This window comes from Phoenix dactylifera, chromosome 4 (genome assembly GCF_009389715.1).
Source record: "Phoenix dactylifera cultivar Barhee BC4 chromosome 4, palm_55x_up_171113_PBpolish2nd_filt_p, whole genome shotgun sequence".
Classification (NCBI taxonomy): domain Eukaryota; kingdom Viridiplantae; phylum Streptophyta; class Magnoliopsida; order Arecales; family Arecaceae; genus Phoenix; species Phoenix dactylifera.
In genome coordinates this window covers 28,509,469-28,581,557 of record NC_052395.1, presented here as the reverse complement: position 1 = coordinate 28,581,557, position 72,089 = coordinate 28,509,469, and the positions used below count along the sequence as shown (strand labels likewise).

The 72,089-nt window shown below is 38.8% G+C and overlaps 1 protein-coding gene across 1 annotated transcript; it reads left to right on the top strand.

The window, feature by feature from the left end:
- The first annotated feature begins 20,179 nt into the window (after positions 1 to 20,179).
- Positions 20,180 to 47,772, top strand: LOC103698174 (indole-3-acetaldehyde oxidase-like). The gene is made up of 10 exons (XM_039126045.1): positions 20,180 to 20,548; positions 21,757 to 23,538; positions 38,357 to 38,616; positions 38,812 to 39,021; positions 39,909 to 40,127; positions 41,032 to 41,997; positions 44,937 to 45,032; positions 45,193 to 45,291; positions 45,969 to 46,158; positions 47,347 to 47,772. Exons 1-10 carry the CDS (start codon positions 20,356 to 20,358, stop codon positions 47,562 to 47,564), a joined length of 4,233 nt encoding a protein of 1,410 aa, XP_038981973.1. The 5' UTR covers positions 20,180 to 20,355; the 3' UTR covers positions 47,565 to 47,772.
- Positions 47,773 to 72,089: the final 24,317 nt, after the last annotated feature.

The window sequence follows — 72,089 nt, the reverse complement described above, 5'->3', positions numbered from 1 at the left end:
GGAATTGGATTATAAAATATGTGCTATTACTTTGGATAATTGCAGCACAAATGATGCTGTAATGAGAAGGCTCCGAGTCACTTTTGTTATTCAATGTTGTTTTGTGGGAGTACAGTCATATTAGATGTTGTGCCAATATAATTAAATATTATGGTTCAGGATGGAATGAAAATCATTCATGAAGCTATTGAATGTATAAGAGAAATTGTTAGATATGTCTCTGCATCCCCATCTCGAATGCAAGCATTTAATGAAATTCTACAGCATATGAGACATCCTGCTAGAAAAGGACTCACTTTGGATGTTCTACAAGATGGAAATTCTACTTATGAAATGTTGCATGATGCACTTGGTTATAAAAGATGCTCTTATTAATATGCAACTGAGCATTCATGTTGTATGCCCCACCAATGATGAATGGAAAAAGGCTTCTATAATTCTTAAATTTTTAGAAGCCTTTCTTGATGCCACTAAACTATTTTCTGGTTGTAAGTATCCCACATCCAATTTATACCTAAAAGAAGTTTGGGGAATTAGGGCTTTGTTGATGGATGAAAGTATCGATACTGATGAAACAGTGAAGCAATTAACAAATGAGATGCTAAAGAAGTTTAACAAATATTGGTCTCAGTGCAATAATTTGTTGGTAATTGCTTCTATTTTGGATCCCAGATCAAAGTTGATATTTGTAGAATTTTGTTATCAAAAGGCATTTGAGTTGGAGGAGTGCAAGAAAAAGATTGATGATATTCGTGCTTGTCTTTTTCAATTGTATATATGAGTATGTAGATGCAACAAGAATGCATCCCTCTATGAGTTCAAGTGAGCGAACATCTAATTTTGGTGGACAAGGTGATATAAGTTCAGTTTCTTCCAAAAAAAATTTGGTATGGATTTTGCTCAATTTAGAAGTCAGAGTTCTTCAAAACGCCTAAGAGATCCGAGTTGGATAGTTATTTGGATGATGATGTACTTCCTGATTTGGAGAATAAAGAGTTTGACATCTTGCTTGGTGGAAGAGCAATGCAGCAGTCTATCCTATACTATCAAGAATAGCTCGAGATGTTCTAGCTATTCCAGTCTCCACTGTTTCATCTGAGTCAGCATTCAGCACTGGTGGTAGAGTTGTGGATCAGTATCGAATCTCTTTGAGCCCTTCTACCGTAGAAGCCTTAGTGTGTACCCAAGATTGGCTTCGTGAACAATATGATGAAGGTATATAAATCTTTTAAATTTATCTAATATTTTTTATTTGCTTATTGTACTTATAATTTAACATTTATGATTGATTGTGCGTTAACAGTTGCAATTGCTCGAGTTCTGTAACGTTGAATGTAGATGACAACACCCTGGACTCCTGGAGTGGGCAATTTGGGAGAACTGAATGACGATACCCTCATCAGATCTAGTTCATACCTAAAGTATCAAGTATGAAGTATGTTTGTTTGATGGAGTATTTTCATGTGGATCATGGTTATTTGTTGCAAAATTTTATGAGAGTTTGTATGTTTTTGAACTGCAGGCCTGAAGCTGACTTCAGGGGGTTTCTCTATTACATGGATATGATGAATATATTATTGTGCAGGGAACAACGACTTCAGGCCGATGATTTTTTTTATCCTCCTGTTTTTGATGGAATTCTTTTGTTTGGTTCAGTTGTAATCGTTGCAGTTGTTGCATGGAATGAATTTTTTTGCAAGTTATCTTCAAACCATCAGATGCTATTTTGTTAATGATCTGTCTGATTGCCTACTTGGTCCATCTTATATTTGATTTAAGTTGAATAGGTTGTTTGCTTGTCGACATTTTTGCTTGTAATATTTTCATGTACTTGTATTGCACATACACCTCTGTGAAATTGTCCTCTGTGCAGCCGTGCAGGTGATCTGTCATTTGAGCGTATTAACTTTACCTCAGCAATGCAATCCAAAGGTACGGGCTCCTTACTACAATACTACTACAACATTTGTCGAAGCAGTGTATCCACGCCTCCACACATTATTTATGCTGTGCTGAGATGTACAATGTCTACACTTTCTTGAAACCAGAGCACAATTATCATTTTTCTGCTATATAAGAATAGTCTCTAATGCTCTCTCTATTTGGAAGTAATTTCTTTCCTTCTTTTATCAAAATATCTGTCACTTTTAGAGTATGATCATCAGATACCAGCTTTTGAAACATGACGCCAACCTGTAATTCGAATGGAGAAAGCATGTAAGACAGCAATAAATAATATATGGACTGATAAAATTAGCATTGGAATTGCAGCAAACGAGCTGGCCCAAACGGGCTCGCCGGGCTCGGGATCGGGCCGGCTGGGGATCGGGCCGGGCTCGGGATCGGGCTGGCCCAAACGGGCCGGCCCAGGTTAGGGCCCAACTGGGCCGGCCCAAATGGGCTCGGGCCGGGCTCGGGCCTTGTTCCTTAAAAATTTTTCAGGCCCTGGCCCGGCCCGAAGCCCGGAAAAAAATTTGGGCCGGGCTTGGGTAGGGGTTTGGCCCGACCCGGCCCGGCCCACTTCCAGCCCTACTCGCAGTTCTAGTGGGTCCAAATAGATCCATATGTATGAGTTCAAAAGGCCTAATTGTTGATACTATATTCCTTTGATTTGAAGGATGATTTTGTTTGTTTTCCTAATGAGCATGGTCCACAAATTTTGTCATTTTCAAAGATCAATTTTAGCACATCTTTTATTAATTCCTTCTTGACTAGTTTTTGATATTAAATCCATACTAGCATGTCCTAGTCTACGATGCCAAAAGCCAACTTGTTTCATTTTTCTTTTCTTCATTAGTAATTAAACATAATCTATTTTTCTTGCTAATTTCATCAAGATCTACTATGTAAATATTTCTTTGCCTTTGTCCTATAAGTACAATGCTATTATCTTTAGGATTTGTGATTATGCATAACTGATGCTTCAAATGTGACTTTAACCCTTTATCACAAAATTGACTTATGCTAAGTAGGTTATGTTTCAAACCATTAACTAATAAGACATTTTCTATGAGGAGATGGAGTAATGAAAATTTTACCCTTCCAATGATATACCCTTTTTCATTGTCTCCATAGGTTACTACTCCACCCTTCTTAGACTCCAAGGTGACAAATTGGTCTACGTCACCGGTCATGTGTCTTGAACAGCCGCTATCTAGATATCATCGTTTATCCATCTTATTAGCTGCAAGACACCCCTGCAATTAAGATCAAGAATGAGCTTTAGGTACCTAAACTATGTTGGGTCCTTTAGGGTTAGTACTTGATGTTTCCTTTTGGAACCCAAACTTTTCTTGGATTAAGCTTATAATTGTTACTCAATTTGTTGTAGCTAGACTTTCTATAGTTACATTCATATGCTTTATGTCCTAATTTATTGCAACAATGGCAAGTTATATTTTCATTTTTAGCTTTTACAAATATGTTCTTTAAGTATTTTTTGTTTTCTATTTATTTTATATCCTAATCCAGCTTTATCATATTACAGCTTTTGACTATCAAGAATCATATTTAATTTGGTTGAGCTAAGTTAAACTTGTCTACTAAGGATTTATATTTTTCAGCATCTTCTTTTAACTTGACATTTTCAGCAATTAGATTCTTGGTTTCATTTGTGAGTCTCCTACTTAATTGTTTCATAATTATTAGATAGTTTCAGCTTATCTTTGATGAGAAGATTGATTTTCTTCTTTTAAGAACCTTATTTTATTGATCAGTTTTTTGTGTTCTTCCATGAGTTCTAAAAATGCATCATGTAATTAATCAACAGTAAAATCACATTCAAGTTCAGAATCTACCTCATCGTCATTGGCCATATGGCAGATTTGGGCCGTCTCTTGATGATCTTCCTCTTCCGAACTTGACTCCTCACCTTTCACTCCATTCAGCCATGAAGTTCTTCTTCTTAAATTTTCTTGCCATCCACTTTAATTCCGGACAATCTATCTTAAAATGCCCGGGCTTGTTACACTCATAACAAATTGGGTGTTTCCTTTTCTTTCTCTTTGTCCTTACCCTTTTCTTTGCTTGAGCTACCTTTGAAGAAGGGATTCTTTTTATGAAATCTCTTCTTACCTCTCATAAATTTTCTGAATTTTCTTCCAAGCATGAGTCATTCCTTCTTCATCAAGTTCATCATCATCATCAGATTCTTCCGATTCAGTTTTCTTGTTTTGGAGTGGTAGACTTTAGGGCAATGGTCTTCTTCTCTTGACCTCATCTTCTTGAATTTTGCCTCATGGTCAACTCATGGCTCATGAGTGATCCTAGAAGTTCCTCCAATTGCAGTGTAATTGAGGTCCTTTGCTTCCTGAATTGCGGTTACCTTGGCCTCCCAAACTCTTGGTAGAGACCTGAGAATTTTTCGCACCAATTCAGAGTTAGTATAAGACTTTCCTAGAGTCTTTAGCCCATTTATGATTTTCGTAAAACGAGTAAACATTTCAGTTATGGACTCAGTGGATTTCATTTTAAACAGCTCATACTTATGTACTAATATGTTTATTTTTGACTCCTTAACTTGATTGGTTCCTTCATGTGTGACCTCAAGTTTATCCCAAATTTCTTTTGCGGTGATGCCATGTAGATATTCTATTGAATTCACTTACATCTAGTGAACAGTAAAGTACATTTATTGCTTTAGCATTTAATTGTGCTAGTCTTCTATCATTCTCATTCCAATCCATTTCTGGTTTGGGAATGATAGTGCCCTCTATACTAATTATGGGTGTGTGAGGTCCTCTAGTTATAATACACCACAATTCATAGTCTAGAGCTTGAATGAATATCCTCATCCTAACTTTCCAGTATGTGTAATTAGTGCCATTAAATAGAGGAGGTCTATTTGTGGATTGCCCCTCACTTCATAGAACATCCCACTTGGGTTGTCATGATCTTTGTCTCTTAATTTGTGAGATCAACAAATACTATATGAGCCACCTCGCTCTGATACCACTTGTTGCCCAAGGTGACAAGCCAAGAGGGGGGGTGAATTGGTTTCTCTTAATTTTTACTATCTTACTTCTGTCAATTGATGAGTGAGTGAAATTAGAACAATGCACAATACAAACACACAAGAAGTATAGTGGTTCGGTGCTCTCCTAAGCACCTACATCCACTCTCCAAGCGATCCGTTGGGAATTCACTATAATCCCGTGGATTACAGTTGGATTGTTTTTTGGGCTCACAATCCAAAAATCTTTACACTTTGGTTTTTCGGGATCACCAAGAATCTATATTGGTTTTACGGGCTCACCAACGAACCTTCACAATTGATTTTACAGGTTCACCAATAAACCTACACCGTTGGTTTTGCGGGCTCACCAACAAACCTTTACAAGGTGATTAATAAAAAGAAAGAAGAAAGTTGAAGCTCCTAGATGAGCAAATATAACATATATAAGCTACAAAGAAGAGTTTAGAGAATAGTTATCGCTTGATGAGACTTCTCTCTTCTTTGTCAAGAATGCTTCACTCTTCAAGGGTGGATGGAGCTTTTGATATCTCTTGGAGTCTGCTCAACTACTTCCTTTTTGACTCTTGAATGAAGCACTTGGATGAAGAAGATTAGGGCACTTCTCTTTCTTGTGTAAGCTTTGATATTTTGCAAAAGAATACTTCCTCTGATGAATAGTGTCACTTTAAATAGTTTCTTTCATCTATTGGACAAGCCCCAATGGTTAGAATTCAAAAACTAGCCGTTACTAACTGTTGGAAGGTCAAAAAGTACTTCTGCAGAACTAGCCGTTATGCTTCTGCCCGTGCTTGGGTCGACTCAACTTTTACTGGGGTCGACCCAACTTTCACTTGGGTCGACTCAACTTTTACTGGGGTCGACTCAGCTTTCACTTGGGTCGACTCATGCAACATTGGGGTCGACCCTCTCAGAAACCATTGAACCTTGCATTTCAGCCTTCCTTCACTTGGGTCGACTCAACACTTTTTGGGTCGACTCAAGATTCAGTTGGGTCGACTCAACTTCCACTTGGGTCGACCTCTCAGGGTTTCCAGAGAATCTATTTTTGAATGTCATTGCCTTTGGGTCGACTCATGTTAACTTGGGGTCGACTCAAGTTTGGGTCGACTCAAGTTCATTAGGGTCGACCCTCTCAGGGTTTCCAGAGAACTATTTTCTTGAGGCTTGAGGATTGGGTCGACTCATCCTTTTCTTGGGTCGACCCAAGTACTGTTCATCTGTGCCATTTTTGCAGAAGTGTGCCAGATGGTTTCTTGATGTGCCGGGGTCGACTCAATCAATCTTGGGGTCGACTCAATCCACACTTTGCTGCAACTTAAGGTTAGATTCATCCATATAATCAATGAAATAAACTTTAAACAATTTTGAATATATGTCATGGTAGTGCTACATACTCCAAACAATGAAAATTACTATTCTCCACTTAAGAGTATGTTTCACTTGAAACTTTGCCGAATTAGAATTTAGAGTTCACTATCCCTTTCCTATCGCAAATTTTATCTCATTATACTAATGTATCGAGAGTGACGGACTTATTAATGATGTATCGAATTAACTCGTAACATACTCTTAATCATTGTATTAATCATCAAAATCCATTATCATCCTCAGGATCTTCATCCATCTTCATCCTTCTTCTTCCTCCTCCCAAGCACAATCAAGAGTTGATTAAAAGGAAAGAAATCAGCCATCAAAAGAAGTCTCTGCAAGGGAGCCTAGCATCCTGAGGAGACAAGAAAGCTTTGATCGGATCTCTACTTCGTGTGGATACCCGTAGAGGCCGGACGCGTGAACGGCTTCAAGCAAACCTGAGGATGATAGTGTTATTTTGATGATTAACAAGCAATTCTCTAGAGTATGCTATAAGTTAAAATTGATACTTCATTTATAAGTTCATTGCTCTCAGTACATTTGCTTATTGGAAATATATATATGGTCTTGTTCATTTGGATGAAACTAACCTCGAGAATGCAGCCAAAGTGTGGATTGAGTCGACCCATAGGTTGATTGGGTCGACCCCGGCACATCGAGGAATCATCTGGCACACTCCTGCAAAAACAGCACAAATGAACAGTGAGTTGGGTCGACCCAAGGTAAGCAAGAGTCGACCCAACCTCCAAAGAACCTCAAAATGCAAAGGAAGAATGCTCTCTGGATTTACTGAGAGGGTCGACCCAAGAAGAAGTTGAGTCGACCCAAGTAAACCTTGAGTCGACCCAAGGAAAGGTTGAGTCGACCCAAGTGAAGAAAGGCTGAAATTCAAGGCTCTGAATTTTCTGAAGCTGACCTTGGGTCGACCCAAAGAAAGGTTGGGTCGACCCAAGGCAACAGAAGGCTGAATTTCAAGTTTCTGTGTTTTCTGAGAGGGTCGACCCAAGAAATGGTTGAGTCGACCCAAGTAAAGGTTGGGTCGACCCAAGGACAGGTTGAGCCGACCCAAACACGGGCTGAACATAACGGCTAGTTGTGCAGAAATGCTTTTTGGACTCCCAATGGCTATAAACGGCTAGTTTCTTCAATCCAACGGTCAGAAAGGACTATTTGGAGGTTGGAGAAGTATTTAAGAGGGAGTATTCATCAGAGAAAGCAAGCTTTTGGGAAAATACATTAAGTGCATTCAAGAGAGAACCCTAGCAAGGCAAGCTTCATCCAAGTGCTTCATTCAAGAATCAAAGAAAGGGATTGAGCAGATTCAAAGAGGCATCAAGAGCTCCATCCTCCCTTGAAGAGTGAAGCATCCTTGACAAAGAAGAGCAAAGCCACTTCAAAGCGATAAATACTTTCTAACTCTTCTTTGTAGTTTATATTGTTTCATATGCTCATTTAGGAGTTTGAATCTTTTCTTTTCATTTGTTAACACTTTGTAAAGGTTCGTTGGTAAGCCCGCAAAACCAACAAAGGTTTTTGGTGAACCCGGAAAACCAAAGTGCAAAGGTTCGTTGGTGAGCCCGCAAAACCAACAAAGGTTTTTGGTGAACCCGGAAAACCAAAGTGTAAAGGTTCGTTGGTGAGCCCGCAAAACCAACAAAGGTTTTTGGTGAACCCGGAAAACCAAAGTGTATAGGTTCGTTGGTGAGCCCGTAAAACTAACAAAGGTTTTTGGATTGTGAGCCCGGAAAACAATCCAACTGTAATCCGCGAGATTATAGTGAATTCCAAGGGGTCGCTTGGGGAGTGGACGTAGGTGCTAAGGAGAGCACCGAACCACTATATATTGTTGTGTTTGTGTTGTGCATGTGCTTACATTTATTCTTGCATTATCTTCCATCTTTGTTCTAGTTTACTCATTCAAATAATTTAAGAAAGCATCCACCGCACTTAATTAAGAAAACTTTTAAAACACCAAAATTTAAAAGAAACCAATTCACCCCCCCCTCTTGGCTTGTCACCTTGGGCAACAAGTGGTATCAGAGCAAGGTGCTCTAATAGTACTCATTGATCTCACAATCAAGAGTTAAAGATCATGACAACCCAAGTGGGATGTTCTATGAGTGAGGGATAATTAATTGATAGACCTCCACTATTTGATGGTATAAACTACACATATTGGAAAGCACGCATGCGCATTTTCATTCAAGCACATGACTACGATTTATGGAGTATCATAGTCAATGGGCTACACACAAACACTAATCATGATAAAGAAAGGGCTCAGCAAAATGCAAAAGCCATGAATATTCTATTTTGTGCGTTAAATGATAGTGAATTTAATTACATATCTTCTTGCATAACTGCTAAAGACATATGGAATATGTTAGAGATTAAATATGAAAGCACTAACATTTTTAGCAAATCAAAAATTAGCTTTGAAGAAGATGAGAGGCAAGCAGATATTGAAAATCTATGCCTTGTGGGACACAAGAACGAGGTATGTGTTGAAACACAAAGTGTCTCCTCTTCTGAATATGAAGTATATGATAAAACTGAAGATGATTTTACATTCGATGAACTTCATGATGCTTTTTCTGATTTGTATTTAGAACATAAGAAACTTATTTGTAGGAACAAGAACTTGAAGAATGAAAATCAAATTCTAATAGATGAAAACTAAAACTAAATAATAAAATTGAAATCTTAATTAAAGAAAATAAAGAACTAAATCAGAGAAATCAACTTCTCACTGAAAGCCATGATAAACTTAAGAAAAACAATGGATTGCTTTCAGAAGATAATGAAAAATTAACTAAAGAAGTTGATAATTTGAAATCTACTGTTGAAAGATTCACTCCCAGCTCTGAAAACTGAATTTAATGATAGAAAACTCAAGAGCTGTATATGACAAAGCTGGATTGGGATATCAACCTTGGTACACTCAAAAATCTTTCGAGAATATATTTCTTAAATCCTCCACTATTCATCCTAAAACGATTTTTCACAAATCTGGTGAAACTAATAAACAGAAACAGAAAACTGAAAATTCATTATCTATTTTTGCTAAATCTATGTTGTTTAAATTTAGCAAGAGTATGCAGAAGTATATTACTTGTACTCCTAAAACCTGCAAACTAATAGATAAAATGGTAATTAAGAGAATATGGGTTCCAAAAGGAACAATTATAGCTAACCTGCAAGGACCCAAAAGAGCTTGGGTTTCTAAGTTGAAAACATGATCATTGTTAGCAAATGTGTCTAGCTACCCAAGATTCCAATGAAAGATGTTATCTGGACAATGGGTTCTCTAGACACGTGTTAAAGAATAGAACTTAAAATATAATTAAGAAGAGTGACCAAAATGGAAGAAATAATGAAATTAGTAATCCTTGCATCCTCTCATATTGAAATTGTAGCTAGTATTAATCATTTCTGTGATATAGGCGATACTCTTGGTATGAAATGAAAATATATCCAAATCACTCCATCTTCCTATATTATGCTTCAGTTATTGATGGATAATTTGCTTAATCAATACTCTTAGAATAACTCTTTGAATTATCTATATGCTTGATTGAGAGTTGTTATCCATGGCATTATCCTTTATTGATCATAAACATAAGAATGTCTACTTGGTATTTTTTTTAAATATATGTATTAAGAATACCAAGATTAAAGAGTCTAGTTTTGGCATATAAAATCAACTCATACTAGTATGGACTTAATCTCAAAAGACCTTGTCATTGGTTCACTTAGATTAATTTTTGCAAGGTCAAAGTTTGCTATGTATGTCATCTAGAAAAACAAACTAGAATCATTTCTAAATCTGAAAATATTGTTTTCACCTTTTAGCCTTTGAAAACTCTTCATAAGAACTTATTTGGATCTCTAGGATTGTGAACCCAGGAGATAAGCTTTCTGATTTTGTAATTGTGGAAAATTTCTCAAAGCTAGTATTGGTTTTGTTCTTGGCACTTAAATTAAAATATTTTCTGCATTGGCACAAACTCACAAAAAGGGTTCAAATGAAAAAGGTTTGCAAACTATGAAATCCTGGCATAGTTTTGAAAACCAATTTCTTATAGAGTTGTGCACAGAAAATAATATTGAATACAATTGTTTCTACACCAAGAACACCATAAATAAAATAGAGTTGATAGAATCCTTGAAGAAATGAAAAAGACAATGTTGTATGATAGTCATCTACTTAAATAATTTCTGTTAAAAGCTATCATCATTGCTTGTCATACATATGGTTTCTATTAGAAAACTCCTTTTGATCGTCTGAAAAATAGAAAATGATATATTGTATATCTTTTATATTTTTCAGTCATACATGTCATGCTTGATATATTCTTATGAAAATAATGTCAAATCTGGTAAAACAAATATTCCTTTGGATATTACTCTTCAAGCAATGCATATAGAATATTCAATGAAAAGATACTAGTTGTAGAGATATCAATTCATACTATTCTTATTAAAACTAGATCCTTTATTGAGAATATAGTTTATCATTTTGATTCTATGTAACAATCAGAATTTTGATAGACACAACTATTTAAGATAATTTGATTAAAACTTAACTGGTATATCTTATTAATAATTATCTTAAGCAAATAGAATCTAAGCTAAATTGCTTCTGACAATAAGAAATTGATTTGATCTTGATGAATCTTTCTATTGCCTCACATGCTTGTCCTTGAACCATTTTACTTAATGAAGTTATCTCTTTAGTTCAAGTGACTTGTGCTTGCTTATATTTAGGCAATCTCTTGAGTAAAGTGACTCAAATTCAATTATTGTCATGTCTCATGTTGAGTCATCTAGTTAAGAAATATGTTGTATGAATGTTTTTGTATCCTAGAGAACCTAATGAATTGCCTTCAAGAAAAGAAAAAGATTTTGCTAATGATACAGGATTTGTGAGCAAGAAATTTCAACTTGAAGGACACCTCGATGAAAGATACAATAAACATTCCCTTGGAAACAAAAAAAAAGAAGATTTTCTTCAGCCAAGGGAATAAAGAATCTAAAAGGTATTTGGCTTGAAGAATACTAAATGCACTGGTAATCTAAACTCTTCTCTTGTGAGTTAGTTGAGCAAAATCAATAGTCTGAAATTATATGGTAGCATGATTAAACATTTAATTGCTAATCTTCTTGATATCATGCTTCATTCTCATGCTAATGATAATTGTTTCATGGTATGATTAAATTGAAGTTCACTTTTGCCTGTATAATGCATAACCATGAAATACACAAGTTTATGCCTCAAGTTTCTAATTCAAAATAACTTGTGATAAGCTATGAATCATTGGGCATAATGAAAATGCTGTTTGCATGATATATATTTATATGCAGCATATTAGATTAATTCTTTATTCTGCTCTTTCATGTAACTACTTGAAAATAACAAAAAGAGAGAGAGATAAAGAAAAAAAAATGAACATTGCTCAGAAGAAGTAAAAGCTAAGTAAATACTCCAATCTTAAGTAAAAGCAGCGCAAGCATAATATATTCAGCATATTTGTGAGACTTGTGTGAACATTCTTTTGGAAGGGATAAAATCCGTAATTAATTATATTTAAATAGGGAGAGTTTGGAGTGAATATCTTGTTGCTAAAGAAAACAGTTGAACATTTCTACATTGCTCATTATAGGGATGGTGTCAATGGGGAGGCTAGTGGTAGTACCCGGCACTATTTGACCCAACTATTCGGTGTAGGGCATATTAGGGACGGCACAAGAGGGAGGCTAGTGGTAGTACCTCGTGCCCCTTCCAACTCCACCGGATAGGGAGCAAATAGAGTATAGAGCATAGAAAAGTAATACCAAAAGAAATGAAGATTAGAATGTTCACTAAATGGTTAAAGGAAGAAATTCAAAAATACGGAAATGAATGACAAGATAAATAAAAGTATATATAAAGCTTGTGAAAAGCCAAATGAAGTTTCGATCACTTGAAAACACACCTTAAGGATAAAATCAGTGTAGAATTATATATAAATAGGGAGAGTTTATTTGAAAAGAATAAATTTTGATCTTTGACATGCTTGCTCTTAATGTTTTAATACATGATGTTATGACTTAATGCATATTATGTTTTGCATGTGACATGATATTTTGAATTATGTGTCTTCAATATTCAAATACCAAAGATCTTTCCTGAATATAACTTGTAATGCTTCATGCCTATAAAATTTGATTGAAACATATTACTACCAACAACAACATCATTCTGTTTTAATGAATATATTTTGAAAAATAAAAGAAAAGCATAATTTGAATTTGCAAATTAGGCAAAATGAATTGATTCTGATTTATCTTTTATCTTGCCTAACATTAGAACATCATGTCCTCCAATTTGTACCAAAATTTAATATGAATTACAAAGATTCTGGATGTGCTCTAATGTTCTTGAAATATGTATTTTCAATCGTAATGATTTAAGATGAGCTACAATGAGAAGATACATATCTCAAATTACAACTTTGAAAGCCTCCTTGAGAATCTTTATGAAATTCAGAATCTGATTTTATATAAAAGCTTAAACTCAACATGAATTTCTAGATAAAATTACAGCTTAAGAAAAATAGAATAATTCTGATGCCTTGATTGCTTGCCCCGATACGCATCTGAAACATATCATTTCTTATCTTCAAAGTGTACTAATATTGGTCTGAATGATGTGTCTTTTGATGATCTTGATTGCAAACAAATATTTTTAATATATGATTTTATTTTGATATTGAAAAGATTTATTGTGCTTCATATATTATATTGCTGAAAAACCTTGATTAAGAAATTGAGTTCTATAAATATATATACTTCAATGATCATCTATATATTTTTTCCTCTCCTACATTGTTAAAGACTTTCATCAAAATATATATGTATATATATTATTAAAAGAGTGAATGATCTCAAGTCTAGAAATATTTCAGCTCACTCAAATGATTCTTAAAAGAAAGAAAATGTAAATGCTTTTGAAAGAATTTGAGCTTCAAATGAATCATTTTCTGATTAATATTTCAGTACATTTTCTCAAAGATTAAGAGGAAGCATAACTTGTTCTTAAAAGATTAAAAAGAGTGATTGCTATAAATTTTGAATAATTCTAGATCACTCTACATTCTTGATATCATAAAGGTTCAGTTTTATTCACGTTTATCATTAAAATCTGAAATTCAACTAAAGATAAGAGAAAGAATACTAAATGTGAAGTGGTATTAAACTTTGTGCTTCGTTGAATATCTTTTGAAAGTTGGATTTTTATCTGTACTTAATTGGTAAATCACTTGTTTTGAAAACTAAGTGAAAAGGATTCCATTTGTCTTAGTATTGGAAATTTACTTTGGAATCTACTAATGAGTTCTTATTGGCTTGCACTTTAGTGTTTCAATCATGAGCCAATTCATTTTAATTGATTTTGATGCTATGATCTTTAAAGGAGTAAAAGAAAGTCTTTAAGAGAGGTTTAAAAGAACTTTCAAAGCCCTGAATTTTATATATCCTACATTGCATAAATTCACGTTTTGGTATCTATGCCCCAATACTTTTATATCATGAAAGAACTTTAAAGTCATTAAGAATTAAGGATTCAACATAATCTTATATTTTTCAAGTATATAAGGTTTGATCTTTATTTGATCTTATACTATACTCTGAAAATTAATTAGATTGCTCTCATTTTGCTATATACTTAATATATTAAAAAAAAAATGTTGGATTTTCATCCGTGCCTTTCTTTGAATATTACTCTTAATACTCCTTGAAATAACTTGAAAAAGATTCCATCTACACTTGATTTCAAAACTATCTTTGGAATCTACATTTTGAGATCACTTCTGGCTTATATCCTAAATATCTCATTCCTAAAGCCAAACACATAGAAATAAGATATGATTTTATTAGGGATCATGTGCAAAATGAAAACATATGTATTGAGCATATATGTACCGAAAAACAATTAGCTCACATATTCACAAAACCCTTGAGTGAAGATAGAGTCTGCACGCTAAGGAGGAAATTAGGCATATGTGATCTTTTTATTGAAGAGATATAAAAGGGAGCAAGCAATCTCATGATACATTCCTCCAATTTCTAAAAACCCATGAAACATGAGTCAAACTTGTCATCTATAGATTCCCTACTCATGTATCATTGTCCTAGAAAGAATTTATAAGGATTGGAAGCTAGAAAAATTTTTAGAAGCAAAAAGGAAGAGAAAAGAAAAATTCTGCACTTGGGTCGACCCAACCCAGAATAGGGTCGACCCAACGTTGAGTCGACCCAAGAAAATTCTTGAGTCGACCCAACGTCGGGACCCCATTATTAAAAGGGGGACCCGTGAGCTATCTAGGGCACTGTTTACCCTTTGTCCTCTTCCGAAAACCCTATTTCCCACTCTCAAATCTTCTCCAATCATCTCCAAACAGTAGATTACTTCAAGATCTTGGAGAAATGGGACCCGAGAGAGCCGTAGCCAAGCGATCCGAGAGAGTCTCACGATCTTGTTTAGAGACTAGGATATGTATCTGATTCTCATATGTATTTGGTGGTTATCATGCATCTTTAAATCTTGATTGAGGAACATTGTACTTATTTTTATTTTGGATATTAATGTATGAAAATGTTCCTATTTTGATCAATGAAGTCCGAAGATTGTTCCTTATTGCATCTTTTCCCATATATATGTTTTTGATGATAACAAAAAGGGGGAGAAGAGAAGGAAAGAGTATATAAAGGAGAAGAGAAGAAAAGAGTATATAAAAGGGGAGAAGAAAAGATAGAGTATTCAATTTAAGAAAAGAAAGAGTATTTCATTTGAATTTGAGAAGTTAAGAAAGAGTATTAATTTTGTGAGAAAAGAGTGAATAAAGAAGTTATGAAAAGAAAAGAGAAATAAATGGGCAAACAAATTGAAAATCATATAAGAAAGCTTATACATCTAAGGGGGAGCAATTTGTAACAATGAAATTATTTAAATCAAAAATCTCTATCACAATTCAGAATTTGGCACATAAAAATTCAGAATTTGGCACGCACCTCTCGCACCCCGATACATAGCCTGAAACTCATATTTTATCTCAAATTTTTGAAGTTTCATTGCTAATGAATTATAAATGAAAGGGGGAGCCATTCAAAAAAAATCAAATTGGCAAATTTTGAATGATATAGGGGGAGATTTCACTTATATATATGAAAAGCTGAAATTCTGAAATTCAATCCCTTTTATAAACTGATTTTAAAGACAAGTATCAATAGGCTTATACTCTTTATTTTGTAATCATCAAAAAGGGGGAGATTGAGGATGATAGTGTTATTTTGATGATTAACAAGCAATTCTCTAGAGTATGCTATAAGTTAAAATTGATACTTCATTTATAAGTTCATTGCTCTCAGTACATTTGCTTAATTGGAAATATATATATGGTCTTGTTCATTTGGATGAAACTAACCTCGAGAATGCAGCAAAGTGTGGATTGAGTCGACCCATAGGTTGATTGGGTCGACCCCGGCACATCGAGGAATCATCTGGCACACTCCTGCAAAAACAGCACAAATGAACAGTGAGTTGGGTCGACCCAAGGTAAGCAAGAGTCGACCCAACCTCCAAAGAACCTCAAAATGCAAAGGAAGAATGCTCTCTGGATTTACTGAGAGGGTCGACCTAAGAAGAAGTTGAGTCGACCCAAGTAAACCTTGAGTCGACCCAAGGAAAGGTTGAGTCGACCCAAGTGAAGAAAGGCTGAAATTCAAGGCTCTGAATTTTCTGAAGCTGACCTTGGGTCGACCCAAAGAAAGGTTGGGTCGACCCAAGGCAACAGAAGGCTGAATTTCAAGTTTCTGTGTTTTCTGAGAGGGTCGACCCAAGAAATGGTTGAGTCGACCCAAGTAAAGGTTGGGTCGACCCAAGGACAGGTTGAGCCGACCCAAACACGGGCTGAACATAACGGCTAGTTGTGCAGAAATGCTTTTTGGACTCCCAACGGCTATAAACGGCTAGTTTCTTCAATCCAACGGTCAGAAAGGACTATTTGGAGGTTGGAGAAGTATTTAAGAGGGAGTATTCATCAGAGGAAGCAAGCTTTTGGGAAAATACATTAAGTGCATTCAAGAGAGAACCTTAGCAAGGCAAGCTTCATCCAAGTGCTTCATTCAAGAATCAAAGAAAGGGATTGAGCAGATTCAAAGAGGCATCAAGAGCTCCATCCTCCCTTGAAGAGTGAAGCATCCTTGACAAAGAAGAGCAAAGCCACTTCAAAGCGATAAATACTTTCTAACTCTTCTTTGTAGTTTATATTGTTTCATATGCTCATTTAGGAGTTTGAATCTTTTCTTTTCATTTGTTAAACACTTTGTAAAGGTTCGTTGGTAAGCCCGCAAAACCAACAAAGGTTTTTGGTGAACCCGGAAAACCAAAGTGCAAAGGTTCGTTGGTGAGCCCGCAAAACCAACAAAGGTTTTTGGTGAACCCGGAAAACCAAAGTGTAAAGGTTCGTTGGTGAGCCCGCAAAACCAACAAAGGTTTTTGGTGAACCCGGAAAACCAAAGTGTATAGGTTCGTTGGTGAGCCCGTAAAACCAACAAAGATTTTTGGATTGTGAGCCCGGAAAACAATCCAACTGTAATCCGCGAGATTATAGTGAATTCCCAAGGGGTCGCTTGGGGAGTGGACGTAGGTGCTAAGGAGAGCACCGAACCACTATATATTGTTGTGTTTGTGTTGTGCATGTGCTTACATTTATTCTTGCATTATCTTCCATCTTTGTTCTAGTTTAACTCATTCAAATAATTTAAGAAAGCATCCACCGCACTTAATTAAGAAAACTTTTAAAACACCAAAATTTAAAAGAAACCAATTCACCCCCCCCTCTTGGCTTGTCACCTTGGGCAACAAAACCTTCATCCTAAACCACGAACTTCAGTTTTCGGTGATCATCTACCTGCACAAGGTGAAGATCTGATCTTCATAATTGTTTTAAAAGTTTTTAATCCTTATCTAACTACGAACGGTTTTTGAACAACGTTCATGCGATGAACGGTTGATCCCGCGCATGCCTCTTCCGCTGCATCTGAATTTTTCTTAAATTTTCTGCGGCATGGGCGGGTTCTAACAGGAAGACGCTCGAAAATCCTGGTGACAACACCGTTCTCCATTGTTGACCCTTGAAGAGTCATGGGGATCTCGGCCTTGGGACACAGGTCCGTCTGGAAGGAGCGCTGATCGGACATGAACCTGTGGAGGCGGTATAAGAGGGGCTTCCACGCACTGTAGGCCTTGGACTGCTGCTGCTAGTGCCTGGACTTGCTGCACCAGCGTGTTGAATTGCTCAGGCTGGATCTCAGGAACTTGATCCGCCGGAGGCCTTGGTGGTGGGTTCTGGACTGAGTGGCCAGAACTCGGTGCATGATGTCGAGAGGCGTTAGAGGCTCCTCTACTTCTCAGTCTCATGATCACGACTCAGGCCCTTCCTGTAGTGCCAACTGTTGCTGAAAATTGGACCCGGAGACCGCGGACCGAGAAGGAGGAGCTCCGGCTGGTGGTGCGGTGGCGGATGGCTATCTCCGGCAGACCTACAAGAAGCCTGTCGCCGGGGGTTCCGGCGTAGGCCCTCCGATGCTTAAGTCAAGGAGGGGTTTTTTAATGGAGAGAAATAATGGAGAGAAACAATATCGGGATGTATTTTTTTGGCCGGGAAGGAAGAAGAAGTCCCCTGCATAGAGCTCCTCCCTTTTTTTATAGGAGGGGATGTAGCGGTTACCTGTGATCGGGCGTGATCGTGCGAATCAATGAATTACCGTAAACGATCCGAGATTTCGGGCTAGCTGGCGGTCCGTTGAGATCGTGTGAATTTAATTGTTGACAGCTGTTGAGGCGGAGATCGCAAAATTTGATCCTGGATATGGAGGGCTTGATTTTCGGTGCAGTGGGGGTCGGTTTCTTTCTTTGACTGGGTCTTTCTTGGCCTTAAGGTCGATCGGGCTTAACTCAGCCAAGACCATGCCTGCCTAGGTCATGCCGAGGTCGAGGTTGTGAGCTCTAGGGTCATCAGTGCCGAGACCGAACGCTCTGAGGTCGGGCGCTTTGAGGTCGTGACTGCTGAGAGTATGCTTGCTGTCGTTACGTTCGTCATCAAGTATCGGCGATTTGACCATATGCTTTGAATGATCCATTTTTTCTCCAACAAATATCAATTTAGATATGCATAAATTAATATGATGATATTAGTTTAGATATATATAATAGTTATATATTTTAGATAGATAATATTCTCAAGTATAAATTCTACGTATATCAATTATATAGGTATAATTGATACTTAACATTAATAATAGTATGATACTCCATTATTTATCACTCATACTTACTTATCATTAAAGGAAGTAAGTAATATAATACTCACTTATAATATATATATCTATTATATGTAGGTAATTATTTAAAGCCTATCATCCTCTTGTATCAGTTATAAGATCCCTACTTATTATATAAAACAAAGAATCATATTAGTGATATTATTAGTATTGGCATTCCATGTACTTTTATCAATTATATAGGTATAATTGATACTTAACATTAATAACGGTAAGATACTCCATTATTTATCACTTATACTTACTTATCAACTAAGGAATAGATAATATAATACTCACTAATTATATATATTTGTTATATATACGTAATTATTTAAAGTCTATCATCCTCTTGTACCAGTTATGAGATCCCTAATCATTATATAAAATAAAGAATCATATTAGCGACATTATTAGTATAGGCACACATGGCGAGTGTAGAGCTCCGTTTAACAATATTTTTTTTTTCACATTACTAAATATTAGTAAATCTTGTTCACATTTTTTTTATCTTCTTTCTTAGTATATCTCTCTCATATAGATATGACTATGATCATTTGTTTACTAATTTATAAATCTCTAAATCCATATAACATTTTAGTAGGTCACTAAAACTTATTGTTCTCCATCATGGATATAAGTTGCTTCCATTCAAATACTCTTTCTCAAATAGAGTGTACATCCTTAAAAGTCGGCTATTTAAGTTAACTTGTATCTGATTTTAGAAGATTTATAAACTAAAGGATATAACACAATATAGAAAATTATTCTATTTAGATGCTATGAACCTGTTAGATGCTATGAAAATTATTGTTCTCCATCACGGATATAAGTTGCTTCTGTCATCATAGGTAAAACATCGCTTCTTTTTTCTCTAAACTGTAAACTTTCCCTCAGCTTTTAAAGCTATAGAGGGCACTGACTATACATTGGTACCAAATCAAACAATTCACATTAAGTTTATGATAACACTGGTATATCTAAAAACAAATCTCAACTCTTATTATTTTCTATTATAATGAAATTATAATGATCTTTTTGGACTACCTTAGCCTAATTTAGATTTATTTGAACAAAAATTGTCCATTTTAATTGACATCATGATTAGGTAATTATATATTGTACTGAAAATAAATTTATATTATTATAATAATTATTTTTTAAGCTAGTAATGTGAAGTATTGGATCAATGACGTATTGCCTCATGTAAGTCATTCACGATGATAATTTATTTTTTTATTTTTATTTTATATGTTTATTTTTAAAAGTGAGAAAATTACAACGCAGAGCGTGTTAGACGTTGGCACGAGTACGTGCATTAGCACGCACTAAAGCACAGGACAGGGGACGTCCGGGAGGTTCCAATCTGGGCCTGGATGCACCGGTCGGTAATCGGAAGCCATGCCTATCTCTGTCGCCTTCCCCATCGCCACCTGCCCCTGCCGGAAAAAAGAATTTTCTCACTGTCGTCACTCGTCACTCCCCAGTAGTTGACAGTGAGAACCGCAATATAGTGACTTCTTACTTGATAACTCAATGTTTGGTTTATTATTTAGTCTTGGCTCTCGAGCGGCCGCCCAGGTTCCATGTTCCGGATTGGGCGGCGATCGACCTCGTCTTAGTCGTCTGTAAAAATTGGAGGTCAGATGTCTCCAGAGCAGGAGGAGGAGGAAGTCACGGTCATGGCGGCGAAGAAGAGGGAGGTGGTGGAGCGTAGCCTAGTGTTCGCTGTGAACGGGGAGCGGTTCGAGCTTTCGAGGGTCGACCCTAACACCACGCTGCTCGAGTTCCTGCGGACCAAGACCCGTTTCAAAGGAGCGAAGCTCGCATGTGGAGAAGGTGAGGATTCTTGCTTTTTTTTTTTCCTTTGAATATATTTTGTTTTTCCTCCTTATGTTGGATGAGCTGAGTTCTGTTTAAAGATTTGATCTTTCTTTACCTGGGTAAGAAAAGCTGTGATCTTTTACTTGTTTCTCTTTATGGATTTTTGCTATTTTAGGTAAATTACTGATACGTGGTTGAAGATATTGTATTTTACAAATATATAGAAATTTGGTCAGAAGTTAATGCATTCGTGACTTATCTGGAGTACGAATTTGTCAAATGGTGTTTTAACTTTGGTTTGGCAATTTTTAGAGTTGTTTTTAAATTAGATTTCTGAATTTTAGTTAGCTCCTGCTGTTGTACAAAGTAATTCACATTTCTTAGTGGATTTTCGTTATCTGATAAATGTTTGCTCACAATTTTGTGTTATTCAGTTGTCTCTAAGCCAACTAGCCTTGGCTCTTCTGGTTGGCACCCTTCTCCTATTAAGAGAGGTCCGGGTTTTGTAGCCCGCTTTTGGTATTCCCCCTGAATTTCTCAAAAAATTCATGTCATTACTTTCTCTCTTCTCTTTCTCTTCTCTTCTCTCCTACTCTCTCAATCCAAACAGAAAGCTTGGAACTTTTCCTCATTTTATATAATACTGTTTCTCTCTTTGCATATCACTGTTCTGAGCTTCAATATATGATTCTTTTCATTAACTGAAGTTTGGTCATTTTTTAAAGGTGTTGACCACTGCACAAGCATAAAGATTTGTTGTTGTTTTGGTAATAGGTTAGCAGTATTGATCACTATGTCCGGAGCATAAATTTGCGAGATGTGCTACTTTGATGCCTGTTCTGAATGTTGATTTGGTGTTTGTTGGATTTTTCTTTTCTTTTTAAGATTGTTATCCGGATTTTCATCATTTACTTTTCTTGATGTCATGGGTACTTAAAAATTTTAAGTTGCCTCCTACTTTAGAAGTAATATAAGTTTCTGAAAGAATTCTGTTTTTGGCACAAATTTATGGATTCTTTGTTTTATCTGAAGACCAGATATATGACATTTGGAGTAAAAAATTTAAAATTCATGGTTTTGCAAGCTATAAGATTTCTAGAAAGGTGCTGTAGTTGGATTTTTCTTATTCAATTGTACATATGTGCTCATATTTAAAAAAATGTCATAGAATTTTGCTGATGATGACTGAATCAGTTTACTCATTCTTCTACCACATGCTATAGGTGGCTGTGGAGCTTGTGTCATTCTTCTGTCAACTTATGACCCAGTACATAATCGAGTGGAAGAATTTGCTGTAAGCTCTTGCCTCACACTTCTTTGCAGCATAAATTTTTGTTCAGTTATGACGACAGAAGGGCTTGGCAACAGCAATGATGGCTTTCATCCAATCCACCAGAGGTTCTCTGGCTTTCATGCCTCTCAATGTGGCTTTTGTACACCTGGCATGTGCATGTCTCTTTTCTCTGCCCTTGTCAAGGCAGATAAATCCAATAGGCCTGAGCCTCCAGATGGGTTCTCAAAGCTCACAGCATCTGAAGCAGAGAAGGCTATTGCAGGCAATCTGTGCCGATGTACTGGTTATCGACCCATCTTAGATGCTTGCAAGAGCTTTGCAGCTGATGTTGATTTGGAAGATCTGGGGCTCAATTCTTTTTGGAAGAAAGGGGAGAAACATGCACTTGTTGGCCGATTGCCATATCACAGCCGTAATGGGGTCTGCACTTTTCCAGAATACTTAAAATCTGAAGTTAAATCCTCGCTGGATGCCTTGAACAATTCTGATTATACAAGCTTGGCAGAGGGTTGTTGGTATTGCCCTTATAGTGTTGATGGGCTTTATAAACTACTGAATTCTGAGACATTCAGTGGATGCCGTGTTAAGATGGTTGTTGGCAATACTGGTTCTGGTGTTTACAAGGAACTAGATTTGTATGACAAATATATTGATCTGAGAGGGATCCCAGAGCTCTCAGTCATCAGAAGGAAAAACAAAGGCATTGAAATTGGAGCAGCCATAACAATTTCTAGGGCTATTGAAGTGTTGAAAGAAGACTGTGAACGTATATTATTTTCATCCCAAAGATTGGTTTTTGCTAAAATTGCTGATCATATGAATAAGGTGGCTTCACAATTTGTTCGAAATACAGCAAGCTTGGGTGGAAATCTGATCATGACACAGAGGAGTCAATTGCCGTCGGACATTGCCACAATACTTCTTGCTGCCGGTTCAACTGTTTGTATACAGATGGCTGCAGAAAGACTAGTTCTTACACTAGAGGAGTTCTTTGAGAGGCCTCCATGTGACTACAGAACTCTACTGTTGAGCATATATATTCCTTGTTGGAATTATACTAGCAATGCATCTTCTGAGATTAAGGAATCTGTTGATTCTAAAGCTACAAAAGAATCCTATTTGCTATTTGAAACATTTAGAGCAGCTCCTCGCCCTCTTGGAAATGCTGTTGCTTATCTCAATTCTGCTTTTTTAGCTCAGATTTCCTTAGATAAAATATCAGGCAATCTTGTTATAGATAACCTACGGTTGGCTTTTGGTGCTTATGGGAGTGAATATGCTATCAGAGCAAGGAAAGTTGAGAATTTTTTAGTGGGTAAACCTGTTACTGCATCTATTCTACTCGAAGCAATTAGATTGCTTAGAGAAGCTATTATACCAAAAGAAGGCACTCCACATCCCTCCTACAGATCAAGTCTGGCTGTTTCTTTTCTATTTGATTTTCTTCATCCACTAGCCAAGGACTTGGCAGAGCCTAAAAAGAATATACATGTAGATGTATTTAATGCTGCTGCTAGGGCTGAATATCCAATAGACAGTCTTAATGAAGCTGTTCATGTTTCACCTGATAAGGCATCAACTTATGCAAATAATGGTCGATTCGACAACTGTGATACACTTTTATTGTCCAAGCAAGTGATGAAATTTAGCAAGGATTATAATCCAGTGGGTGAACCAATTAAGAAAGTTGGAGCTGAAATTCAAGCATCTGGTATATTGTTTTATTTATTCTTTAATGAACTTATCATCATCATCAACATCTTTCCTTTGTTTGACACTTGGAAGACTTTTCTTATGTTTTTTGTATTCTTTACATAGAAAGAACATTTTCCTTTTTCTCTTATTGTCTTCAATACTGCATGTAATAGTACAGCTTTTGCATAAGCTGGGATCACTTCCATGATATTGGTGTTCGAGTATTAACAAAAGCATTTCAATGAATTGGGCCCTTCATGCCCTTTGTAAAGTATCAATTCAATCTGCATTTGTGGAGAATCACTCACTCAAACATGCATATGAATGGTAATTAGTCCAGCCACCATGATTTTTCTTTTTCAGTCAATTAAATATATCTATAGTCTTCCTGTCATTTTGAGTTTTATGCCAGGCATTTTGGTTAGCTGTTGGTTATTTGGAGTTTATTGGATCCATAAGGTGCAGACCTTTTTCTCTTATTGTCTTCAATACTGCATGTAATAGTACAGCTTTTGCATAAGCTGGGATCACTTCCATGATATTGGTGTTCGAGTATTAACAAAAGCATTTCAATGAATTGGGCCCTTCATGCCATTTGTAAAGTATCAATTCAATCTGCATTTGTGGAGAATCACTCACTCAAACATGCATATGAATGGTAATTAGTCCAGCCACCATGATTTTTCTTTTTCAGTCAATTAAATATATCTATAGTCTTCCTGTCATTTTGAGTTTTATGCCAGGCATTTTGGTTAGCTGTTGGTTATTTGGAGTTTATTGGATCCATAAGGTGCAGACATTTGCTTTACTAAATTTATAGACGAAAATGTAGACTACATATCTGTTCAGAGTTTCAAAGCTTTGCATCTAGGAGACTGGATAATAGGTCAATACTAGTGGCTCTTTGGTGCTAGGTAATAATGAGGGTGCTTTGTGGAGATGGACTATCAAGGTTAGGTTTTGATGAAGAGAATAGCTGATACTGAATTGGGTTGAGGCTGTAAATCCCAATATCTAAGATAGTTTAGAGAGAGGTTTTAAAAGGTATCTGGAGTTTGGTGTGAGTTTGTTTCAAGTCAGGCATAGTAGAAGGTTTAGATTTTCATATGCTACTTGGTTGGGCATGTTTTTATATATTCTTTGGGGATCCTTGGGTGCCATAAAGGGGTGCGGTGGGAGGGAGAGAGATTATTGGGACTCACTACAAAAAAAATCCAGTGACGTGGAATTTGAGGATATATGCCTTCTACATAGAAATCATGATTCATAAGATGCTAAAGATGAACATCACAATGAATGATCTAACATTATGGCCATGGAGTAGTGTGGAATCTTGTGGGTCATGTAGATCTAATTTTGGATGTGAATATTATCGTGCTTAAAAAAGCACGGTATGCAACTCATTTTTGTTAGCAAAATTTAAGCATGTCTTTTTTCAAGAAATATGAAAAAGAATTTTTTATGTTTAAGGGCCTGTTTGGTTATTCTTATAGAAATATCCCACAAGAATTTGTCTTGTTGGTCCATCCAACCCGGCATCTTCGAAAGACCCGCCGAAGTTCCAACCTAAATTCCAACCCGTGGGCCTATTAGTCTATAGAAAGGAAAAAAAGACCCCCATCCATGGAGGTCTTTTTTCTCTTCCCACAAGATTTGGGTTGGAGAGGTGTTGGGTCGATATGGGCCATGCTCAAATGGACTTCTCAGTCCATGAATTCGACAGAACATTCAATCTAGATCATGCCGGGTCACCAAAACATGCTCTAAGAGTTTTCATGGAGTGAGAGATAAATATTGCTTACAAGCATGGTCTGCCGTATTACCTGGTATGGGGTGTACCATACCGTACCAGCAGAAAATCGGTATGAAAAACATCTTCAAGTCAGTACAAGCTCCATACTGTCCGTACCGAGATGTATTACCCTGTATTGAGGTGTACCAACTTGTACTGAGGCATACCAAGGTGTGTGCCGATCCGTACCGAGATGAAAATTAAAAAAATGGTTGGAAAGCTATTTCGGCACAGAGGTGCACTGTACCGAACCGAACCGATATGGTACCGATACGGCACTTGGTACTAAGATTGCGGCGCTTGCTTACAAGTATTCTTGAAAGTTATCTTCTATTAAGAATGGTATACAAATAAGTACACTATCATAGATCTCTAAAGGTAAAGACAAACCAAGAGTAGGATGTGATATGTATCAGGATGAACTGAGGTGTGTATAGTCGTCTGTGCTAGCTTGTCTAAAGTGGACATCAGCATGTTTCATAGTGTGTATCAAAATGTACTATAGTGCATCCCAGCCTAAACTGTAGTGTGTATTAGCATCCATGTATAATAGAAAATAAAAGAAAAACAGCATATGATCTGAGGTAGAAAATGCGGAACCGACCTGAACCACGTAGTTCGGCCTGTACCGAATTGAATCGATGCTGGCTTGAGACGGTTCGGTCATTCGAGTAGGTTTCTATATAAAAGCCTCTCCGCCCGTTTGATTGAAGCTTCGAGACTCATTGAGAGCAACCTCTCTCACTCACTCTCTCTCTCCCCTCTTTGTCAACTAGTGCCTCTCCCCTTTTTAACGACACCAATCATGCCTCTCTCCCCTCTACAAAACTCTAGTAAGTTGTCTCCTCTCTAGGGTTTTGCCGCTTTCACACACTCTCTCTCTCAAAAGGTTTTTGATGATGGTGGTTGTTGCCCAAGGTGACAAGCCAAGAGGGGGGGGGGTGAATTGGTTTCTTTTAATTTTAACTATCTTACTTGTGTTAAATGAAGAGTTAGTTAATTTAAACAAATCACAATACAAACAACAAGAAGTATAGTGGTTCGATGCTCTCCTTAGCACCTACGTCCACTCCCCAAGCGACCCCTTGGGAATTCACTATAATCCCGCGGATTACAGTTGGATTGTTTTCCGGGCTCACAATCCAAAAACCTTTACACTTTGGTTTTCCGGATTCACCAAAAATCTATGTTGGTTTTACGGGCTCACCAACGAACCTATGTTGGTTTTACTTGCTCACCAACGAACCTTTACAATTGGTTTTCCGGGTTCACCAATCAACCTATTCCGTTGGTTTTGCGGGCTAACCAACCAACCTTTACACTTAGTTTAATAAACAAAGGAAGAAGATTTAAACTCCTAGATGAGCAAATATAACAATATAATCTACAAAGAAGAGTTTAGAGAATATTTATCGCTTGATGTGACTCCTCTCTTCTTTGTCAAGGATGCTTCACTCTTCAAAGGTGGATGGAGCTCTTGATGACTCTTTGAATCTGCTCAACCACTTTCTTTTGACTCTTGAATGAAGCACTTGGATGAAGAAGATTAGGGCACTTTCTCTTTCTTGTGTACTCTTTGATATGCTTTGGAAAAGATGTTCTATCTGATGAATAGTGCCACTTTAAATAGTTTTCTTCATCAATTGGACAAGCTCCAATGGTTAGAATTCAAAAACTAGCCGTTACTCACTGTTGGAAGGACAAAAAGTACTTCTGCAGAACTAGCCGTTATGCTTCTGCCCGTGTTTGGGTCGGCTCAACCTGTCCTTGGGTCGACCCAACTTTCACTTGGGTCGACTCAAACTTTCCTTGGGTCGACCCTCTCAGAAACACAGAAACTTGTAATTCAGCCTTCCTTCACTTGGGTCGACCCAACCTTTCTTTGAGTCGACTCAAGGTTCAGTTGGGTCGACTCAACTTCTTCTTGGGTCGACCCTCTCAGGGTTTCCAGAGAACCTTTTCTGTCATCTGTTCTGTCTTGCCTTTGGGTCGACCCACTCAGGGTTTGGATCGACCCACTCAGGGTTTGGGTCGACTCAAGCTTGGGTCGACTCAACTTCATCTTGGGTCGACCCTCTCAGTATTTCCAGAGAACCATTTTCTGAGTTGATGAGAAACTTGATGTTTGGGTCGACTCATGCTTTCCTTGGGTCGACCCAACTTACTGTTCATCTGTGCCATTTTGCAGAAGTGTGCCAAGTGATTTCCTGACGTGCCGGAGTCGACCCAATCATCCTTTGGGTCGACTCAATCCACACTTTGCTGCATCTCAAGGTTATATTCATTCATATAAACAATGAAATATATGTTTATCAATTTATACAAATATACTGAGAGTAACAGACTTATAAATGAAGTATCGATTTAACTTATAACATACTCTTGATAATTGCTTGTTAATCATCAAAATAACACTATCATCCTCAATCTCCCCCTTTTTGATGATTACAAAATAAAGAGTATGAGCCTATTGATACTTATCTTAAAATCAGTTTTAAAAGGGCTCAAGTTGCTGAATTTCAGCTTTTCAAATATAAGAGTGAAGTCTCCCCCTATATCATTCAAATGTTTCCAATTTGACCTTTTTGAATTGCAACCCCTTTCATTTATATTTCATTAAAGATGAAACTCCAAAAATTTGAGATAAAACATGAGTTTCAGGTTATGTATCGAGGTGTGAAAGGTGCGTGCCAAATTCTTAAATTTTATGTGCCAAATTCTGAAATTTGATAGAAATTTTTGATTTGATCATTTTCATTGTTACAAATTGCTCCCACTTAAATGTATATGCTTTCCTATATGATTTTCAATTTGTTTTACAAGTTATTTCTCTTTTCTTACACAACTTATTTCTCTTTCTTTACACACCTTATTTCAACTTCTTATTTCTCTTTTTTTACTTCTCCCCTTTTTTGTTATCATCAAATAGGTGCATGGGAAAAGACACAATAAATAACAAACATTCAAACTTCATTGATCAAAATAGGAACATTTTAGTACAATAATGCCAAAAACAAAAGCAAATACAATGTTCCTCAATCAAAGTTCAAAGTACATGATAAACACAAAATACATATGAGAACTAGATACCTATCCTAGGCTCTAAACAGAAATACTAATATCAGCCTAGGGAGTATCTAATGGCTGGAATCTAGTCCTCATCCTCCTAGTATACGTGGCGAGGGGAGGTCGAGCCTGATGAGACTGTGTCTGGCGTGGAGCACGACGAGCTGGATGACTCTGTGCCGAAATCTCTGACTCAGCAGCCTGTGGCACAGATGGTCCATGGGTCGCTCTCTCTCTCCGTAGAGCTCCTATCTGCTCCCTCAGATCACTGATCTCAGCAGACATGACATCGAGTCTGCTCGTCAGCCTATCAGAGAAAATCCTCGTCTGAGCTGATATAAGCTCAGTTATCCTACTCCAATACTCATCTGTGTCTCCCGCAGGAACAGATGACGAAGGTCCAGCCTCTGAAGGTGCAGTAGGATGATCCATATGCTCCTCATCCTCAGGGATAGGGTCTCCAATATCTGGTGCATCACCCTCTGGTGCATCACCCTGAATCCCTGCTCCAGTATGAACCCACTGCCCGTTCACTTTCTCATAGCCCATGCGTATAAGTGTTCGTGCAGTGTATGTATCAGTATGAAGCAGATACCTGGATACCTCCCCCTCGACAGATATGCCGTGCTGTCGAAAAATCAAAGTGAGTATCATACCATAAGGCAGGGATACTCTGGAGTTGCAGATCACCTTTCTCATCTATTTCAGGATCATGGCTGGGAGATTCAGGGGAATACCCTGAATAATATGCTCCATCACTACTAGATCTCGCTCTATGATGAGATCGAATCTTCCGCTCTTCGGAAATAAGATCCTATTTATGATACTGAGCAGTAATCTCATTTCAGCAGATAGAGAGCTTGCTATTACCTTCTCCGAAAAGTCGAAGTCTTCATTTTCCATTATCAACTGCGGGGCTCTCATCTTGTTTTCTGGCTTTTCCGGAGTAGCTCCTTCACATGGAAGATGAAGTAGCTTACTCAAACTCTCCTCGGAAACTCGAACCCTAACTCCTCGAACTTCCGAAATAAGCCCTCCCATTCCAGTTTTAAGGAAGGCATAGAACTTCCGAACTAATCCGGGGTAGATCATCACATCTAGGGAGCAAAGATACTCCCAACCTTGCCTTTGGATCCATTCCCTCAAACGGAACCCTTCTTGATCAAAGAACTCGGAATGGATCCTTCTCCCCGTTGTAACTGGTCTCCCCGCAAATCTTGCAAGTATTACTGAGGGGGAAGGAGGAGGAGGTGGCTCTGCACGTGCCTCACGTTGTGGAGACACTGTAGATGGCTCCGTATCATGTCTTTCCTCACGTTGGATCCGTGAGACTCTTCCGGATCTCTTGGCTACGGCTCTTTTGGGTCCCATTTCTCCAAGATCTTAAAGTAATCTACTGTTTGGAGATGATTGGAGGAGTTTGGAGAGTGGGAAATAGGGTTTTCAGAAGAGGACAAGGGCAAACAGTGCCCTAAAAGAGCTCTCGGGTCCCCCTTTTAACAGTGGGGTCCCGACGTTGGGTCGACTCAAGAATTTTCTTGGGTCGACTCAATGTTGGGTCGACCCTATTCTGGGTTGGGTCGACCCAAGTGCAGAATTTTTTCTTTTCTCTTCCTTTTTGCTTCTAAAAATTTTCCTTGCTTCCAATCCTTATAAATTCTTTCTGGGACAATGATACATGAGTAGGAAATCTATAGATGACAAGTTTGACTCATGTTTCATGGATTTTTAGAAATGGGAGGAATGTATCATGAGACAGCTTGCTCCCTTTTATATCTCTTCAATAAAAAGGATCACATATGCCTAATTCCCTCCTTAGTGTGCAGAATCTATCTTCACTCAACGGTTTTGTAAATATGTCGGCTAATTGTTTTTCAGTGCATATATGTTCAATACATATGTTTCCATTTTGCACATGATCCCTAATAAAATGATACCTTATTTCTATGTGTTTGGCTTTAGAATGTTGAACCGGATTTTTAGTAAGATTGATGGCACTAGTATTATCACACTTAATAGGAATATTATCTAGCTTAACTCCATAGTCCTCTAGTTGTTGCTTAAGCCATAGTACTTGAGCACAACAACTACCAGCAGCTATATATTCAGCTTCAGCTGTTGACAGTGCCACTGAATTCTGCTTTTTGCTAAACCATGATACTAAGTTGTTTTCTAAGAATTGACATGTACGACTAGTGCTCTTCCTATCTAATTTGCATCCAGCAAAATCAGCATCTAAGTATGCAAGCAAATCTAGACTGGAGTCTCTTGAGTACCATAATCCTATATTCGTAGTTCCTCTTAAATATCTAAGGATTCTTTTAACAGCACTTAAATGTGACTTCTTAGGATCTGATTGGTATCTAGCACATATTCCTACACTAAATACGATGTCTGGTCTACTAGCAGTAAGGTAGAGCAAGGATCCAATTAGTCCTCTATAGAGCTTAATATCAATACTCTTCCCTTTTTCATCTTTGTCTAGCTTACTAGTAGGATTCATTGGAGTGCCTACTCCCTTATGATTTTCATTCCCAAACTTCTTTAGTATTTCCTTTGTATACTTAGTTTGATGAATGAAAATGCCTTCTTTAGTTTGTTTGATTTGTAATCCTAGAAAGAAACTTAGTTCTCCCATCAAACTCATTTCGAATTCTCCATGCATTAAATCAGCAAATTCTTTGCAAAGAGTATCATTTGTGGCACCAAAGATTATGTCATCTACATATATTTGTACCACTAATAGATTTTTGTCCTTTCTTTTGAGAAATAGTGTTTTATCTACATTTAGCACTAGGATAAGTCGGGGTAAGGACTTTCTCTACTAAAGTCATTATTAAGCAGAAATTTGCTTAATCGATCATACCAAGCCCTAGGTGTTTGCTTTAATCCATATAATGCCTTATGCAGTCTAAACACATGATTTGGCAATTCATGATTCTCAAAACCAGGAGGTTGCTCTACATATACTTCCTCCTCAATAAAACCATTTAAGAATGCACTTTTTACATCCATTTGATACAATTTGAAATCCATGAAACATGCAAATGCTAGAAGTAATCTAATAGCCTCTAATCTAGCTACAGGAGCAAATGTTTCATCAAAATCTATTCCTTCTTCTTGATTGTATCCCTTAGCTACAAGTCTAGCTTTATTTCTTATAACTAACCCATTTTCATCTAATTTATTTCTAAAGATCCATTTTGTTCCAATTACTGAGTTATGCTTTGGTCTTTCAGTTAATGTCCATACATTACTTCTTTTGAATTGATTTAATTCTTCTTGCATGGCATTTATCCAATTAGTATCTTTTTCAGCTTCTTCATAAGTCTTAGGTTCTAATTGTGAAACAAAAGCAAGATAATCATTTAAGTTTCTAAGAGATGATCGAGTTCTTACCCCTTGAGATGGATCGCCAATGATTAAGTCTTTAGGGTGTCTATATGCATACCTCCATTCCTTTGGCAAGTTTTGAGATTGTGGTGGCACGCAATCATCTCCCTTATCTTGAATTGGCACGTCATCAATATTCAACTTTTCAAAGTCGATAATTCCCTTTCCAATGATATGCCCTTTACCATTGTCTCCATATGTTACTACTCCACCCTTCTTTGATTCCAAGGTGATAAATTGATCTACGTCACCGGTCATATGTCTTGAACAGCCGCTATCTAGATACCATCGTTTTTTCACTTTATCAGCTGCAAGACACCCCTGCAATCAAGATCAAGAAAGAGCTTTAGGTACCCAAACTATGTTGGGTCCTTTAGGGTTAGTACTTGATGTTCCTTTTGGAATCCAAACTTTTTTGAATTTAATCTTATGATTATTACTCAATTTGTTTTGACTGGACTTTCTATAGTTACATTCATATGCTTTATGTCCTAATTTATTACAGCAATGACAAGTAATATTTTCATTTTTAGCTTTTACAAAAATGTTCTTTAAGTATTTTTGGTTTCTATTTGTTTTATATCCTAATCCAGCCTTATCATATACAGCTTTTTGACTATCAAGAATCATATTTAATTTGGTAGAACTAAGTGTAAACTTATCTACTAATGATTTATATTTTTCAGCATCTTCTTTTAACTTGACATTTTCAGCAATTAGATTCTTGGTTTCATTTGTAAGTTTCCTACTTAATGTTTCATAGTTATGAGATAGTTTTAACTTATCTTTGATAAGAGATTGATTTTCTTCTTTTAGAACTTTATTTTTATTGATAAGTTTCTTATGTTCTTCCATGAGTTCTAAGAATGCATCATGTAATTCATCAACAGTAAAATCACATTCAAGTTCAGAATCTACCTCATCATCATTGGCCATATGACACATTTGGGCCGATGATCTTCCTCTTTCGAACTTGACTCCTCACTTTCACTCCATTCAGCCATGAAGTTCTTCTTTTTCAGTTTTCTTGCCATCCATTTCAAATCTGGACAATCTATCTTATAATACCCGGGTTTGTTACACTCATAGCAAATAGGAGTTTCTTTTTCCTTTTCTTTGTCCTTACCCTTTTCTTTGCTTGAGCTACCTTTGAGGAAGGGTTTCTTTTTATAAAATCTATTCTTACCTCTCATAAATTTTCTGAATTTTCTTCCAAGCATAGCCATCCCTTCATCAAATTCATCATCATCATCTGAATCTTCCGATTCAGTTTGTTGTTTAGGGGTGGTAGTCTTTAGGGCAATGGGCTTTCTTCTCTTGACCTCATCTTCCGAATTTTGCCTCATTGTCAACTCATGGGTCATGAGTGATCCTAGAAGTTCCTCTAATTGCAGTGTGTTGAGGTCCTTAGCTTCCTGAATTGCGGTTACCTTGGCCTCCCAAATTCATGGTAGAGACCTGAGAATTTTTCGCACCAATTCAGAGTTAGTGTAAGACTTTCCTAAACTCTTAAGTCCATTTATAATTTCAGTAAAACGAGTAAACATATCAGTTATGGACTCAGTAGATTCCATTTTAAACAATTCATACTTGTGTACTAATATGTTTATTTTTGACTCCTTAACTTGATTGGTCCCTTCATGAGTGACCTCAAGTTTGTCCCAAATTTCTTTAGCAGAGATGCAAGTAGATATTCTATTAAATTCACTTACATCTAATGAGCAATAAAGTACATTTATAGCTTTTGCATTTAACTGTGCCAATCTTCTATCACTTTCATTCCAATCCATTTCTGGTTTGGGTATGATAGTGCCCTCTATATTAAGTGTGGGTGTGTGAGGTCCTCTAGTAATGATGTACCATAATTCATAGTCTAAAGCTTGAATGAATATCCTCATCCTAGCTTTCCAGTATGTGTAGTTTGTGCCATTAAATAGAGGTGGTCTATTTGTGGATTGCCCCTCACTCATAGAACATCCCACTTGGGTTATCATGATTTTTAACTCTTGATTGTGAGATCAATGAGTACTATTGGAGCACCTTACTCTGATACCACTTGTTGCCCAAGGTGACAAGCCAAGAGGGGGGGTGAATTGGTTTCTTTTAATTTTAACTTTCTTACTTGTGTTAAATGAAGAGTTAGTAAACTTAAACAAATCACAATACAAACACCAAGAAGTATAGTGGTTCGGTGCTCTCCTTAGCACCTACGTCCACTCCCCAAGCGACCCCTTGGGAATTCACTATAATCCCGCGGATTACAGTTGGATTGTTTTCCGGGCTCACAATCCAAAAACCTTTACACTTTGGTTTTCCGGGTTCACCAAAAACCTATGTTGGTTTTACGGGCTCACCAACGAACCTATGTTGGTTTTACGGGCTCACCAACGAACCTTTACAATTGGTTTTCCGGGTTCACCAATCAACCTATTCCGTTGGTTTTGCGGGCTAACCAACCAACCTTTACACTTAGTTTAATAAACAAAGGAAGAAAATTTAAACTCCTAGATGAGCAAATATAACAATATAATCTACAAAGAAGAGTTTAGAGAATATTTATCGCTTGATGTGACTCCTCTCTTCTTTGTCAAGGATGCTTCACTCTTCAAAGGTGGATGGAGCTCTTGATGACTCTTTGAATCTACTCAACCACTCTTTTTTGACTCTTGAATGAAGCACTTGGATGAAGAAGATTAGGGCACTTTCTCTTTCTTGTGTACTCTTTGATATGCTTTGGAAAAGATGTTCTATCTGATGAATAGTGCCACTTTAAATAGTTTTCTTCATCCATTGGACAAGCCCCAATGGTTAGAATTCAAAAACTAGCCGTTACTCACTGTTGGAAGGACAAAAAGTACTTCTGCAGAACTAGCCGTTATGCTTCTGCCCGTGTTTGGGTCGGCTCAACCTGTCCTTGGGTCGACCCAACTTTCACTTGGGTCGACTCAAACTTTCCTTGGGTCGACCCTCTCAGAAACACAGAAACTTGCAATTCAGCCTTCCTTCACTTGGGTCGACCCAACCTTTCTTTGGGTCGACTCAAGGTTCAGTTGGGTCGACTCAACTTCTTCTTGGGTCGACCCTCTCAGAGTTTCCAGAGATCCTTTTCTGTCATCTGTTCTGTCTTGCCTTTGGGTCGACCCACTCAGGGTTTGGGTCGACTCAAGCTTGGGTCGACTCAACTTCATCTTGGGTCGACCCTCTCAGTATTTCCAGAGAACCATTTTCTGAGTTGTTGAGAAACTTGATGTTTGGGTCGACTCATGCTTTCCTTGGGTCGACCCAACTTACTGTTCATCTGTGCCATTTTTGCAGAAGTGTGCCAAGTGATTTCCTGACGTGCCGGAGTCGACCCAATCATCCTTTGGGTCGACTCAATCCACACTTTGCTGTATCTCAAGGTTAGATTCATTCATATAAACAATGAAATATATCTTTATCAATTTATACAAATATACTGAGAGTTACAGACTTATAAATGAAGTATCGATTTAACTTATAACATACTCTTGATAATTGCTTGTTAATCATCAAAATAACACTATCATCCTCAGTGGTGAATGGCCTCGCTCTCTCCCCCTCTCCTTCTTCCTCTCCCTTCTCTCCCTCTCCCTCCCTTTCTCAACACTTCGAACTCCGTTCCTCCCGATTCGAGGCCTAATCCCTCAATCCTTCCGATTTGGAGTCCCTAGACCATGACTTTCTCGTGATGGCGTTGTTAGAGGAGGAAGAGGGAGTGGTATGTGGATTTGGAGAGGGGAGAGATGGTGAGGTGGAGGACGAGTAGGATGGTGTAGGTGGTGAATAGAAATCGCACAAATGGCAGATCTGGTGATGGTGGCAGAGGCGTTGGAGTGAGTGAGAAGTGGGATTCTACAAGGCGAGTAGTTCCTCGTTCTCTCTCTACCCTCCTCTCTCCCTCCCTCTCCTTCTTCCTCTTTGACCCTCTCCCTCTCCCTCCCCGTGGTTTCGGTTTCTGTAGTTCAGTATGGCATGGACTGGTGCCATACCATACTAGTCACCAACCTGCATGCTTGTTAGCACCAATTCTTCCAACCTTGATCCAAGGTATGCTAGGCACTATCTTTGGAGAAATTCTTGCCACCCTCATAACAACATGCTTCAGGCTCAGCTTCTCTGCAAGACATGACGAACTTGATTTGCACCAGTGGTGCTGGTGCACTAATAGATCCTCAAGAAACTAACACTGATGCACCTTTAGGTTGACCAGGAAAAAGGGACAAAAAAGTAAATGATGGGAACATTGTGTTGGGTGTCGCTCTATGGCTCTCTACCTCATTGTATTTCAGAATTTAAGGTCTCAAGAGGCCTAACCTCTCATATATAGATATCCAGGAGATTAGAATTGGCCTCAATGGGTGAAAACCATTGCCCAACTTCTCTTATATAGAGAAATCCAAGAGATTAGAAATGGTCTCATTGGGCCAAAGACATTAAGGCCCATTATCATGATCTTATAAGGGCAACTCAACCATCAAAGACCCATCAACAACTTCCCAACAGCTATAAATGGTTATAAACGACTAATCAAATGAATTAACTAGCTTTATTTGGCTAATTAAGCTCCAATAAGAACTAGTCAAAATCATAAAACAATTATGAATAATCACTAAGACGATTGAGAGCCCTTAAAAGGATAAAAAACCAAATCAATACTATCAAGAAGTAAAAGATAGGGTCTTAAGTCTAGTGAACCTCAAACATGCACATACATCCACACTCATGTCTGTGGCCACGACCCGGCACACTGGACTCTGTTCAGCTCAAAACACTTTGAAAATCTCTGAATTTTTTCAAAATGCAAATAACATATGACATCTTGCATCAGCATCACTATCTTAACATAAAATGGGCCCCTTTGTGTCCTTTATATAAGTTCCTACTCATGGTCCGTCGAACCGGTACTGATAGGCATACCGGTGGCCTACCGGACTAGTTCGCTACTAGTTCGGGGCGTATCGAACCGGCACCACAGGTTCGGGCGGGTTCGGCTACCGTGCGATTTTTTTTGGAAGTTCTCTTTTTTGGATCTTTTTCTATGAATTTAAGTTTAATTTGATTTTTTTTGTTGTTTTTTGATGTTTCTATATTTAGGGTTTAAGCTCGATGATACATCTTATTGCTTCTAATTCTAAATAATACAAATTATAAAATAAACAATATAAAATATCTTCAAATCAAAACATTCAATTATATACTTTTAAAGCACTCTCGGCTATCTAAAATTGGGATGAGTGGCGATGGCTTTCGTAGATATCTAGATCATAAGTATAGTCAGGAGGAGGCATATCAACCCATCGCTCTACCTAAGTGGCGTTGTAGTCTTGTCTGCTCATTTCAGAAGGAATGCGTGCTGGGTTATAAGAACTCTCGGATCTTGCTCAAGCTCTGGCTTTGAGAGGTGTCTTGTGGCTGTGGAGAGGCCCATCCGAATATAGCGGCAACAAAATCTGACTTGTGAGATGCTCCGGACTGCATAGAATAGTAGTCACCGAAAGATACCTTCAATGCCCATATCCGTATCCATACGAGTCATGCGCTGCCTGAGGGTGCGGATAATAGGATCCAATATATGACTTGGAACCTGATACGTTTATAAATCCTACTCCACATGCGAGGTCATCTGCAGCTACATCCTATCCTCCTGAACGATCTCGAGGAGCCTATCTCCTATATGCAATGGTATCCTCGCGAGCTCTATCATATAGCCTACCGTGGTTTCTATTCTGTATAGCATGCGTAAATTGAGGCTCATCGGTTCGCATCAGCATGCATCCATACCTGTCAGTTCCGCCCCAAAGGGGCCAAAAATGTTTTTCACTGCCATACTGGATCGGTCAGGGACCGGACCGGTCCGGTACAAGCTGACGGGCCGGTTCAGCATACTATGTTCCTACCTAATGAGGGTGCTTATGAAGTTGCTTACATAGAAAACAATTTAGATGGAATACACATGCATTATGGTGAGAATCCTAGAAAAGGTAAGAACTTCAATCTTAAAGAAACATAAGAGAGTTTGGGGAGTTATAACCAATTGCATCCTATTTTCTTAATAGTGGGTTCTGGGAAATAAAGTTATATGACTGTTTGTTTTGCTTGTCGCTGAGGTCCCATCCAGGGAACTTCTTTTTTCTTTGTTGCTTTTCTCCTTTGACTTGTATGTATATGTATATGTATGTGTGTGTGTCTGTGCATGATATCCTATAGGATTCCCGTCCCTGTGGGACCTTGATAAGTGTCTACAAGAGACTATCCTCAACTGTCGTCTAGATCCTATAGGATTCCTGTCCCTTTAGGACTTTGATAAGTGTCTACAAGAGACTATCCTCAACTGTCTTCTTTCCTTATATTCTAGATTTTATTTTCTGACGCTCTCTTTCGATTGTTTTTTCAAATATTTCCATTTTCCTGATATCTGTACAATTCATTTGCATATTCTTCAGTTGACTTTTATCATGCTTATTGTTTTCCTGAGCTAATTTATTATATCTTATGTGCTTATCTGCATTGAGCATAAATTATGCCTCTCTCGTGATAGTAATCACACGACGTAATCATGCAGGTGAAGCAGTGTATGTGGATGACATTCCTTCTCCAAAAGATTGTCTTTATGGTGCATTCATCTATAGCACAAAACCTTTGGCTCATATAAAGGGCATCAGCTTCAGGTCTTCTCTGGCATCAAATAAACTCATTACATTTATTTCTTTCAAAGACATTCCAAAAGGAGGACAGAACATTGGGTCTATGACTATGTTTGGAACTGAACCATTATTTGCTAGTTCTCTTAGTGAATATTCTGGTCAGCCACTTGGTCTTGTGGTAAATTGTTCTTCTAATTTACTATCCTGTTTCCTTTTTCTTTTATGTGATATTGAAATATTCTACCTGGCTTGGTTGAATTGCTGTAATACTTATTAAAAGAGAACTGCTAAGTAAATCTATTTGAGTTTTTGAGTGTGTGCCTGGAATCATGTCTAGAATTGTTTAAGTAAAGCTATTTGAATGGCTGGTTAGATTGCAGAGACACAGGGACTCGCCAACATGTGTGCCAAGCAAGCAGATGTTAGTTACAGCACAGAAAATTTAGAAGCACCCATTCTATCAATTGAAGAGGCTGTCAGAAAATCCAGTTTTTTTGAGGTCCCTCCTTTTATTTATCCTAAACAAGTTGGTGATTTCTCCCAAGGAATGGCTGAAGCTGATCACAAGATTCTCTCAGCTGAGGTACATATTCATGTGCCAAGGGTGTCTCACCATTTTCTTCCATATCTTGTATGTATACCAGTGATGAACAAAGATCATAAGTATGTGCCTTGATCATTGGTCTTTAAGTCTATGCTGCTCATTTTACACTCAGCTGATTACCATGAAAATGATGTTGATAATAGAACTCATTAGTAGCTTCCATAAAACATTGATCCAATGACAGACATGTGCATATGACAATATTTGGTTACTTGAACAATGAATTTGACTTTACTCTTTAGTGTTGACCAGTAAATGAATTTGCTGAAAGTGCATACTTTAGATGTTTCATACCATTTATTCAGAGGTACTATGTGAGAGATGCTGGTGCACAAATAGCCAAAGGAAACAATTGGAGGATGATGTGCAAATCAGAAGCTAGGCTTTTTAGTTTATTTAATGATAAATGCCCTTCCACTATATAGACTCTGTAAATTGATTCTAAGACACGCTCTATCTCATATATATTAAGAATAATTAGATAATACAGTCTTGCTAATGATTCTATGTTTTCTGGTGCTACCAGTAGCTTGCATCAAGAATTAAAATACTGCATTTTTTGCGTGAGCCAGCCACATGCTCAATCATGGGGCCGATTCATAGCAAACAGAAAGAGTCCTTGATGGAATAGCATGCACTGGCATGGGTTGGTTCAGGGGGTTGCACAAACAGACATGAACAATACAGGATTATGTACCTCTTCTACTGTGCATGTACCTTACTGGAATAGTACATACTGTACCGGCATGATATGGTTCTTCAGTCCATACCATTATGAAGTTATTACTGCTTTGTTCTTTAATGGTTAAAACAACTTTTTGTTTCAGTTCCATTTGACAATTAACTAATGCAGTTATTGTCCTCAGATTAAACTTGGTTCTCAGTATTACTTTTACATGGAGACTCAAACAACTCTAGCTGTACCAGATGAAGATAATTGCATAATGGTCTACAGTTCAAATCAGTGCCCTGAGGCTGCACAGCAAGTAATTGGAAAGTGCCTAGGAATTCCCTTTCACAATGTCCGTATTATTACAAGAAGAGTCGGAGGAGGTTTTGGTGGGAAGGCTGCAAGAGCATTACCTGTGAGAACTCAAACTTACTATCATCAATATCTTTTGCCTTTTTTGCAACAAATATGATCTGATTTTTTTGGCAAGAACACATAATATGTAGAAACTTTTACTGTTTGATGCATGCAGTTATGATACATAGTTGTCCAGATGTTATCTCTTGCCTCAAATTCATTGCTTAGTCTTTGTTGTTTCTCTCATAGTCATATAAGTATATGTGGAAAACATTGTGTATGTCTACTTCATAAACTGGTAAATAAATAACTGGTTATCAAACTTAGAGCATATAGACATTGAACCATCTGATTTTGTAGAGTCCTGCATGTCTAACACTTTCATATAACGTGAACTTGTGCTTTCATCTGATGTATAAGTATTTGGCAAGATGTCCTCATTTGGTGAAGAAATTCATAATTATAGTCTTGCCTGAAACTGAGATACACCCATTTCTCAAAATCCATCACTAATTAGTAGCCCCAAATTCCTTGTGAGACAGCAACTCATTGGTACTTTTAGAATAATGCCCCAGAAAATAATTATATCTTTATTTTACACCAACATTGTTCTGTTGATTTTGTACAAGTTGCTGCTCACCTCATTCATTTCAATGTGTTACTTAAAATATTAATTGTATACATATATTTTGATGGATTATGTGCAAGCTACTAAATAACCTTTAAACATTCTTCAGATGCTAATTTTATTAATTAGGACTTCTTATTACTTTGCACTAAATCATAGATTGATCATGTGTTTGAGTCTCAGAAATGGTTCATGAGTATTTAATATTACTTCCAATTATGTTTCTTGAAGTTGAAACTTATTTTAGCACTCATTTTATATTTATGGGAATTATGCATAAAATGGATGAAGTCAGAAAAAGCCAACTAAGTAATTGCCATCTTGTGATGTTAAGGTGGCAACTGCATGTGCACTTGCGGCGTATAAGTTGCGGCGTCCTGTTCGAATGTACCTTGATCGCAAAACTGATATGATAATGGCAGGAGGGAGACATCCGATGAAAATAAATTACTCTGTTGGTTTCAAATGTGATGGAAAGGTTACAGCTTTGCATATAGATCTCTTAATTAATGCAGGCATATCTGAAGATGTGAGCCCAATAATGCCACATAACATAATAGAAGCATTGAAGAAATACAATTGGGGTGCTCTTTCATTTGATGTGAAGGTCTGCAGGACAAATGTTTCGACAAAATCAGCCATGCGGGGCCCTGGAGAGGTACAAGGATCTTTTATTGCTGAAGCTGTTATTGAACATGTTGCATCAGCCCTTTCTGTTGATGCCAATTCTATTAGACGAAAGAATCTTCACACCTTTGAGAGCCTCAAGTTGTTCTTTGAAGGTTGTGAGGGAGAAGCTTCCGAATATACTTTACCGTCTATTTTTGATAAATTGGCTCTATCTGCGAGCTATCACCACCATGTTGAAATGATTCAAGAGTTTAATAGTCGCAACAAATGGAGAAAACGGGGAATTTCCTGTGTACCTATCATACATAAAGTGATGCTAAGGCCAACTCCAGGGAAAGTATCTGTTCTCAATGATGGTTCAATCATTGTTGAAGTTGGAGGGATTGAGTTAGGCCAAGGGCTCTGGACAAAGGTGAAGCAGATGGCAGCATTTGCTCTTGGACAACTGTGTGCTGATGGAGGTCAGTACCTTCTGGAGAGGGTGCGTGTTATTCAGGCAGATACTTTGAGTTTGATACAAGGTGGATGGACTGCCGGGAGCACCACATCGGAGTCAAGCTGTGAAGCTGTTTGTCTTTCCTGCAATGTCCTGGTTGAAAGACTAAAACCTCTAAAGAAGAGATTGGAAGAACAAATGGGTTTTGTTTCATGGGAACCTTTAATTTTTCAGGTGATGATATATCTTTTTCACAATTTTAATTGATGCCATAACTGATTTATTGATCTTAAGGACTTCAAGTTTCGCAGAATTGTTATATGTTAGTAATTTTGTCCCCATAAGCCTTTATGTCCATCTTTGAGAGCTAGTATAGACAAGCCTTTAGCCATTTGTTGAAGGACATCTACAGGAATCCGTTGTAGGGTGATCTAGCTTCTTAACTTTTTTTTTTTTTTCTATCTAGGTCATGCCCTTTGCATAGCAAACTAATTCAAATCCATTACACCCAAGGGTTGAAGTCCTGATGGGATGAGAGGCATCCCGGCAGTCCTGTCCCGTTCTTGTGAGGTAACAGGACCCAAGAAGGGTGCGGGACAGTGAAACCCACATCTGTGAGCTATCTTGCCTTCATCCCAAATGGACCACCCAACGACAGGGCCGTCCTAGATGGGAAATGTCTTCATCTGAGGGTGAGTTTGTGATTGAGGGCTTGAGGACTCCCCAAGTTCGGACATGCTTTACCAACCTGCCAGGTCCTCCCAACCTTAGGCCTCTGTCGTGCGGGAATGACTACAGCTCTACGCAAGGTTCGCCGTACCGGTATCGAACCCCGTACCGGTGCCGCACTAGTATAGACGTACCAAGTGTCGGTACGGTACGGTATGCGGTACGGTACGCTCGGTACCGGCCGGTACAGCGAACCTTGGCTCTACGCCTCTTCCATTTTGGCCGGAGCACCTCATTCAAAACAATTAACATTAATTTTTCCATCAAATAATATTATTTAAAATATATATATAAAATTGAACCCCACAATCAATATTAATTTTTTTCAAAATAATATTATATAAAAAATAAAAAAGCACCCACATTGAATTCAACATTCAACATTGAATTTTGTCTCAAAATATTATTATATAAAAAATCAAAAAAATATAAAATTGAAACCCCACATTCAACATTAAATTTTTCCTCAAATAATATTATATAAAAAGTAAAAACATACAAAAAAGGGAATATAATTATATTATATTATATTTACATATGTAATATTATATTTGAATAAATAATATTATATGAGAAAAAAAATTAGAAAAAGCATCCTAATTAAGTACACACTTGACCCTTTATTTCTAATGGGTATGAAACTTTAGATAATATTTCTTGCTCATCCTGCTCCTCTTGAATAGCAATGTTTTCAAACATAGGAGAATGGATCACCATGTTAATTGCCAGGAGTAGCAATTTAAGAAGATTAAAAAATAATAAAATAATTATATACATGCACTTAGGAGATTTTGCTTATGTTCATTTTTATGGCAGTTTTGTTGACTTCACTGCTACTCATGTGACATCTAAGTACCAAGTTATAAGTTTCAAAACTAGAAAACTGAAGGCAAAAGTGATTGGTTATGAGACTAAGCTCTATGCGATAAAACTTGCACACCTTTGTGAAATCAAAGATCTCCAATAACCTAGAAGGCAACAAGAAAATAGTGTCAATTTTAAGTAGATATATGAATAAGACAAGATAATCCCAAACAAATATTCAAGCAAAAGGTTTTCGTGAATAATGGACCAACATACATAGATATGCTTAGCCTATGCAAATATTTACCCTCATGAAATCTGACAATAGCAAGTCTTAATGCAACTTAAGCAACATTGATCAATTGTGGCACGGTTTTATTAGCTAGAATTGTCTGATCAATAAAGAAATATTAATAGGCAAGATTCAGATAATTATATTCTAATTTACATAGCTTCTCACCTTAGAGTTATGCTAAATAGACCCAGTTTATCTTAAATATATTACTATTGAAGTTCAAATATATTTAAAAAGAAAAATAGTAAAACTTCACAAATGGGAAAGGATCCAATCAGAAATAGAAATATGACGACTGATTGTAATCAGAATTATGCAATATTCCCTAGTCACATATGGGCCATAGGCTAGGTCAGCTTTGATATCTTTACTAACAACCTAGGACCTCACCTAAAAGACTAGCCAGAAGTTGTAATTGGGTTCCTTGGCTTTGTTTAAGTATCCAAAAGTTTTCTAACACACTACTGATGTTAGACTAAACACATGCTTGTATGGTTGGTTACACATTTTGTGTATTTTGACCGTAAAAATAATAAAATAAAATAAGGAAGTCAGTGTCTACAATTACATCAAAATTTATCACTCACCGTTAGAGGTAGCCCATCTAAATTAAAATGAACCCCCTGTTCATGTAATCCCTTTGAAGCTTGCTTGCATAAGATCTGTGGTTTAATGATAATTCACGTTCATTTTCTCGAGCTGTTCATAGAACTCTTTTGTTTTTTTTTTGTTGTTGTTTTCCCTAATATCTGCTAATAACCATCTATACTTGGATCAGCTTCTCATCCCCCAAAATCATTTTTCATCTCCCTTTCCAACACATCCAATTTTTCAATCCCAGAAAAACTATGCTCCTTGAAAGTGTACACTGCTTGAATAGATTCTTGATCCCAGCTGATCTGGTAATGCCTTGACCGTGGTTCAAGATGATTCACAACTCACTAAGAATCGTCTAATTACACAGGCTAATCCTGGATTGGAAGAAACATATATATGTTGTTTTCTGTTGAATGAGAACTATTATGCATACAAAATGTTGTAGAACCTGCAGTAAATATCACGGTACAAGACACTATAATAAGAGAAGTGCTAAATGAGACTGATTTATTAATTGCTCTCACGTAACATTGTGTATTTTAACTTTCACGGGACTGTTAAAACTGGATTATAGAATCAAGCAATCTCTGAGATTGTACTACTTGAGGTCCTTATTTTTACCTATTATCTACAGTCCATGAACTCTGACACCTCACTCACAGAATATTCCTTTATATGAGAGAAAAATGGTCGGGTGAAGCTTTTTTTTTCCTGATTCAATATAGCTCCATGCCATTCTCATCTGCAGGCAAATCTGGAAGCTGTCAATTTGTCAGCAAGTACGTATTTTGTCCCAGACTATACGTCTAGAAGCTACCTAAATTTTGGAGCTGCTGTAAGCGAGGTAAACCCATGCATATTTTTTGGCAACAAGACCCATGCATTTTTGTAACCACAGATTACTGCTGTTTATATCAACACTTTGAGAATTATGCATCCAGCTACTTCAATACCAAAATCATGAATATTAAATACTAATCTCACATGGATGGCGGGCGTTCCAGGTGGAGATAGATCTCCTTACAGGAGCTACAACAATCTTGCAGAGTGATCTTACCTATGATTGTGGCCAGAGCTTAAATCCTGCGGTTGATTTGGGACAGGTTTGTTAGACCTTTAATCCTGGCAGCGAATATATTTGTCAGATTTTTTTAAAAGATTTTTATTTTTCAAACTGCCAACTAAATACCAATTAGAGATGCAAATGATAGTCAGCTTTGATTCTTGTTTTAGGCTACTTATGCTTGATATATTCTCACGAATCTTTCAAAAAACTTACACTGCGTTTAAATATATCATCAGAAATTTGGGTAAACTGATACCTTAAGCTCACGAGAAGTAAATTTACATCTTAAGTTTAACTAAATAAAATTTTACGAATATGGATGGAATGACGCCATCCATGTTAATGAGCTGATAAGAGGATATGAGTAATACTGATGGTCAGATATTCAGGGATCAGATATTCAGATATTCTGGCAGTCATGTTGACCTGCTCATCAGTCCATATCCATGAAAGTGCAGTTCAAAAATGTGTTAATTGATGAATATGTTCACTAGTAGAGGTGGTCTTTATGAGCATGTGTGATTGGTCTGCTTGTTAAGCTACTGATACTTAATGAGAATGTGTCATCCTTTTCCTCTACATCTGATATTGTACTGATAAGAGAATAGGTAGATTTATCTTGCTATCTATCATTTTGCTTAGGAATCTAAACCTAACATTTGGTAGCCATGATCTCCTTTTACTAAAAAGGTAATTCACATCTCTCGTCTTCAGATTGAAGGTGCCTTTGTTCAAGGAGTTGGTTTCTATATGTACGAAGAATACTTGACAAATGCAGATGGATTGGTTGTTTCAGATGGTACATGGACATACAAGGTCCCAACTGTTGACACCATCCCAAAACAGTTTAATGTAGAGATACTAAACAGTGGACATCATCAAAAGCGTGTTCTCTCCTCGAAGGGTATCACCTTTCTTTCCCATATTTACATCTTTATCTGTCTCCTATTTGAGAATCTGTATTTTACAATATCATTTAATTTTCGTTGTAAGAGGCTGGCATTGTTTAAAGTAATTAGTTGTTGTCTGCAACATTTACCAAGCTGCCTTTCACATTTGTCCCATGGACTGATAATTGAAAGGTTTTGATGAGACTGGTTATATTGTCTAGTTGAGACATTTCGGTAGGCTAAGGTCACAGTTATGGTTGGGAAAAGTAAATAGGCTTGCTAAATTTCACCTCCAGCAAGGTCTGCCTTGCCGGTACCGGAGCCCGCATCGGTCGGCCGACAACACTATTTGGTACACCCTTGTGCCGTTCCGTGTCGGGCTCATACTGACACAGTAGAGAGGGTGAGGGGATGGGAGAGAGGAAAAGAGAAAGAGGGGAAGGGAGAGGGAGAGCGAGGGAGGGCCGTCAGAGGGGCCCTTAAGGGCCGGAGCAAAAGCTCCGCCCTCTAGACCCCTGTTTTGTTCGAAACATATAGGGTTCCGAAGGGTGAAGCCCTGATCCGGCCCTTTGGGGCCCCTTTGGTGCCCTTAGGAGGCCTCCGGCGACCCTCCCTCCCTCTCCCTCTCCCTCTCCCTCTCACTCTTTTCCTCTTTTTTCTTCTTCTCCCTCTCCCTCCACTTGTGGTTTACCGTTTTGAACGCCGGAACCATCTCAGTCTGCCACCGGCATGGCTCGGTACGCCCCAAACCGGATAGTTCGGAATGGTTTTGCATTCCTTGACCTCCACTATTAGTTGCTTTTCCTGATAAATGTTCCAATTTTAGTTATCTCATTTCTAATGGGACTTCAGAGTCTGATGGTTGTCCCTCGACCTCATGCACTAGAAAATGAAGGTGACATTATCACTTTATTTCTCAAAAAAATATAAGTTGTTTCAACATGTGCTACAATAAAGGGTAAAAACTTTAAATGGAAAAAAAACCGACAAATCTCAAATATCATGTATTTGTCATTTTTTTGAGATATGCAATAATATAAAATCATGCACTCCTTGTTAAAAGAAATGAATAATATCTTTTGATATAGGCAGTTACAAGTCTTGTGCTGCAAAAATTTCTTCTCCTTTCATTGGGTGGTTTGTTCTTGAATTTGGATGTCTACATGTATTTTTTGATAGCTGACTATGATCCTCTCCTTTAGCTTCTGGGGAGCCACCTCTACTTCTGGCAGCCTCAGTTCATTGTGCGACAAGAGAAGCCATCAGAGCAGCAAGATTGGAGTTATTTTCTTGCACTGAATCTGAAGGTTCCCCATCAATATTCCAATTGGAGGTTCCTGCAACCATGCCGATAGTTAAGGAGCTATGCGGGCTGGACAATGTAGATAGATACTTGGAAACTTTTTTGTCTGATTCATGAATCAGTGGGATCCTTGATGCCTGCTTGTCGGGGGCTCAGGGCACTCAATTTTATCATCGTCTAGTGGATGCTTTCATCCTCATGTGTTGTACTATGACCAACACACACCCTACTTCTGTATTGCTGTGTATAGTTCAATTATCAATATGTAGAAATTAGAAGTACATGTGGGTTTCCAATGCAGATAAACTTGATCAATCTGAAAAAACAAGGCATGCAATGCAAAATTCCATGTAGTCCTCGAATGATGAAAGAATTGCGAGTACAAAGGTCTTTTTTCTTCAATATTAGTTGGGAAAACAAGAGAGAGATTAGAATGAGGTTGAGGAGATTTCTAGTCAAATCGGGTCAGATCTTGATTGCATGATGGATGTCTTGTATCCCAAGCCATTGTATATGATCTACTAATTTTAGGCTGCTTGCACATAAAAAATTATTCTGCTTTGTGTATCAAAATCATTTGATGTTATTCTAGAGGTTTTTAAATTACATAATTTTTTGTGTCTAAATAGTTTAGAGATAATGGATCATATTTAACAGCTTGAATCATCTTTCTGTCTACTTGAGTAGATCCTAATTTACCTTGTGGAAGCAAAAGTAGTCTCCTGTCATCTTTTCAGCTTTATCCTATTTGTGTGCTGTTGAAAAGCCATGAAAGACAAACAGCAAAGAAAGCCTTCCTCTTTGTACTGAAAAAAGAATGCCTTCTTATTGTGCTAGTTCATAATTTTCTACAGGCTTGGTGTTTGTGTAGAGAATAATTAGTCGGTGCCACTGAAGATAAGTAACGCCGACATTGTCAAAGGTTTCCTTATTAGCCGGCTCTCATGGCACTCCTATGTTTAAGTCCTTGTAGATTTCTTCACTAACAATGTGGCTCACAATCATTTTATGCAACGTGTGGGTTCTGAACCCATTGAGATGACCCAAGAATTTTGCTATTTCGATTCTGCAAGTCCTTCGGAACAGCATAGTGATGGATAATTCAGAATCAACATGGGTGTAGTCCGGGGGACAAATCAATAGTTATAATTACTCGGTTCAGCCAAATTATCATTGGTCAAGTAGTCATATAATGTTCTTAATTAGCAGAAAAGAAGTAACTAGATATGGAAATAAACGTCCAATCAACAAAAGCCAAATGCATGGAAAGTAAACATCTAATGATGTAGAAAAATAGCTTACCAAATCAAGGTTTTCAAATCACTAGTGCTATGCTACCGGAATATGGTATAGTCACTCAACGTTTCAACTTACTGGTAGAACACATTGAGTTTTCTATTCCATCGTATGTTTGCATTCAAGAAACTCTACGACCAAGGCTAACTTAACGGATTGGCTAGCAACTTGTAACAACACAGGACCTCACCCAAAATGGCTAGCCGGAAGGTATTATTTGGATTCTTTGATCCTGTATAAGTACCCAAGATCTACCCAGCGAACAACCGATGTGGGACTAAACACACGCCCGCACGGATCCTCACATACTCCCCCCGTTCAAGCCTTGATGCCCTCGTCAGGCTAAGGGTTCAAATCTATTTAAATCTAATCACAAACACCACGATTGGCCCGTGGTCAGCCCCAATGGATCTGTGCTGCAGTGTCCCCTAGTTCACATAGGTTATGGGCCGGATCCGCTCTGATACCATTTGTAACAATCCAGGATCTCACTCAAAATGGCTAGTCGGAAGTTATTATTTGGGTTCCTTGATCCTGTATAAGTACCCAAGATCTACCCAGCGAACAACCGATGTGGGACTAAACACACGCCCGCACGGCAGATGCACAGGCGTGCAAAGCAGCAGAACTTAACAAAGCAAATACATATGTTTAAAGATGACATAATTATTTAAGTTGTTCAAAAGCAATCTTACAAAATTTCAAATAACATATGCTGACGTAAGTCAAATACTCTAATCAATCTAACTAAAGGACCAAAAACTGAAGGAATCGTCAGAAATCTAACGCACTCCCCCAATCCTGTACAATCAAGTCTCTGGATCTGAAAAAAAGAAAATAGAATAATGAGCTACACTAGCCCAGTAAGCAACAAAATACCTTAGAGTGGGGTTAGAGCATATCAGATCAAAATACAAAATAATGACTGGGAATAAATCATAAATAACATCGTTTTACTGTTTCCAAAACTTATTATCATTTTTACAAAAACTCTGATATCATAATCTCAACATAATAGGCTATGGCCACGTAACCCAGTGGCATGGATTGCACAAAGTGCCAAACACCACTATTATTCAGCACCGATGGTACGGTGTCCAAATACCACTATTCTAATCACCGGTGGTACGGTGTCCAAATACCACTATTCTAATCACCGGTGGTACGGTGTCGAAACCGGTTCCTCACAGATACAAGTCGACAGGGCCAATGTATAATCCCCATTGGCGGGGCCAGAACAGAACAGATCATAGCCATGCTGAGAATGCATATATATATATAAAAAGATTTCATAAATTGCCCAGTCATAATTTACGGATTTCAGAGCATATAACAAAATTTTCAAATGAAATTTAACATGCTAGACCCATTTTACTAAATGCAAAACATATTTCAAAATTTAATCCACTAATAATTATTTTACCAAATAATTTAGAAAATGCACTTTGAAGCATTAAGTTACTTACCTCTTCTCGCTTAACTCCTACTTTAGGTAGGCGGATCAGGTTCACCTGTTTAAATTTAATTAATTTCTTTGTTAATTTCAGAGCTAAGCAAAAATCAAAAATAATACTATTGGGTTTCGGGTTCGGATTTTGGATTTCGGGTTCCAGATTTCGGGTTCCGGGTTCAGATCTGAACTGGGCCCAAGTTGGGCCCACAAGGGTACTACCCAACTAGGCCCAACCGGACTGGACTGGGCCCAAGTTGGGCCTGCAATGGAACAGGGCCCATCGGCCCATCATTCTGCTCGCGGCCCACAGTGGCCTTCTTCTTCACTGAGCTCCCCATGAACAGGGGAGATAGGAGAACGGGAGAGGAAGAAGAAGGGGCCAGCTGGGGGGAGGGTCAGCTAAGGCGGCCGGGGGCTATTGCCCGGCCGACTGCAGTGGCGGCCGGCGGCTTCTGCGGCGATGGGCGTCGAGGGAAAACCGAGACATCTCGGTTTGGGGCCAAAGCAAAGGAAAGAAAATCAAGCATGTTCCGGCTAGATCGAAGAGCAAAAAGGGAAGAGGGCTTACCGGCGGTCGACGGAGGCAGCGGATCCCGACTGCAGGTGGCTTGATCCGGCAGCTAGACGACGACGGTGGGGTTTCCAACGGCCAAACTAGATCGAAAAACAGGGGACTAAGAGAATCAAAGGAGCTAGGCTCCCGGGGTGGCTGAACTTGATTGGAGTGGCGCATGCGGTCACCGGAGAAGAAGGGAGAAGAGGGAGGAGAGGGTCAGTGGTGGAGCAATCACAGAGGAAGAAGAATGGGGGGTTTTTAATAGGCCCCCAATTCGAACGGTGGACCGCCATGATTCTCGCGGCGGCCGTGATCAGCGGCCGCTCGTGTGGACACGGAGCGGCCACAAAACGGCCGCGGGGCTGCCGCGGATTGTCCGCGGCGCCTCCGCTCCCGTCGCGCCCGAAGAAGGCGGAGGGGGATCGCGTTTGCGATCCCCTGCTCTGCCCCTTCCAAAAGGGGCGTTGGGCTGAAGTCGGCTGGGGCTGCCGACTTCAGCCCAGTATCTCACACAACTATTCTTTCATTCTACGGTGAATACCAGTATTGTAAGTTCTTTCACCGATACTAGCATTCCCAATATAGGGCACTCGAGTTCCCGTCTTGGCTCCTATGAAATATGTCCGCTGCCTTTGGGTTGCCATTGTACCCATTAATTGTGGCCCATCGTCTCATGTTGGAGTCTAGATCTCCTAGCGAGCTTTGCGTTGACATATAATCTTGTTTAATAGCTCCTTTCCAAATTTTCGCACCACTATAAGCATATTAATGAAAATGTGGTTAGCCTTTGCTTTCTCATATAGTTCTCTCCTATCATATATTTGTACCTCATGGGATGGATAGTGGAGGGCCATAATTGCTTAATATATAAGCCTTCATATATACTTAATATTAGGATTCTGTTCAAGGGAACAACATGCTTTAGCCTTTTTATGATTAGTATTGAGAAAAAGAGAATATATCTCAAGTATGTATGCAATATGCACACCATAATCATCGTAGCAAGCATGCAATATATCTCTGGCGGGCAAAACTGAGGAAACAAATAGTGTTAAATAAATTTAATAACACTTACAGTTTCCATGAGCATGCTGTGGCATCTTAATATTGCATAGTATCAATTCTGATGCGCACTTGAATCCTCACATTGCAAAGCTTCATGTAAGAGTTCTACACTTTCGATGTACCACGATAAGTTTAGATTTTAGAGATAGAAAAAAAGGTTAGCCCCTGGGTAGCAAGATAAGTGTCAAGCCCCCTTACATCATGATTATATCAATATACTAAGTCCCATACATAATATTGTTCTAGGTCCTTAGCATTATGAGCAGACTAACCATAGTTAGTTAAAGCCATTATTAAATAATTAAATAAAACACATCACATATCACAACATACGTTGCCACTATGCCACAGGTTCAATTACAATGTGCTCAACTTGTATGGAGAATCTTATGCATGCAAGAAAATATTATAATAATGTATCATTGGATCAAGACCATCCCACTAAATCTAGAGTTTCATCTAAGCAATTGGTCGAATCAATCACTTAGAGAATCCACATGGGTGAACATTGATCAATATAGGCGCATAAGTAATGAGTTCTCGTGCCAAGACTAATGGAACTTATCCACTAGGGATTCCCAGCCACAAACCTTGCTCCTATAACATCTAAGATCTGGTCCATGAGAGTGAAACACTGTTGTTCGCTTCTACTGACCTCCTAGGAAGCACACAAGTATATCTTGGTGTTCATGTCATTAATGATCAATAAGCATGCATAATATATGGTGAACTTAATTAGATCTATATTTAGTACTGCTATATAAACAAATAATGGTCATAATAAATTCTAGCCATGCATCCCATGCATGTCCTAAATCTAATATCTATCAGCAATTATCATTATATGGCCTAGAAAAATTAATAAAATTTGGATCATCTAGTTTTATGACAAAAACTGTATGCAGAAATTTTGCAGAATATGATCCTGATACCATATTAGGAGGTTTGTAGTAATTTATTTAGATTGAATCAGCATGTATCCTTCACAGCTAACCAAAATAGGAATGCAATAGGGAAAGATTCAACAAGAGTCAAATTAGAAATAACTTGTTTTCTATATTAACCAGGGCCTCAAAATTGCTATATTCAGTCATACTTGACAGAAACATAGAACATATTCAGACAAATATTATAGAAACAAAAGTTTGCTATACATAAAAATTAGTCGTGGGAAGAAAATTATGGTATAGAAATATACCAGAAATTATTAGAAAAGTTTTTACGAGTTAAATTTGAATTAGTTGTAAGTGCATAGATCCAAATTATGAATGTGACTTAAGGCTCTGATACTACTCTGATAGAATCCTAGGGACCATCAAGGTATTTACAGTGATATTACCACATAAAGAACCATGTGTATGGGTTGAAATAACTTATACTTGCTCATGATGGTGATTCTAGAGTTGATCATTGCATTCCTAGAAGATGTTGAGGTTGTGAAAGTATACAACTCTCTGATAATTACTCTCTAGCTACTTTGGTCTATGTGCCTATCTTCCAGAACTTTGCTAGGTTTTGAGTTTCTAAAAACACAGGCTAAAGGGATGCTCTACTAGAAAGACTTGTCTCATAATCTTGCCTATTCTCACTTTCTCTTCTTGGTGGACAAGGAATGCCCTAGCCTTATTACGCCTCTTTCTCTTTGCCATAGTGTTTGCTTTTTTTTTTTCCTATTCGGATGTGTCAAGAAACTTGTTGGCCGACGAAAAGAGTGACAAGTCAAATAGCAATAGGCAGATAGGTGCGTAGGTGTGCCACCAACGTTAGATCAGTCGGAAAGATGATTGAAGAGAGAATATGAAAGTAGCGTGGATCTAAGTGCTTTGAACTTCAAGAACTTTCATCGTTGTCACACCATGATTTGAAGAAGTTGGATTTGGATAGAGATAAGAGTGTAGTTCGGAGCTACGATAGTAGAAATCTAAGTTAATACTACTTCTAAGGTAGAAATCCTGCTGGTAAAGTAAGCTAAGTAAAATCAGATGTATTGATAAGTTGGATGTTGTAAAGTCTTTCATATAGTATAATTTCACTTATTTATACTAAAAGATAATAACTATATACTCAGATTGTTGCTACCCACCTTTAGCTTCCACTCTTGGCTGTTTTGGAAACTGATCCCAGCTATCCTCCCACTACTTTGCATCCTGATCTTGTGCAATTTGTCAGGGCGGTAGTGACACTTGATTAGCCGAAACCCTTGCTCCATGATCTTATAGATGAGATTAAAAAGTACTAAAAGTTTAATGATATCAAGTTTATTGGATCTTTAAGCCATGTTAATGGAGAATGGAGGAGAAAGGCCGAGCGAGAATTGAGATCCAAGTTTGAGGCCAAATATAAGGCCAAAAAAGATGGTTGGGGCAATATGTTGATTGGTTGGCCTATGGTAGATATTTCTATGCATGGTTGAAAAAATGTTGGCCAGATTATCCATCGGCCAAATTTAGGATTGTTGACTTAGTGGCTCCTATTGCGTCTATTATGGATGGCTCGATCACCTTGATTGGGCTCTATTGCCATGATTAACAATAGTGATAGTTTTTCGAAAGGGTAGTGCTTGAAGCTCATAGCTACAAGAGTGAGATGCAAATAATTATCTTCATTCATTTCTTCACTAACTTAACCATTTCACTTCACCCTGCAGCTCCTCTCTCGGCATAGCCCATTCGGCCTGCTTAGTTTAAGGCTGAACCTTCATTCTCACAGCTTGAGCCCTCAGCCTTAAAGTGGAAAAAGATGGTGGCTAACAAGCTTAAGTCTTTTGCTCCTAAAATGCCAAAATCATTCTCTCCATCCACTCCCAAACGAAGACGCATGAGCAGCCCTAGTGGCAAGACATCTTCCAATCCTCTCATGATCTGAGCAGATAAATAATCAAAGAGGGAACCTACTGGGGATGCCTCTATCGTTGATGATCCTACTTGCATCTCTGCCTCCATCCAAGCCAAGTCTCCTTCACATATTGAGCAGGATGAATGGGTAGAGCTTTGTGAGGCTTTAGCCAAACTTTGGGAGATTTATTTCAGAATACTGAGGGCTTTCTTGACTAATCTCCTAATGACCTTTCCAGTCCGGTTGAACAACTTAAACCTACCATCCCTCCTAGTTAGCTAGCATAGGTCATGTCTTTATGTGAAATTTGGCCAGATCCGAAACAAGCTTACTCTAATTTGGATGTGATGGATGAGAGTCATGATGTCGACCTAATAGAACCCCCACAATTGGTCCCTTGCACCGAGCCAGCCCTAGAATTTTCTTGCTCGAGTTCTTCCATCTGTAGCCAAGAGACAAACATATCAAATCTCTTATGTATGTTGTTACTCGGCCTTGCTTGATGAGTAGCTTCCTTCTTGCAAACTAGTAGCAGTTGTGGTTGTTCAATTCTTAGTTCACTAACCTAGGCTTAAGACAAGCTAGTTTTAGACACTATCATGTCTCCTTTGACCCCCATCTCATCAAGTCTCTTAGCTGATATTATGAAGGTAAGGAGGGCCATTTAGGATATCACTGGGCTAGACTTCAATGACTTGGCCAATCCTAGAATGATGGTGGAGATTCGAGGTGCAATTGACATTTTACTACAGCCGATCAATTAGGTAGCAATTTGATCGTTTTGAGGCACTGACTTTCTTACTTTCCTGGATGTATCACACTATTGTTATAGCAGTTGAAGAGGTTGGACTTGCAATATCCCAGAAAGAAAAGTTTGAGCTCGATGTGGCAGTGTTGGAGGATGTAGTCATCCCACACAAGAGCTCATGTGACAACCTTTGGGCTAAAATTTGTCAACCAAATAAATGATCACTTCTCTGGAGGCTCAACTAGCAGATGCTTGCATGAGGTTGATGGGGATGAAGGTGAGTCTAGTTGAGAAGAAGAGCATACATGAAATGAAGTTGTAGGCTTTGGCTGAAGCATGCGCCAGACTTTTAAGACTGCATGTCTCAGTTCCCCGCCCTCTTGGCCAAGATGGCTGAAGCGAACACGCTAGCTAAGTAGTTGTAGCATGAGTTGAAGTACATTAATAATATTGCTAAAATTTTGTAGATTTCTTTCATATTGTAACTTGTAGCATAATGATGCACTTGGCCTTGAAAGTAATAAATGAGAGACTACATATGGCTTTATCATAGTACTATTTTATTCTATTTATAAGTTTCACTTGTGGATTAGATTATCCATGGATATTGATACTGGTAAAGAACCTTCTAAGCCACATGCAAGGATATGCAAGTTGAGCCTCTAAAGAAGTGATCAACTGTTCGGTTGATGCAACTTCAGCTTGAAGGTTATCGTAGGAGCTCTTACATAGGGTGAGTTTATCTTCTAGTATTGCCACGTCAAGCTCCAACTCTTTCCTCTAGGATTTAGTATGTCCAACCTATTTGGCTATTGTAGCAATAGTGTGATGCATCTAGGAGAAGTTGGAAAGTCAGCTCCTCAAGTCGGTCAAATTTGCTTCTTGACTGACAAGCAAATCAACCTGCACTAGAATGTCGATTGCACCTCGGATCTCCACCACCTTTCTAGAACTGGTCATGTTATCGAGATCTAGGCTGGTAATATCTCAAATGGCCCTCTTTGCCTTCATAATATCGGCTAAGGAACTTGATAGGTTGTGAGTGAAAGGAGACACGATAGTGTGCATAGCTAGCTTGACTTTTGCCTAGGCTAGCAATTTGAAAATTGAACAGCACCGACCGCTACCATCATGCAAGAACAAAGCCACTCATCAAATCAAGACCAAGTAGCAGGATACACATAAAATTAGATATCTTTGTCTCTTGGCTATGGATGGAATAACTCGGACAAAAGAATTATGGAGCTAGCTTGGGGCAAGGAATTGATCGTGGAGGTTTTGCTGGGCTGACATAATGACTCTTCATTATCACATCCGAACTAGGATAAGTTAGTTCCGAATCTAGTAGAACTTCATACAAAGGTGACATGTGCCAACTAACTAGGAGGGATGGTAGGTTCAGGTTGGTCAAGCAGACTGGTAGGGACATGAGGAGGTTGGCTAAGAAAACCTTCAATAGCCTATGATGATTCATCCCGAAGTTCGGCAGCACCTCACAAAGCTCTTCGAATGGAGGCGGCAATGCTAGTAGGATCACTAGTGATAGAGGTATTGCTAGTATGTACTCTCTCCAATCCTTCATCTTTCTAGAGAGACTTAAGCTTGTTGGGTACCATATTTTTCCACTTTCGGGTTGAGGGCTTGGGCTATGAGGATGAAGGTTCCATCTTAGACTGGGTAGGCCGAATGGGCAGTGCTAAGAGAGGATCTATAGGATGAAGAACATAAGTCAAGTTAGTGAAAAAATGAATGAAGAAAATTATTTGCAACTCACTCTGTAGCTGTGAGCAGCTAAAAACCCCACTCTTTAGAAAAACTATCGCTATTGTCAGTTAGGAAAATAAAGCCTAGTTAGGGTGACCGAGCTATTCATGGTGGAGGCAATAAAAGTCACAAAGTCAGCAATTCCGAAGTTGGCTAATGGCTAATCTGATCAATGTCTTTTCAACCATGCATAGAATTATCTACTGTAGGCTAACCAATCAATATATTGCCCCAGCCATTTTTTTTGGCCTCATATTTGAACTCAAACTTGGCTCTCTATTCTCTCTCGACCTTTCTCCTCCATTCTCCACTAACATAGTCCAAAAACTAGCAAACTTGTCCTTACAAAACTTTTCAAACTTTTTAATCTCATCCATGCAGAAAATAAGCATATATGCAGTACTAATATACGAATCAAATCTTTCTTAAAATCTTAAAATTCTTTTCGTTAATGAATTCAAATTCTTTTCAAATACTCAATTCATCTTATCGATCCTGAACTATGACCACATCATCCTATAGCAAGGTCATAACACCAACTAATCATCTTGCGATGAGCTGCGCATCATCTTGCTGCAAAATCTTTCAGTACCACTGGACTGCTGGAGGTATGTGTTAGAACCCGCCCATGCCGCAGAAAATTTAAAAAAATTAAGATGGCAGCGGAAGAGGCATGCGCGGGATCAACCGTTCATCGCATGAATGTTGTTCAAAAACCGTTCGTAGTTAGATAAGGATTAAAAACTTTTAAAAATAATTGGAAGATCAGATCTTCACCTTGTGCAGGTAGATGATCACCACAAACTGGAGTTCGTAGTTTTGGGATGAAGGTTCGCTTGAAGGCGCACAAGCGTCCGGCCTCTACGGGTATCCACACAAAGCAGAGGACCAATCCAAATGCTCCAATCTCCCCGGGGTGCTAGCTCCCTTGCAGAGATTACTTTGATAGCTGATCACCTCCCTTTCAATCAACCCTTGAATGCTAGAGGAAGGAGGAAGAAGATGAAGGGATCAAGGGAGAAGATCCAAAAGGCTAGATGCAGCCTTTCCTTTTCCTTGCGTTGAATCCCAAACGGAGGAGGAAGAAGGAGACCGCCAAGGGCCTTTTTCTCTTCTTGCTTGCGGCTGATCCAAGAGGAGAGGAGAGAGGGGGCGTACGGCACAAGGAGAAGGGCTTCAATGCCCTAGGTCAGCCCCCACGCCTCCTCTTAAATAGCATGTGGAGCTCCTACTTTGTAGGAGCTCCTTGATTAGATTCCAAGAGGGGCGCCGGCCCCTCTTCTTTGCCGCACCAAGCAAGGAAAAGGAGGAGGGGCGTGTGCCCCTCCTTCATGGTTAACCTAATCCTAGGAAGGTCACTCATGGTTAGGTCCTAATCTAATTAGGCTTGGACCAAGGGTGAACCAATTTGGGTTTAATCTAGGTAAGTCCTAATCCAATTAGAACCATGACTCAATTGAACCCTTCAATCCTAATCTAATTAGGATTCATCTTGATTCATTAGATCAATAATTAATTGGGACTTAAGAAGTCCTAATCCCATTAGTATTTATTTAATTTTAGTCCTAATCCAATTAGGACTCTAATTTGAATCCGAAGTCCTAATCCAATTAGGATTTCTAGGAATCCTATTCTAAGTAGGAATCCAAAATAGATTCAAAATCCTAATCTTATTAGGATTGTGGGAATCCTACTTCAAGTAGAAATCCCAGACCTACTCCAAGTAGGACTCCCAGTCCTAATCCAATTAGGACTCTAGGAATCCTACTCCAAGTAGGATTCGTGTTTTAAGTCCAATTAATCAATTCCCATTTCTTCTTCAACTTATTATCAATCGAATTGATTACTTGTGATTCATAATCACTTTTCAACCATCGGATCGGTCAATACTTCTAGTGTGTGTGACCCCATAGGTTCTATTCTGACTGGTAGTAAGATATATTGCGATCTTTATCTTAATATCATTGAAAACCTCTTTCAATGGGTTGGAACGATTCCAACTCAACTCATTAGGATTTATTGATCATCGAGATATTTTCTGTGAGTCTCACCATCCACCAGTGACACCTAGCAGCATGTAGTGGCTACCCAGCAGAATAGAATGATGAACCTCTAGGTGCAGTTAATATGTGATACAGTCCTACTATCGTGGATCCCTACAGGACGGAGGTCATGGACAACTAGTCAAACCCCATCGTCTGTCGTATGTGAAGATTTATTCGACTTAAGTTCGAGAGTAGAAAACTCTTTCTCCACTGTGCATACTGCCCCGGCCGAGGTCTTACGAACTCAGTCTTATAAATCACATAGGATCTCTCCTTATCTATCAAAGTCGATAGATTCCTTATAGGTACATACCCTACTCCTACAATGAACCTACTGCAGCCAATCTACACTGCATGGACCTATATGGCTAGAGACCATGCATGTGTGCAGTCAAACTACAATAACCTTACTGTGAGTAGCCGAAGCACCGCAGGTCAAAGGACCAGTCACACTACTGCAACATCAAGCAAGTCACTGACGAGTGGATAGACATCCAAGTGACTTCTTGTCTTGGTCACGCTCAGTACCCTTGTTCTCTAATAAGCACCTGCACTATTACTTCAGTGTCTCCACACCGTGGACTCGAGTCTCGTCCATCCATAGGAAAAGTAATGTGTGCACTGATCTCATCGGATCGATCACCGTCCTCGTAATGATCCATCGATCAGGAGCGTTTAGAAATTAATCACTAATGATACATGGCTCAAATTCTCAACTCTTGAGAATATGCATCATCATCTTATTAATTTTTTGGACGATTCATAGACACAATAACAATATGAATGAAAAAGATGCCTTTCATTTATTCAATAATAATAAAGTCAAGTACAAATTATGTCCCAGAATTAATAATGTGTCAGCCAAAATTGGCTTCTAGGGCATACATCTAACAATCTCCCACTCGCACTAAGCCAATCAGTCATATTTTTTTTAGTCCCATCTTCTCAAGGTGGGCTTCAGTCTTTTGTTGACTTAGCTGCTTAATGAACAGGTTTGCCACGTTGTCCGCGGAGTCTACTCTCTGCACCTCGACATACTTCTTCTCAACATAGTCGCGTATGAGGTGGAAGCGCCGCTCTATATGCTTGGACTTATGATGAGACCTTGGTTCCTTAGCAAGAGCTATGGCGCCATTATTATCGCAGTAGAGTTTATGGCATCTAATGTCATCACATCCAATTCTGCAATGAATTTCTTGTACCAGAAGCCTTCCTTAGCAGCTTCAGATGCGGCGATGTATTCAGCTTCCATAGTAGAGTCAGCAATGATCGGTTGTTTAGAACTCTTCCAATTCACCGTACCACCATTGCACAAGAACATGTTAGATGTATGCCCTAGAAGCCAATTTGGCTGACACATTGTTGATTCTAGGGACATAATTTTGTACTTGACTATTTATTATTGAATAAATAAAAGGCATCTTTTCATTCATATTGTTTATGTGTCTATGAATCGTCCAAGAAATTAATAAGATGATGATACATATTCTCAAGAGTTGAGAATTTGAGCCATGTATCATTGGTGATTAATTTCTAAATGCTCCTGATCAATGGATCATCACGAGGACGGTGATCGATCCGATCAGTGCACAGATCACTTTCCTTCTGGATGGACGAGACTTGAGTCCACAGTGTAGGAACACTGAAGTGATAGTGCAGGTGCTTGTTAGAGAACAAGGGTACTGAGAGTGACCAAGACAAGAAGTCACTTGGATGTCTATCCACTCGTCAGTGACTTGCTTGATGTTGCAGTAGTGTGACTGGTCCTTTGACCTGCGGTGCTTCGGCTACTCACAGTGAGGTTATTGTAGTTTGACTGCACACATACATGGTCTCTAGCCATATGGGTCCATGCAGTGTAGATTGGCTGCAGTAGGTTCACTGTAGGAGTAGGGTATGCACCTATAAGAAATCTATCGACCTTGATAGAAGAGGAGTGATCCTATGTGATTTGTTAGACTGAGTTCTAAGACCTTGGCCAGGGCAGTAATATAAAGTGGAAAAAGAGTTTTCCACTATCGAACTCAAGTTGAATAAATCTTGACATATGACAGACGATGGGGTTTGACGAGTTGTCCATGACCTCCGTCCTGTAGGGATCCACGATAGTAGGATTGTATCACACGTTAACTGCACCTAGAGGTTCATCATTCCATTCTGCTGGGTAGCCACTACATGCTGCTAGGTGTCACTGGTGGATGGTGGGACTCATAGGGATTATCTTGATGATCGATAAACCCTAATGAGTTGAGTTGGAATCGTTCCAACCCATTGAAAGGAGTTTTCAATGATATAGTGATAGAGATCACAGTATATCTCACTACCAGTCAGAATAGAACCTATGGGGTCACACACACTAGAAGTATTGACCGATCCGATGGTTGAAATCGTGATTAGGAATCACGAGTAATCAATTTGATTGATAAGAAGTTGAAGAAGGAACAATGGGAATTAATTAATTGGACTTAAAACAAGAGTCCTACTTCGGATAGGATTCCTAGAGTCCCAATTGGATTAGGACTGGGAATCCTAGTTGGAGTAGGACTGGGATTCCTATTTGGAATAGGATTCCTCAATCCTAATGAGATTAGGAGATTTGAATCAAAATTGGATTCCTACTTGGAGTAGGATTCCTAGAAATCCTAATTGGATTAGGACTTTGGATTCAAATAGAGTCCTAATTGGATTTGGACTAAAATTAAAATACATCCTAATTGGATTAGGATTCCTTAAGTCCAAATTAATTATTAATCTAATGAATCAACATGACTCCTAATTGGATTAGGATTGAAGAGTTCAATTGAGCCATGATTCATTCGAGTCCTAATTGGATTAGGACTAGCATAGATTGAACCCAATTTGGCCAATCCTAATTAGATTAGGATTAAACCATGAAAGAGGGACCTAATCCTCTTTGGAAGAGGATTAGGCTAACCAAGTAAGAGGGGCATCAGCCCCTCTCCACTTGATTAGGTGCGACATGAAGAGAGAGGGGGCCGGCGCCCCCTCTTGGAAAGTTGTCAAGGGCTCCTAACTTGTAGGAGCCCTTCATCCTTATTAAAGGAGGACTAGGGCCGGCGCCCTAGATGAGTCTTCTCCTCCTCTTCAAGCCGTGGAAGCCCCCTCTCCTCCTCTTTAGTTGCAGCCGCAAGCAAGGGAAAAGATCTCCAAGTGTTGGCGGCCTCCTTCCCTTCCCTTCCTTCATCCAACGCAAGGAACAAGAGAAGGCTGCATAGGGGATCATCTTCTTCCTATTCTTCATCCTTCTTCTTCCTCCTTCTAAGCACAATCAAGAGTTGATTGAGAGGAAGGACATCAGCCATCAAAGCTATCTCTGCAAGGGAGCTAGCACCCCGGTGAGATAGAGAGCTTGGATCGGATCCTGCTTCGTGTGGATACCCGTAGAGGCCGGACGTTTGAACGGCTTCAAGCGAACCCTCTTCCAAAACCACGAATTCAGATTTGCGGTGATCATCTACCCGCGCAAGGTGAAGATTTGATCTTTCTAATAGTTTTAAAAGTTTTAATTCTTACCTAATTACGAAAGGTCTCGAAACAACGTTCATACGATGAACGTCGAACCCGTGCATGCCGATTCCGCTGCCATCTGAAAAATTTTTGAAATATCAGCGGCATGGGCGGGTCCCCAACAGAACACATATCCAGATGTTGATTTTCTATCATCGACATCAGTCATGAAGTCTGAATCTGTGTACCCTTCTATCTTCAACTCTGATGATCCTCCAAAAATCAAGAATAAATCTTTAGTTCTTCTCAAGTACTTAAGAATATTCTTCACAGCTGTCCAGTGTTCTTCACCTGGATTCGACTGATATCTGCTTGTGACACTCACAGTAAGGGCTATATCAGGTCGTGTACATAGCATGGCATACATGAGGCTCCCTATTGCTGATGCATAGGAAATTTTGCTCATGCGTTGAATCTCTTCAGATTTGTTGGGGCACATCTTCTTGGAGAGATGAATTCCATGCCTTAGGGGTAAGAGACCCATTTTAGAGTTTTCCATGCTGAACCTTTTCAGCACTTCCTCTATGTACATCATCTGTGATAGGCCAAGCATCTTTTTAGATCTATCTCTATAGACCTTTATTCCCAAAATATAGGATGCTTCCCCAAGGTCTTTCATGGAGAACTCTTTTGACAACCAGACCTTGACCGAGGTTAGCATGGGAATATCATTCCCTATCAGGAGGATGTCATCCACGTACAGTACGAGAAACACGACAGCACTCCCACAAACCTTTTTGTAAACACACGGTTCCTCTTCGTTTTTGATGAAATCAAACATTTTGATTGCGTCATCGAAACGAGTGTTCCAACTCCGAGATGCTTGCTTTAGTCCATAGATGGATCTTTGCAGCTTGCAGACCTTGTGATCTCCATCACTGGTAGTGAAACCCATAGGCTATTTGTTGCCCAGATAGACAACCCAAGAGGGGGGGTGAATTGGGTTTTAAAAGAATTTATCTATTTAAAACTTTTGTGGATAACTAATTAATGCTTTTGCGAGATGATTAATTAGTTTCTATGTGCGGTGAATGAAATGCGAGAGATAGAGAGAGACAAACAATCACAAACACAATGTTTTATAGTGGTTCGGAGCTAACCCTTGCTCCTACGTCCACTCCCCAAGTCTCACTTGGGAATTCACTATAACCCCTTGGATTACAGCCGGTTGTTTTCCAAGCTCACAACCAAACTTGTTGTTTTACGAGCTCACAACGAACTCGGTCGGTTTTTCCAGGCTCACCGACTAGAACCAACCCGATTGTTTTCCCGGGATCACAATCGAACCCTTACACGTTGGTTTTACACTCGGCTCACCAACCAACCTCAATACCCTTGATTCAATCCCCCGATTGAACCAAGCAAAGACAAGATGGAAGTAAAAAGGAGTAACAGAAAAACAGAGCTTCTCAAAAGCAGATAAATAACAATATAAACAAAAGAGAAGTTAGAAGCCCTCAAACACGTTTGAGTTGGAGTAGAATAGGGCTTCTTGAACTTCGGGTCTCCTCTTGAATGTCTGGTCGACTTGAATGCAGGAGGAGATCTCTTTCAATGTTGGGAAGAAGTAGGTGGATGCAGTTAATGTTGCTCTTCCCTCTTTTCCGTTGAAAACCAGGTTGCAGAGATTGAAAGCTTGATTACTTTGAGTGGAATAGTTGTTCTCTACCTTGCTACAGTCTTCTGTGGCTATTTAAGCCATCCCCCACAGAAACTAGCCGTTAGAGACCTTTTTCTGCCCGTTCTGCACACTCTGCACAGCCTGACAATATGTCCGTTGGTGGGTTGGAGTCGACTCGCGCGATCAGGAGTCGACTCGGCTGTAGCGGGAGTCGACTCATGCTTTTCTGGAGTCGACTCGGCAATTGTTCTGGATTTGAATTAAAGTCGTCTCTTCGACTGGGAGTCGACTCGACTTGATCCGGAGTCGACTCGCCAACTTCTGGAGCTGACTCGGCATTTTCGGAGTCGGCTCATCCCATGGAGTCCGTAGATCTATTTTTGAACTTGGTCCACTCGAGTCGACTCGACAATCCTGGGAGTCGACTCGGCGCTCAGAGCCCGAACTCTCGATCTACTGTCTTTTGGCTCGTCCAGTCTTGGAGTCGACTCGAGCTGTTCCGGAGTCGACTCGGCTCTCAGTTTCCGAAACTTAGTCTTCTGTGTTCTTTGGGGTCGCGGTGTCTCGGAGTCGACTCGTGCAATGCGGGAGTCGACTCGAATCTCAGAGTCCGAAAAACGCTCTCTGACTTTTGCCTTGTGAACTGCTGAGAGTCGACTCTCACTATCTTTGGAGTCGACCTGCCAACCATCGGAGTCGACTCGCGTTCTACAGGAGTCGACTCGAATCTCAGGGTCGAAAACCGCTCTCTGACTTTTCTGCCTGTAACTCCTTGGAGTCGACTCATACTTCTCCGGAGTCGACTCGGTGAACATCGGAGTCGACTCGCGCACTTCAGGAGTCGACTCGTTGACAGGTTTTGAGTTGATGCTTTCTGTTTGTCTGTCTGTTCTCAGTTGGAGTCGACTCGTAATGGTCAGGAGTCGACTCGAGCCAGTGCCAGTGATTCTGATACGCTTGGAGTCGACTCGTAATATCTCGGAGTCGACTCGAGTCTCAGATTTTGGTTCAAACTGACTTCTTAACTTATCCAAAATACCTTGAACCAAATCTAGAGACACTTAGACAAGATTTTCACTGAAACACTCAATTGAATTCATTAGTAAAATATAAGATATACTCAAATGCTTTGAGCTCATCAAAATCAAATAGGGTTTCAATCAATCACTCCACAATCTCCCCCTTTTTGATGATGACAAAACTTTGAGTATATGTAAAGTGAATTGCTCAATAAATAAGGAAATAAAATCCATAAATGAATTCAAATGTCTGGTAATTTAATATATCCAAGCTTGAAAGGTGTGAAACAATAAATTTTGGAGTTAAAGCTCCCCCTTTCATTTGGAATTATATAAGCCTTCATATCATGCAATCAATTGTTTGGCTTATATATATTTAATGATTTGGCTTTCTTAAAAATTCAGATTCTCCCCCTCAACATATGCATTCTACTATGTTTTGATTCTCTGAATTTTCTTTTAGTATATAGAAGTTTTTGAATTTTAAATTTTGGTATTTAGAGGAAAAATCTGTCAATTTGTTCTTGAGTTGGATTCAGCTAATCTCCGAATATCCCTTGAATAGATTCTGGAGATTACTCCATTAGGAGCCCCAAAAGAGAGATAATGAGCCTCGAGGTACCAAATCCACTAAGAACAAATTATGTTTTAATTTTTGATTCTCATTTTGATTTCTTTTATGTTGATTCCATTTACATATCTATTCAATATTTCTCCCCCTTTTTGTCATCGTAGCAAAAAGGAGGTAAGCAGAACACATAATCAATCATAGATCAAATTGCACAGAAATGAAGATAAGATGTCTACTCATTGTATTGATGTGTATGTGAATACATTTGAGAATACAATAAGTAAAGCAAAACAGTACATGTCAAAATAAAACACAAAAGCAGCTACGGTCTCCTCGAGGATGTAGCTCCTCCTCTCGAGGATGTGGCTCCCCCTCTCGAGGATGTATCTCCTCCTCTCGAGGATGTATCTCCTCCTCTCGAGGATGTGGCTCCCCGAGGCATGCGCTCAACCAATGCTTGGACCGCATTGGTGACGTTCTCGAGCTGTCGGATAACGGCCTGGATGGCCCTGCTCTGTGTCGTATCGAGCTCGAGGACCGACTTCTGCAGTGCGTCCAGCTTGTCGATGAGCACATTCGACAAGCGCTCGGCCCCCTGGGTAGTGGTGCTCATGTCCTTCCGGATGTCATCGCGCATCTTCCGAGTAATGCCCGTAACCTCACTCATACTGGAGAACTGAGCCTGAATCAAACTCCTCACGTTGTAGATCTCTTCCCGTACATGGGCCGTCATGTCAGTCACGGCTGTCAAGGAAGGGACCAACTCAGAAGATGTGGGTGCAGGAGTGGGAGCTGGCACTGAACCTCAGAGTTCCCGAAGTAGCTCATCTCGCAGGTCTCTAACAATCTCCTGCCGCAACTCCAGGAGCTGCTCAGGAGCGATCCGGACCTCCATAGGTGGTGGAGCTGAGGAGGAAGGTCCGGCTGAGGTGGTAGGAGCAGAAGTGGAGGGAAAGTCAGGATAGTCAGAATCTGGCTCAGGGCTAGGAGAGTGTCTGGAGGCATGTGTGGAGGTGGATGACTTCCTAACCCATGTTCCCTCTACCTTCCGAAACCCCATCCTGTGTAGGGTCCCCGGACGCATGCGATCTGTCCATCGCAATGCGCGAGAGGGTTCCCCCTCAGGAATAGGAATCTCGTACTCCCTAAACAAAAGAGTGAACAACATACCGTAGGGAAGGGTGAGCCTAGGTCTATCTAGTGGCTCACATAGATACCTATAAATGAGTTTGGGAAAGTTGATTGGGGTGTCCTGAAGAATATAAAACATAAGGGCGAGGTCCCTCTCAGAAACAAAATCGAAGCGGCCAGTCTTCGGGAAAATGGACCTAGACAAAATACTCAGGAGGATCCGCACCTCAACAGGAAGTGAGCTAGCGGATACCTCGTCTAAAGGGGACTGAGGGGGATAACCTAGAATGGCCGTAAGGGCCTCAGTCCTATCCTCGGTGTGTGTGGGAGCCACCCCTACTTGTGGAAGGTGGAGGATGTGGGCAATAAGATCCTCCGTAACGAACAGAGGGACACTGGCTACCGTGCCCTCGATACCCCCATCTCCCCGATGGACGGTACCGTAAAACTCTCTAACTAATCCAGGGTAAGTGGGGAGATCTAATGTAAGGAAATACTCTAAGCCCTGGACACGCAATCTCTCACCTATGGTGAAGCCCTCCCGGGAGAGATAGTCGAAATCGACGTATCTCCCGGTGGAGAACGCCTTCCCGGCGCACGGCCTCGCGGGAACCGCCCTCGGCGGGGAACGAGCCGGAGGTTGTGACCTCGCGGAATCGTGCCGAGCCTTGGAGCGCCTCTCGGGACCGGCCTCGGGTTGGGGCCTCTTCCGGACGACGGCTTTACGAGGCATAGTGACCTAGAATGGGAGGAAAAGCCCTAATGGACGGTGAAAAGTCGACGAAAAAAGCTTGGGGACGACCGGGGACGACCTAGGAGTCGGCTCTAGGGCTTGTGAACAGTGGCGGCGGAGAATAGAAATGTTTTGAAAACGATGGAGCTAGGGTTAAAAAGTCGGATCCCGACTGCGAGTCGACTCCTCTGAGTCGCGAGTCGACTCGACCTCGAGTCGACTCCAAAGTATGCGCGAGTCGACTCTCCTTATGCGCCTATTGACCCCGACTCTCCTTATGCGCGAGTCGACTCCCGACTGTATGCGAGTCGACTCCACCTCTGCTGCCATCGACCTCGAGTCGACTTCCGACTAAGCGCGAGTCGACTCCCCCTTACGAGCCGACTCTGAAACTTACTCGAGTCGTCTCGAACTTTGGCACGCACCTAAAAATCATGCTATGTTCGTGCCGAATGAGGGAAAATCACTAAATTATGATCTGATTTGATGATCATTGAAAAGAAACTCTATTTTAACCACAATCTAATCATCAAAATCAATGAATCTAGTGGAAACTACCACTAGGATGGATCAATCACTCCTAATCCCCTCCTAAGCACACTAAATCTCTCTTCACTTAGGGGTTTTGTAAAAATGTCAGCTAATTGATCATCAGTACAAACAAATTGGAGTGTCACATCACCATTCAGTACATGATCTCTTATGAAGTGATGTCTTATCTCAATATGTTTAGTTCTTGAATGCTGAATTGGATTTTTAGTTAGATTAATGGCACTTGTATTATCACAATTAATAGGTATTTTATCTTGTTTAATGCCATAATCTTCTAATTGTTGTTTGATCCATAAGATTTGAGCACAACAACTCCCGGCTGCAACATATTCAGCTTCAGCAGTAGATAATGCAACCGAGTTTTATTTCTTGCTAAACCATGATATTAAGTTTTCTCCTAGGAATTGACATGACCCGCTGGTGCTTTTTCTATCAAGTTTACATCCAGCAAAGTCTGAATCTGTATAACCTATTAAGTTCAGGCTAGATTCTTTAGAATACCATAACCCTATATTCTTTGTTCCTATTAGGTATTTAAAGATTCTCTTTACTGCAATTAGATGTGATTCCTTAGGATTAGCCTGATATCTAGCACACATGCAAACACTAAACATGATATCAGGTCTACTTGCAGTAAGATACAATAAAGATCCTATCATACCTCTATATAGTTTCTGATCTACAGATTTACCTGATTCATCTTGGTCTAATTTGCATGATGAGCTCATGGGGGTGTTGATTGATTTGTTTCCCTCCATATCAAACTTCTTGAGCATCTCCTTGATGTATTTGGCTTGATTGATGAAGATGCCTCCTTCAGATTGTTTGATTTGAAGTCCAAGGAAGTAATTCAGCTCTCCCATCATGCTCATCTCAAATTCACTCTGCATCAAGTTAGCAAATTCTTCGCAGAGACGATTGTTAGTAGCACCGAAAATAATATCATCAACATAAATCTGTACTAACAACATATCTTTGTTTTTCTTCTTTAGAAACAATGTAGTATCTACATTACCCCTAGAAAACTCATGTTCTAATAGGAATTTGCTAAGCCTCTCATACCATGCTCTAGGTGCTTGTTTTAAACCATAAAGTGCTTTGTTCAATTTATAAACATGATTAGGGTATTGATGATTTTCAAAACCAGGAGGTTGTTCTACATATACCTCCTCATTAATATACCCATTTAAAAATGCACTTTTTACATCCATTTGAAATAACTTAAAGTCCTTAGAGCATGCAAAAGCTAGTAAAAGTCTAATTGCTTCAAGTCTAGCTACCGGAGCAAAGGTTTCATCAAAATCTATACCTTCTTTTTGATTATAACCCTTGGCTACTAATCTAGCCTTATTTCTTATTATAGTACCATTTTCATCAAGTTTATTTTTATAAATCCATTTGGTACCTATAATTAAATATTCAGTAGGTCTTTCAACTAGATTCCATACTTTGTTTCTAGTAAATTGGTTTAATTCTTCTTGCATTGCATTTATCCAATTTACATCTTTTTCAGCTTCTTCTATGTGTTTGGGCTCAAAATGAGAAACAAAGGCTAGATGATTATTTAAGTTCCTAAGGGATGCCCTAGTCCTAATAGGTTGAGATGGATCATCTAGAATTAATTCCTTAGGATGCCCGTGAGCATACCTCCAAGCTTTAGTTAGTCCATGATCCACAATAGCCTCTTGGCTTGATGATGCATCTTCAATTAATTTTTGATTATCATCTTGTAATGTCATCTCATCTATCTTTTCTTCAAGAATTTCAGCATCATCATCAAAATTAACTCTCTTACTAGAGGAGATATCACTCGAGTCATCAAAAACAACATGTATAGATTCTTCTATGACTAGGGTTCTTTTATTAAAGACTCTATAGGCTTTACTAGTTGTAGAGTACCCTAAGAATATAGCCTCATTAGGTTTTGAGTCAAATTTTCCTAGATTATCTTTTCCATTATTATGAACAAAACACCTACATCCAAAAACATGAAAGTAGTTTACTTTTGGTTTTCTGTTTTTCCAAAGTTCATAAGGTGTTTTCTTTATAATGGGTCTCAATAAAACTCTATTTAATATATGACAAGAAGTATTAATGGCTTCTCCCCAAAAGTACTTAGGGAGGTAACTTTCACATAACATAGTTCTAGCCATTTCCTCTAGAGTTCTATTTTTCCTCTCCACAACTCCATTTTGTTGTGGTGTCCTAGGTGCAGAAAAATTGTGAGTTATTCCCTTTTTACTACAAAACTCATCAAATAAATGATTTTCAAATTCGGTACCATGGTCACTTCTAATAGCTATTACTGTAGTATTTCTAGCATTGGTTACTTCCTTATGAAACTTTTTAAATACTGAAAAAGCTTGATCTTTATGTGCTAAGAACATAACCCAAGTGTATCTAGAATAATCATCTACAATGACTAGACCATATTTATTTCCACCTAGGCTTGTTGTTCTAGTTGGTCCGAATAGGTCCATGTGTAATAATTCTAGAGGTCTAGAGGTAGAGACACATTTTATGGATTTAAAGGAGTTCCTAGATTGTTTGCCATATTGACACGCTTCACATATTTTATTCTTTTCAAATCTTAGTTTTGGCAAACCTATCACAGAATCTCTTTTAACTAGTTTAGATATTGTGTCCATGCTTGCATGACCTAACTTACGGTGCCATAACCAACTAGCATCATTGTCCTTAGTTTCATTAACAACTAAGCATGGGTTGTGTTTGGCAAGATCCTCAAGATCTACAACATACACATTCCCACGTCTTATTCCTTTAAAAACTAAACTATTATCATTTGGGTTTGTTATGATGCATAGTGATGGTTTAAACATAACATTATAGCCTCTATCACATAATTGACTAATGCTTAATAAATTATGCTTAAGACCATCAACATATCGAACATTATCAATAAAAGTAGAAGGGTAATTTGAACTTTACCTATACCAATGATGTGACCTTGGTTATTGTCTCCAAAAGTCACAGCACCTCCCTTCTTAGCTTCAAGGGTGAAGAATTGATCCTTGTCACCCGTCATGTGTCTTGAGCAGCCACTATCCAAGTATCAGCAATTTTTGTTGACCTTGGCTGCAAGACACTCCTACACAAGCAAATCATGTAATCTTAGGTACCCAAGTTTTCTTGGGTCCTTCATGGTTAGTCATATTGGTTCCTTTTGGAACCCATACCCTTTTAATTTTTTTTTTATTTTTTCTTTTCTATAATTACACACATTTGCCTTATGTCCTAATTTTCCACAACAAAAACAGGTTATTTTCTTAGTTTTACTTTCTCCTGCTTTAACAAAGAAGTTACTAAGAAGTTTTTGCTTATTTTTAGGTTTATATCCTAAACCTGCTCTATTGAATACTGCACGTTGACTATTAAGTATCATATTTAATTTTTCAGAACTATAAGTAAATTTCTCAACCAAAGGTTTGTATTTTCCAAGTTTTTTAGTTAGAGTTTGTTTTTCCGTTTTTAGAGTATTCAAGTCTTTTATGAGATTTTCGTTTAAGATTTGTTTATTATTTTTAATTTCTGAAATTTTCTTAGTTAATTTTTCATTATCTTTACTTAAGGTGTTAGTTTTTTTAATTAAGAGTTGGTTGCTTGTCTTAAGTTCTAGATTTTCTTTGGTGATACAGTCCTTATCCTTAACTAGTTTATCATATTTATGTATGTAAGTTTGATTAGCTAGTTTTAGCTCTTTATTC

Bases quoted from the DNA above. Each gene is read 5' to 3' on its own strand.
- LOC103698174 (XM_039126045.1), top strand. From the start codon at position 20,356: ATGTCTCCAGAGCAGGAGGAGGAGGAAGTCACGGTCATGGCGGCGAAG. The intron at 39,022-39,908 runs GTACATATTCAT...TATTGTCCTCAG, and splicing joins ACAAGATTCTCTCAGCTGAG to ATTAAACTTGGTTCTCAGTA. The intron at 45,033-45,192 runs GTAAACCCATGC...CGGGCGTTCCAG, and splicing joins TTGGAGCTGCTGTAAGCGAG to GTGGAGATAGATCTCCTTAC.